This window comes from Phyllobates terribilis, unplaced genomic scaffold, assembly GCF_046119375.1.
Source record: "Phyllobates terribilis strain yellow unplaced genomic scaffold, ASM4611937v1 Scaffold_12__6_contigs__length_324123572, whole genome shotgun sequence".
Classification (NCBI taxonomy): Eukaryota; Metazoa; Chordata; class Amphibia; order Anura; family Dendrobatidae; genus Phyllobates; species Phyllobates terribilis.
In genome coordinates this window covers 249,834,627-249,906,715 of record NW_027362772.1, presented here as the reverse complement: position 1 = coordinate 249,906,715, position 72,089 = coordinate 249,834,627, and positions in this window count along the sequence as shown.

Below are 72,089 nucleotides of genomic sequence, written 5' to 3'. Positions count from 1 at the left end.
CTAGGTTGGCCTTCAGGTCTTTGGATGTTTGACGTGGTGTTTTTACCACCATTTGCACCAACCTTCGATGACATCTTTTGTCAACTTTCCTCTTTCCCACATGTCTAGGGAGGCTCTTAATGGTTCCATACTTGGCAAACTTCTTAATAACATTGTGCACTATTGAAATTGGGAGACCAAGGTCTTCGGAGATGGCCTTATACCCTTTGGAAGTCTTGTGTTTGCTAATAATAGCCGTTCTAATGTCCACAGACAGCTCCTTTGTCTTCAACATTGTGACAAAGGAACAGGGCCTACCATGTGGCTTTTTAAAACACTGAAGTCATCATTCATTGGCTAATTCATGTCACATGGGCACCGACAATTAATCACAGGTGAATCTCTTGTATGATTTACCACAGGTGAGTCAAAATGTGTTTCCATACTAAATTAATGTAAAGGGTGCCAGTACCAGTGACACAGCTTTAGGTTTTTCTATTTTTCCCTCCCATTGTTTTTGGTTTTAAATTATTGTTTATCATTTGCTCTTTTGTATTTGACACGAGTGCTCTATACAAAAAAACTGTTTCAATTGATTCATTTTTATAGGAGATTTTCCACATTATGTACTTAAACTTCATGGGTGCTAATAATGATGAGCAGGACTATAATTTGATAACTTTTGCGGACATGGCAATTTTTTTCATTTTTTTATTTATTTATTTTTATATTGGTTCAAACATTTGTTTTTTTAAATTTTTTAACCATTTTTTTTACTTTTTTTTTTTACCTTTTACATTTTTTTAGTCATCCTAGGAAACTTAAACCTATGAATTTTTGATTACTTCTACTATATGCTGTAATACTTCATAGTACAACTATCAGTTGGGCTCTGGCTACCATGAAAACCCAATGGCACCCTGTGATCTTGTCACAGGAGGGGGAGGGCGGAAGAAATCATGGGCGCCGGGACAGATGCCCCACTGGGATGGCGCCACTTATATGGCATTGTCAGAGACTGGCACCGGTATTTAAATGGTTAATCAGCATTGATCGAAGGTAGACCCAATCCGCTGCAGTTAGAGGCAGGTGTAGCTGAATTCTACAACCTGCACCCATTGTGTACGGCAGAAGTCAGAAAGCAGATAAAGAGATTGTGTCAACATTTTTTCCAATGTTTTTCCACAATTTTTATTAAAAAATAAAAATGAGAAACCTTTCAATTTTTACATTGACCGCTGTGGGTTTTTTAGATGCTTACTTCCAGTTGTTTTAGGAAATCCACATTAGCAGCAATGAACTGACTCTGACCCTTTCTTTTGTATGGAAGCATCTAATGAGCGTGTGCAAAAGTCATTGTGAAGGGATTGGTGGATCCTGTGCTATCAGCGGTGTATATAGGTGTTACCTGACATTGTTATCCTGCCTCTTCTGATAAGGAAACTGCTGAAAACTCTTTCTGTAAGGACAGGTGGTCTAAATGTAACATTGCACCAGTGGCCAACTAGAAAACTGCAAGATTACTAATTTTGTTTTTTAATAATGATAGCATGTAACATAAAAAGTTGATTTAATCCCTTCCCCACCTTGGGATTTTCCGTTTTTGCACTTTCGTATTTTGCTCCCCTTCTTCCTAGAGCCATAACTTTTTTATTTTTTCCGGCAATATGGCCGTGTAAGGGCTTGTTTTATGCAGGACGGATTGTACTTTTGAACTACACCATTGGTTTTATTATATCGTGCACTGGAAAAATGGGAAAAAAAATTCCAAGTGCAGTGAAATTGCAAAAAAAGTGAAATTCCACAATTGTTTTTTTGTTTTTTTTTATTTACCATGTTCACTAAATGCTAAAACTGCCCGGCCATTATGATTCTCTGAGTTTGTAGATACCAAACATGTACAGGTTCTTTTTTATTTCAGTGGTGAAAAAAAAAATCCAAAGTTAATAAAAAAAAAGTCGCTATTTTCCGAGACCTGTTGCGTCTCCATTTTTTGGGATCTGGGGCCGGGTGAGGGCTTATTTTTTGCGTGCCGGGCTGACGTTTTTATTGATACCATTTTGGTGTAGATACGATGCTTTGATCACCCGTTATTGCATTTTACTGCAATGTTGTGGTGACAAAAATGACATAATTCTGGCGTTTTGATCTTTTTTTTCTTGTTACACCGTTTATCGATCGGATTATTTCTTTTCATATTTTGATAGATCAGGCGATTCTGAACACAGCGATTCTAAATATGTGTATTTTAGATTTTTTTCATTGTTTTATTGTGAATGGGGAGAAAGTGGGGAGGATTTTAAGTTTTATTTATTTTTTTTAATTGTTTTAATATTTTTAAAAACTTTTATTTTTTTTTACTTTTCACTTGCTTCAATAGTCTCCATGGGCTTCAGCCCTGCTATGTGTAGCAGAAATGATCATCTGCTATGAACGCCAGCCACAGGGCGACGCTCATACCAGATAAGCAATGACAAGCACAGGGGTCTCCTGCAGACCCCCGGTTGTCATGCCAAGCCATCAGCGCCCTGCGATCATGTGATAGGGGCGCCGATGAGCGGAGTTAGCGACGCACTTCCGGTGCGGGCATGTTAAATGCCGCTGTCAGAGATTAACAGGGGCATTTAACAACTGGATGGATCGAGATTCCACCCGTGGCTGTTAGGGACACATGATCAGATCAGCTGTCATGTGCCTGAAAAAATGCGGGCTCAGCGCCGGAGCCCGCATCAAAGAGGGTTGGGGGCGACCTATGACATACCTATACGTCCAAGGTCGTAAAGGGGTTAATAGCTTTTCTTTGATGACACATTTCTTTTAAGGACATGTAACTATGAAGCAGATTCATTTCAAGTAGAAATTCCATTGCTTACATCAGAATGTTATTGCTTCAGCCAAAAAAGTGCATAGATTTAGGCAAACCTTAATAAGATGAATGAGATGTTCATAGTTTCATAGCTTTCAGGCTGAAGGTAAACATAAGTCCATTGAGTTCAACTGATTCAATACATTGCTATCCTGATCTTCAGCACTGGACTTTTTTGTGTTACATTTACATTTTGAAGATTTTGGAGCAGACTTTATCTAATGGTAGTGTTAAAGAATACTATGAATTTGCCCCATTATTTCCTGAAATGAACAATCCCTTTAAGTGCAGTTCTGATCCTGACACACTGTAACATTTGACATCATGTAAGACTCTACATAAGACTGTCTGAGGAACGCTGCACCCCTGTCCAGGCAGAAGTGATCTATCACGGATTGCTACAGTGAGGAAGACATTCTCTTCTAGATACATTTGTGTCATTTGTCTTGAAGAAGAAGAAAATGCATAATAAATAAATAAAGCTTGAAAAGTATCTAGCAAGGAATTTAATTCTATAGCTGCACGCTTTTCATATGACGTCTTTTGTGGTATTAAACCGTGTAGCCAACATTATACTCCAGAGCTGCACTCATAATTGTACTGGTTGACAGAGGAAATAACTGACAAGCTGGTTTCCAGACATTTTCCTGATATTTTGGCATATTTGCAAACGGTCCCAATTTGCACCAACCAGACCACAAAAGTATTGGGGGATATGAAAACACCACCCTAATGTGGACCCTTTGGGGACATTACTGGCGGTTTGGAGACATTTCTTGGATGGGCTTAAGTGTCCCGATTTTGGAGCTTAAAATGTTGGTAAGGATAGTTTAGCTAAGATGTTGTAATGTAGCAAGACATACTTTCCTGCAGTAGTTTATGTGCTTTACCTGGTGTAATGGCTTAAAAACTGAATGGATCTGCTTGGCTGCTGTTTGATAAAAAAGTTATCTAAATCCCTCAAAATGCTCGCAAGTTTAAAAAGTTCACAGTTGACACAGAATCCTTATTTTTATATAGACTATAATCAACAATAAAAAAATCTGTGAAAGTTTACCAAAATATCTCTAATTTGCTGAGCTGTCCTCAGAAATATTGGCAACTATATTTATGAGATCACCGCCAATCAGTACTGGGGTCCAACAGTCATTTTCCACTGCAAAATAAAGGGAGGTGTCATGATTCCTCCTCTCTGAGTGTCTGGACGCAATGAATGACTGTTCTGCCGTCCAATCTAGGAATGTGGCGTACTGAGCTGCCAGTGTCTGGAGTGACCGTTTAGCAGTCCAATCAGACCAGGGTGTGTCAGGGCTTCATCCAAGTTTCTTTTCCCAGAATAGATACCTGGCAATTTAACCAGCTCTCTGCCTTTGATTGCTGCCAATTGTAGCTTTGCTCATGGGGTGTCACGCAAGGTGTGGGAAAAACTTAGTGCAACACAAAGGGAAGAGGGAAAGGGGGAAGTAGAGACCTCCTAGGCTGATCTATTATCACCCTGTCTCCACTAATGTCCCTATAATGGTTCTTCACCAATCGCCGCACACGTACCTCGCCCTGTCTTTTCCCTGGTGTATGGCCCTGGTTAGGGAAGGGAGGGGATGAGCGCTAGTCGATCCCTACTGAACACTAAAGACAACAAGGGGGAACAGACAAGGGGAAATAGCTTAGCTTTAGTCGACTCTAGACAAATGCGCACACGTCCTCTAGCACCAGACAGGAAGAAGTACTGCTCTTGCTCAAGCCTTCACAGGGGGTACTGAATGTCGCCGGCACCTCCCTCTGGCACACAGCAGGTATTTCTACACCCAGGACAGGGTGTTAATAAGCCTGAGGAAGGTAGCCACTGGGTCCTAGAGAGACAGCTTCTAAAAAGTTGTCTGTAATGCCAAACAAAGAGATCTCCTGCAACCAACTGCAGGGTCACTGTCTGTCACTTCTGATACACCCGTGACATGGGGTGTGTGGTTGCTCTGTGCTCCTTGTCTGGTATTCTGATCTTTGTTGCTCGACCTACAATTGGTCTTGAGCATCCATTTGCCTATCCCTGTTTCCATGATCCAATACCTTCTTGGAATATTGACCTCGGACTGTTTCCTGACTATGCTTTCATCTCACCTATCTGTCTATGACGTAGCATAGTAACATAGTTACATAGGTTGAATAAAGACCTTGGTCCATCAAATTCAACCTTCCTCCCCCATTTGTACTCCTTACACTAACACTACACTAATTTACTAACTGGTGAGGTATTCTCTTGGCTTTTGACCCTGGACCTCTTGACTATCCAGTCTCATGGCTTATCCATGAGTACTGACTAGCATCACATGAGGGAGGAGGGTAATGCTGGTGGTCCATAAATTACCAACAAATCATGGCACTTGTACAAAATATAAGGTGACCCTGCTGATGAGGTGTGGTGGATAGAGATGAGCGTTGTTCTACTCGAACTGTTCGCCAATCTCAAATTCGAGCTGTTTTGGGCGGTGTTCGAGCCGGTCGGCGAACACGAACAATTTGAGAAAAATTCGGCTGTTCAAGGTTATGTTCGATAACTGTTCGTGCACCAAAATCATAACTGGATTTTTTCTCAGTAATGATGAAAATTAATGTTAATACGCAGTTTGAGTGTACAGCGGGGCGGGGGGAGGGGCAGGGGATGGATCTCTGCAGGAACAATGAAGATCTCCATTTTTTTTTCTCTTTCCCGCATTTGCAGTGGGGAGGTGCAATCTGTCAGCCTATCAGCAGCGCACACACGGAGCGAAGTGCTTTTTTTCACACAAGCAAGGGCATGTGTGATTGGCAGTGTATGTCACATGTCCTTGCCCTATAAGACCCAGCCATTTTCCCCGTCGCCACCATTTTCTCACTGCTGCAGCTGCGTGTTAGACGGCACCACTGTTGCTGTGTGCGCTATACCTTGTTAATTTCAAGCCAATTTTCGCACAAATATACAGATAGCTTGGGAGTAGGGAATAGTTGTGATTGCAGTCCTTTTAAGGACTAGGTTACAGCATTTCCTACGACTTTTATCAGGCAGGTCTGTGCTCTTAAATAGATAGATTGTGGGAGTAAAGACTAATTGTAATTGGAGTCCTTTTCAGGACTAGGTTACATCAGTTCCTATCAGTTTTTGCCAGGCAGGTCTGTGCCAGTGCTGTGCAAGTTTTTTTCACAGCATTTGGCTGAATCTAGCAAAGCTAATCCTTTTTGGCCTATTGCAGAGTGTGTTAGTCAGTGGAGTAGCCTATCTGTGTTGCAAGATATACCACCTGTGTATAGAATACCAATTTTTTTACTGCACCTAGTGAAGTAAAATCTTTTGGGCATAGCATCATTCTATTAGTCCATCTATACTGACCTCCATCAGGTTGCAAACTGAATATAATTTTTTTCTGCATCTAGCTCTGAAAAAATATTTGGGCTTCTAGCAGTGTGTGGGACTTGGTCTATTAGTCCATCTATACTGACCTCCATCAGGTTGCAAATTAAAAATAATTTTTTTCTTCATTTATCTCTGAAAAAATATTTGGGCTTCTAGCAGCGTGTGGGACTTGTTCTATTAGTCCATCTATACTGACCTCCATCAGGTTGCAAATTAAAAATAATTTTTTTCTGCATCTAGCTCTGAAAAAATATTTGGGCTTCTAGCAGTGTGTGGGACTTGGTCTATTAGTCCATCTATACTGACCTCCATCAGGTTGCAAATTGAATAAAAAAATTTTCTGCATCTAGCTCTGAAAAAATATTTGGGCTTCTAGCGGTGTGTGGGACTTGGTCTATTAGTCCATCTATACTGACCTCCATCAGGTTGCAAATTAAAAATAATTTTTTTCTGCATCTAGCTCTGAAAAAATATTTGGGCTTCTAGCAGTGTGTGGGACTTGGTCTATTAGTCCATCTATACTGACCTCCATCAGGTTGCAAATTAAAAATAATTTTTTTCTGCATCTAGCTCTGAAAAAATATTTGGGCTTCTAGCAGTGTGTGGGACTTGGTCTATTAGTCCATCTATACTGACCTCCATCAGGTTGCAAATTGAATAAAAAAAATTTCTGCATCTAGCTCTGAAAAAATATTTGGGCTTCTAGCGGTGTGTGGGACTTGGTCTATTAGTCCATCTATACTGACCTCCATCAGGTTGCAAACTGAATAAAAAAATTTTCTGCATCTAGCTCTGAAAAAATATTTGGGCTTCTAGCGGTGTGTGGGACTTGGTCTATTAGTCCATCTATACTGACCTCCATCAGGTTGCAAATTAAAAATAATTTTTTTCTGCATCTAGCTCTGAAAAAATATTTGGGCTTCTAGCAGTGTGTGGGACTTGGTCTATTAGTCCATCTATACTGACCTCCATCAGGTTGCAAATTGAATAAAAAAAATTTCTCCATCTAGCTCTGAAAAAATATTTGGGCTTCTAGCGGTGTGTGGGACTTGGTCTATTAGTCCATCTATACTGACCTCCATCAGGTTGCAAATTAAAAATAATTTTTTTCTGCATCTAACCCAGCCAATAGTTTTGGCCTAATACCACAGTTTGGCCACTCAGCTCTGCTCGGTTACCATCCATTGTTTTTTGTGCAAACAACTCCAGAGTTGTGAATTAGTTAACCACCAAAATGAGTGGAAAAAGGCCTGCTGCTGGTGGAAAGGGGAATAGGCGTGTTGGGAAGGGGAAAAAAGGTTGTGTCCGTGGGGTAGGTGCAGAAGAAAGACCATCTTCAAGCCAAACTAAAATGTCTACTTCTTTTAGCGGACAATGTGATAAGATCCCTTTCTTACGGCCACGCCAATCGCTACAAATTCCAGATGAGGCACAAAAACAGAAGGTGCTTCAACGGATATCAAGTGCTCCTTTAAGTGGGCTCTCCTCCACATCAACTTCAACATCACAAATACTCCAGTCCTCAAAGGTGTCACCCAAATCGCACTTGCTTCCTCACAGCTCCCAAATCTCCAGCTGCCCGTCTGAGTATGAGGTAGAACAGATGGTTGAGTCTGCAGAGCTGTTTACTCATACTATAGCCTGGGAATCAGAGGTCGACTCCAGCGCTTCTGTGAATCCAGACGAGGAAATGATCTGCACTGATGCCCAGAATCTTTATGAGTCGGATCCAGGACCAGACGCAGAAGGTTCTGACCATAATGTAGACCCTCATTCCCAAACTGTAACTCCTGTTGGTGGAGACAATGAGGAAGACGATGATAAGACTCAAATACCTGATTGGAGCGACAACTTTAGTTTTTTGTCAGGGCAGGAACAGGTTGGCTCTGAGGACGACGGGTGTGATAACGCACAGGGTGATGATGATGAGGTCGGAGATCCCACTTACTGTCAACCCACAGTCAGCCAAGAGATGAGGTCAGCAGAGGAGGTGGAGGAAGATGCTAGTGATGACGAGGTCAGGTTGCGCCTTCCTGGACAGAGACGTAGTACTGGAAGCACGTCAACAACTGCATCCTCAAACACAACTCTGCCTCTCACTACAAGTCGTGGTGGCTCTTCAGGTCGCATGGGTGCTAAGCCTTGCATAGCCTGGGCATTTTTTCAGATCGATAAAGATGACCCAACTCGTGTTATCTGTAACATTTGTCAGCAAAAGCTAAGTAGAGGCCAAAAAATACATATTTTGAGTACTTCATGCATGAACCGGCACATGGACATGAAGCATAAGTTGCAGTGGGAAGCTCAGTGTGCTACAATGCGGTCTAGCCGGCCGGGCCAACCACCGTCTGCCATATCTTGTGCATCCGCGGCCTCTTCATCCTCTGTGACTGGGGGGACAGCAGTCACACCTGTTTTGGGGCGCAGACCTGCCACCTCTTTACCCGCAACAGCCAGCGTGATTGGCAGGTCATCATTTTCTTTGGAGGTGGTAACACCAGCTGGTCTTGAGCGCTGTCCGACATCGATAGCACCACCTTTGGATCAAGGCAACCTAACATGTCCGCCTGCATCTTCCTCACAGACCGGCAGTTTGCCGGGGACACCCTTATCAACCCCGTCTAAGCACAATAGCCAGCCCTCGGTCCCTCAGATGTGGACAAGTAAAAGACCATTTCCTCCTAGCCATGAGAAAGCTAAGAGGTTGAATTTCACCATCTGCAAGCTCTTGGCTACAGAAATGCTGCCTTTCCGCCTGGTGGACACAGAGGATTTTCGAGACCTTATGTCCGTCGCAGTGCCCCAGTACCAGATGCCCAGTCGGCACTACTTCTCAAAGAAAGGTGTGCCTGCGCTCCACCAGCATGTCGCACACAACATCACCGCTTCTTTGAGAAACTCTGTGTGTGACAGGGTGCATTTCACCACAGACACTTGGACGAGTAGGCATGGACAGGGGCGTTACATGTCGCTGACTGGGCACTGGGTAACTATGGTGACAGCAGGACAAGGGGCTGCTGTCCAAGTCTTGCCGTCCCCACGAGTTGTGCGTAAATCCTCTTTATGTCATTTTTCCTCCACTGCTTCTGCCTCCTCAACCTCCTCTCGGTCTTCCACCTGCACCCAAAGCCTGTCTGGTCATGCCACAAGCTTTCTAACTGCGCAGAAGGGATCCTGCACACCTCCTTACTATGCTGGCAGTAGGGCTCAACGTCATCAGGCGGTTTTTACATTGAAATGTCTGGGAAATGTGAGTCACACAGCTGAGGAGTTGTGGTCAGCTCTGGAGAACCAATTTCATGAATGGTTGTCTCCACTGGACCTGAAACCAGGGAAGGCCGTGTGCGACAATGCTGCAAACCTGGGTGCGGCCCTTCGCCGGGGCAATGTCACACACGTGCCTTGTATGGCTCACGTGTTGAACCTGGTTGTCCAGCAATTTTTAGCCCACTATCCCAGACTAGATGGCCTTCTGCAGAGGGCACGGTCGCTGTGTGCTCACTTCCGCCGTTCGCATCCCGCAGCTCAGCGACTTACATCTCTACAGAAGTCGTTGGGCCTGCCACTTCACCGGCTAAAATGCGATGTGCCTACCCGGTGGAATTCAACTCTGCACATGTTGCAGCGACTGTGGCAGCACCGACAAGCCCTGGTGCAATACGTTCTGACGTATAGCCTGGGCCAACGAGATTCAGAGGTGGGGCAAATCACGCTGGAGGAGTGGTCTCAGATCAGGGACCTATGCACCCTTCTGCTCAGTTTTGAAATGGCGACGAAGATGTTTAGTGCTGACGATGCCATTATCAGCATGACTATTCCGGTGATTTACATGCTGGAGCACATGTTAAACAGAATTCGGAGTCAGGTGGTGGCACAAGAGGAGGTGGAGGAAGTAGAGGAGGAGGAGTTGTATGCGGAAGGGCTAACATCTGCAAGGTCCAGACGGTCGGCAGCACCAAGGTGGCAGGCATGTGAGGGTGGGGGAGATGGTTTAACCAGGGCGCATGGTAGCAGCCAAACTAGTGAGGAAGGTGCAGGAGCCCAGGAAGAAGTGGAGGACGAACTGATGGAAGACTCATCAGATGAGGGAGACCTTGATCACATTTCTGTTGTGCGAGGTTGGGGGGAGAGGACAGAGGAAGGAAGCATGATTGTTACCTCGCCACCAACACAACAGGGACTTGGTGCTCCTGGATGCGCAACACACATGAGTGCCTTCTTGCTGCACTACCTGCAACATGACCCTCGAATTGTGAGAATTAGAAATAATCCTGACTACTGGGTTGCCACACTGTTAGATCCCCGGTACAAAAGTAAATTTGCAGAAATTATTCCTGCCATAGAAAGGGATGCACGCATGCAGGAGTATCAGCAGAGACTGTTGCAGAATCTTACATGTGCTTTTCCACAAAATACCAGTGGTGCACGTAGTGAATCTCACAGTTCCAACTTGCCAACCGTGGGACCGTCAAGTGTTCAGCACTCAAACCGTAACAGAACCACAGTATCTGCTGGTAACATCAATTTTGCGGAATCATTTCACCACTTTTTTAGCCCATCCTTTGCAAGGCCACAGGAGACAAGAAGTCTGACACATAGTCAACGCCTAGAGACGATGGTACAGGAGTATCTCCAAGTAAACATTGAAGCCACGACTGTGTCACTGGACCCTTGCTCTTTTTGGGCTTCCAATCTGGATAAATGGCCGGAGCTAGCCACTTACGCCTTGGAGATCTTGTCATGCCCCGCAGCCAGCGTTCTGTCTGAACGTGTGTTCAGTGCTGCTGGTGGTGTGCTGACAGATAAGCGCACGCGGCTCTCCACTGATAATGTAGACAGACTCACGTTCATAAAGATGAACAAATCATGGATCCGAAACGACTTTTCTACCCCTGTGTCATCCTGGGGAGAGTAAAAGCTTGATGATTGGTTAAAATCACCCTACCAACCGTTTTAAGCTTTCAAATTACTAATCATGTTTATCTGTATCTTGACTGGAAAATAATTTGGGCTTTGTAGCAGTGTGCAGCACTGATCCTATTAGGCCATCTATAATAAGCTTCACCAGATTTAAAATTAAAAATAATTTTTAGCTGCATCTAGCCCGGAAAATAATTTTGGGGCTCCGAGATGCGCAAGACACATAAGTGCCTTCTTGCTGCACTACCTGCAGCATGACCCTCATATTGTCAGAATTCGAAGTAATCATGACTACTGGGTTGCCACACTCTTAGATCCCCCAAACTTTTCGATCAACCTTTTCATTTTAATAAAGACCAAAAAAATGGTCATTTTTGAAATTATAAGCATTAGCAGGTTGTTAGAAACTGAAATCAAACAGTTTTCAACTCAAAACTTTATTCTAGGTGATGTTACATTTTCACATAGGACCCCTTGTTCGAAAGGAGCTTCTGAACTCTCTCGTCCATTGAATTTGTCAGGTTTTGGATGGTTTCTGCTTCAATTGTTTTGCATGAGGACAGAATACCCTCCCAGAGCTGTTGCTTAGATGTGAACTGCCTCCCGCCATCATAGACACTCCTTTTAATGATGCTCCAAAGGTTCTGAATGGGGTAGAGGTCAGGGGAGCATGGGGGTCACACCATAAGTTTGTCCCCTTTTATGCCCATATCAGCCAGAGATGCAGATGTTTTATGTGCAGCATGAGATGGTGCATTATCATGCAGAAAAATGATCTTGCTGTGAAATACACGGTTCTTCTTCTTGAACCATGGCAGGAAGTGCTGTTTGAGAAAATCCACATACATTATGGAGTTCATCTTTAGCGCCTTCAGGGATCCTAAAGGGGCCGACAATCTCTCTCCCCATGATTCCAGCCCAAAACATTACTCCACCTCCTCCTTGTTGGCGCTGTAGCCGTGTTTGCGTGGGGTGTCCATCAACCAGCCATCCTCCACTCCATTCATCTGGACCATCGAGCGCTGCACGGCACTCATCCGTGAACAAAACAGTTTTGAAATCAGTCTTCATGTAATGTTTGGCCCACTGGAGCCGTTTCTGCTTGTGTGAAGTGGATAGAGGAGGTCGACAGGATGGCGTATGCACAGCTGCAAACCTCTGAAGGACCCTGCATCTTGTTGTTCGGGGGACGTTGGAGGCACAAGCAGCTTCAAAAACTTGTCTGCTGCTATGACAAGGCTTTTTTGCCGCTGCTCTTTCAACCTGACGTAATTGCCTGTAGGAAAGAGTCCTCAATTTGCCCTTATCAGCACGCACACGTGTGTACTGTGAATCAGCTACATACTTCTTGATTGCCAAGACACTTCATCCTGATCATCGCACAATGTTGATTGTAGTCATGCCTTGACCTAAACACTCCACAATTTGTTGCTTCTCAGCAGCCGACACATCCTTTTTCTTTCCCATTTTGGCAGAAAATGTAGGCTGCTTAATAATGTGAGAGAGCCTTCTTAAGTAGTCTTGCCTTTCATTGGACACACCTGCCAAACTAATTAGCACAGGTGTCTGCAATTGCTTACAGTGATATAAAGAGCCCTGACACACATCACCATCAATGAGTTTAACTGACAAACAAACAAATTCTTCCCTTATCACTCCTAAACACTTTTTGCATAATAATTTGGAACGCGGTGTACATGTGCTTTTCCACAAAACACCAGTGGTTCACGTAGTGAATCTTACAGTTCTAACTTGCCAACCGTGGTCTGTATGGAATTGTTCAATAAAGGGCCCAAAATTAAGATAACATAGATGGGAGAGGTCTCTATGAATAGGAATTCCTAAGTATTTGATACCCTGTGAGGGCCAGGCAAAGGGAAAGTTGGACTGGATGGAATCCTATATGGATTTAGGGAGGGAGACATCGAGGGCCTCAGACTTCGCTGCATTGATTTTAAAATTTTACCATGTAACAAAGTGATCTATTTCAGCCATAACAGCAGGGATGGATATATGTGATTGAGTGATATATACTAGGACATCATCAGCAAATAGAGAGCACTTGTACTCGGTGCCTCCCACCTCAATCCACCTAATATTGGGGTTATGGCGAATTGATGAGAGCAGGTGCTCCGTCACTAGGATGTATAAGAGAGGGGACAGAGGACATCCCTGCCTTGTCCCATTGGTGATTGTGAAAGGTGATGAAAATGTTCTGACGCACCCCCTGGGCCTTGGGACACCCGGAGCCGGACCCTTTTTGGTGGATGCTGGTGGTTGTAGTCTTCGTGGCGGCGATCCGGTTCCGTGGCTCAGGGCGGTCAAACCAGTGGCGGAACTATTTATGTGGTTTTGATGTTTAAATGTCCGACTACGCCACCCGTGGATTGCGGTCATAGTGAACCGCCGCTACAGGGCAGACCGCTAAGGCTGGTGTTGTGGGTGCAGCAGAGCGTAGCATAACTCCCCACGGGAGGAGTATAGCCTCAGGGCAGTGTATGCGGAGGATGGGGGTGATGGTGCAGGGCAGCAGCAGTAACGACACGGAGTCAGTGATGCAGTTCAGGGCCTTTACTCACAGTTCTTATTATCCAGACCACGTCTGCAGGTAACGGCTGCCCACGTCGTACTGTGCTCACCAGGTGAGGGGCTCAGACAACTCCCAGATAACTTTGGAGCGCTTCACAGGACCCCCTTTGTGTGTCCTTTGTCTGGCCTTTCTTACCAACACTTCTGTCCGGCTGCCTCGGGCCTCCTCTTGGTAAACTTGGCGCCAGTTTCCCTGACCCTATGTGGTGCCTTCCTAGCGGGTGGAGCAAGGGGCTGCGCCACATAAAATGTCAGAGCCTCCGGTTTCTAGCTGAGGGTCGTTTCCTGCCTCCACTAGTTCGGGGACCGGTCTCCCCCTTTGGCCTGACCCCTCCACGCAGGTGGATTCGGGCGTGCGATGGCGACTCGCCCGTCCGCACCCCTGGGATCCCTTCATTCCTCGTTCCTGGAGCCTTCTCCGCTCCTCTTCCTTCCTTCTCCCTCTTGCAGGCCTGGGCCTCTGTTACTAGGCCCGCCTCCGGAGCAGAGCTCATGCAGAGCCCCTGCTCCCTGCCACTTCTGCTCAGACTTCTCTGCACTGAACTAAGATGGTGCCCACCTTTTATACTCCCTTCTCAATGCACCCAGGAACTGCTTCCTCCCTGCTCCTGCACTGCAGGGTTCCCCTTCCTCAGTGTTCCCTCCCCCCACTCCAGCCAGGGACAGGGACTGTCGTGCCCATCTCAGGGGCATATTGGTCGCCCTGCCCCACGGCAATGTGGTGTAATGCATGCAGGTGTCGGGTCCTGATCCACACTCCATCCTTATCTGAGAGTGAGATATCACACCTCTGGGTGAGGTGCAATACGTCTGTAGCAACCGAGCCCTCGGTGCTACAGTTCCATTTATCTTCAGCCTAGGTGACGTATTGTGATACAGGGCCGTGATTTTGGCTATAAAAGGGTCCCCTAGACCCCTACCCCAAGCTTTTTAAGAGAATCATATATGGCGTGCCAGGAGACTCTATGGAATGCTTTCTCAGCATCCAACGAGAGTATCTACTTACAAATTTTTAACTGCATCTAGCCCAGGAAATACTTTGTGCCTAGTAGCAGTGTCTGCTAGTCAGCGGATTATCCCGGCTGTTAAGCAAGCTACACCACCTGTAGTTTGGACACTTAATTTTTTCAAAGGAAATGCTTCGGGACCACGGGATACTTAGTGAAGAGCATCAGGAGGCACCCCAAGGCATAGGGGCTGGGACTGGCACTAGGATGCCTTGCGGTGGACAGCCGAGCTCGATCCTTATAAAAGCTTTTTAACTGCAGCAGCTTTAGTGGACGCTACTGGAGCTGGAATTACGCGGCTGCTGGCATGAGACTTGCCCTCCAATAGATCCTTGTAAATGGATTTAAAGTGTATTCATTCAAATTAGAGGGACAATTTAAATTAAAAAGCTTAGAGCTGCCTCCACCACAGGGGGGCTCTCTCGACCCACCAGCGGACAGGCACCAGTATTGGGAGAGGGGGGCTGGCCGTCAGGGTTCACCGCGGCTCTGGCACAAACCCGGCGACACGGAGGTGGCACGGGCAGGAGCGGACTGGCCGTCTCGGCTTCTCACTTTTTGGATTTTAGAAGGGCATGACATGCCTATATCTGTGTCTCCCCCTCCTTTTACTCCTCCACCTCTTTTCTTTTCGCATGACTATATGTACTTGTCACTTTTCCATGTGTTAGTTGTGTCTTCTGAGCAGTTTGTCAGCTTTTGGACACCTTTGAAGGTGTTTTCTATGTGTTTCTATGTGTTTTTGTTTGCCTGCCATTGGTTTTAGCGGTGTTCGAAGGTGTTCGACGAACAGTTCGACGAACAGTTCGGCGAACACACGGGTGTTCGACGAACCGAACCGAACTCGAACACTACGGGGGTGGCTCAACACTAGTGGTGGATCCACTAAGCCTCAGGTCATGGTGGACATACGAAACACAGGCGTCGGCTCAGCAAGCTGCCGGGCACATATGGTATGAAGTAGACTTGGAAAATTGGCAATGCAGGACTGGCTGGAAGAAATCACATTCAGTTAACCAATTAAGATTTAGGGTGATCAATCATGTTCCCCTGTTTAGGAGGGGAGGAGACAGAATGAAACATCTCAAAGTGTTGGTGGTAAGGTGGTTCTCCACTTTGGATTCCCTTCAACCTAAGGGTTTAAGCCAGGGCCGGCGTCAGCACCCGGGCAAATGCCGGGGCCCTGAGCAGGCAGAGGGGCCCACTGGCGGTCGCGCACTCCGCTGGGCTATGGGCGGAGGAGAGCGGTGTCAGCGTCCGCCCTTCTCCGCCGCTTGCTCAGGGCCCCGGCAGCCCGATACTTACCTCTCCCCGTGCCTCCGCAGATCCGCTGTCTTCCTGCTCTGCGCTCCCTGTGACATCTCAGGTCAGAGGGCGCGGTGACGTCTTTTCACCGCTCCCTCCCCTGAGCCGTCACAGGGAGCGCTGAGCGGGAAGACGCCGACAACGCTGGAGTTCGGAGCCGAGCAGCGAGCGGCGGGCAGCGGGCAGCAGGCAGCAGGTGAGGAGAAGGGAGGTGAGTATTTGATTTTTTTTTTTTAATGTATGGAGGCATGGGGCATTATAAAGAGGGGGGGGGACATCCTGCATGGGGCATTATATAGAGGGGGGGGGGACATCCTGCATGGGGCATTATATAGAGGGGGGGGGCAGCCTGCATGGGGCATTATATAGAGGGGGGGCAGCCTGCATGGGGCATTATATAGAGGGTGGGGGACATCCTGCATGGGGCATTATATAGAGGGGGGGGACAGCCTGCATGGGGCATTATAAAGAGAAGGGGGGGCATCCTGCATTGGGCATTATAAAGAGAAGGGGGGGGCATCCGGCATGGGGCATTATAAAGGGGGGACGGACATCCTGCATGGGGCATTATATAGAGGAGGGGGGGGGAACAGCCTGCATGGGGCATTATAAAGAGAAGGGGGGGGTATCCTGCATGGGGCATTATAAAGGGGGGGACGACATCCTGCATGGGGCATTATAAAGGGGGGGCAGCCTGCATAGTGCATTATGTGGGGGGGAACACCCTGCATGGAGCATTATAAGGGGGGGCAGCCTGTATGGGGCATTATGTGGGGGGTAACAGCCTGCATGGAGCATTAAAAGGGGGGGGCCTGTATGGGGCATTATGTGGGGGGTAACAGCCTGCATGGAGCATTAAAAGGGGGGGGGGCCTGTATGGGGCATTATGTGGGGGGTAACAGCTTGCATGGAGCATTATAAGGGGGGGACAGCCTGTATGGGGCATTATGTGGGGGGTAACAGCCTGCATGCAGCATTATATGGGGGCCAGTATCCTGTATGGAGAGTTATAAGGGGACCGGTATCCTGTATGGAGCATTATAAAGGGACCGGTATCCTGTATGGAGCGTTATATGGGGGCCAGTATCCTGTATGGAGTTTTATAAGGGGACCAGTATCCTGTATGGAGCGTTATATGGGGGCCAGTATCCTGTATGGAGCTTTATAAGGGGACCAGTATCCTGTATGGAGCGTTATATGGGGGCCAGTATTCCGTATGGAGCCTTATATGGGGGCCAGTATTCCATATGGAGCCTTATATGGAGGCCAGTATTCCGTATGGAGCCTTATATGGGGGCCAGTATTCCGTATGAAGCGTTATATGGGGGCCAGTATTCCGTATGGAGCCTTATATGGGGGCCAGTATTCTGTGTGGAGCGTTATATGGGGGCCAGTATCCTGTATGGAGCGTTATATGGGGGCCAGTATTCTGTGTGGAGCGTTATATGGGGGCCAGTATCCTGTATGAAGCGTTATATGGGGGCCAGTATTCCGTATGGAGCCTTATATGGGGGCCAGTATTCTGTGTGGAGCGATTCACCGGTTTCTGAGCTATTGTGGAATTTACAATAGATATCACTCATGTAATGTAAGAAGTGAAATCTTTGCATTGTACTATATATATATATATATATATATATATATATATATTCCTCCGCTGTATCTCTACATCATGAATCGTGGTATGTGTTAAAGGGGCCCACTGAGACTCTTTCGCCCGGGGCCCAGAAAAACCTGGAGCCGGCCCTGGTTTAAGCATTGATTATCCGCTTAGGTTATGTGCATAATGGTCTCATGATGATTTACTTTTAATTATTTGTCTGTTTTTAAGTAAATTTTTTTTTTTAATGCTGTTTGTTCTTCACTGTAGGGAGACGAACACTCGTTGAATTCTATATGTGGAGAAGTATGATATGAAGAATAAATCATTAATTATTATACAGAAGAAGCGATAGACGGAAACTGAAACCGAGCGACCCTTATGCTTCCTCTGCAGTTTATTGATATACGTTAATAAATATAATTGATTGGATTTTTATGGTTTCTACATCTCTCCACTATCTTGCTCCTTTGCTCTTTTTTTCATATGACTATGGGTTCAGCTGTGGGGGTTAGGGTGTTTGGTCAAATATATGGAGGTATTTTCATTTCTTCAATTGGTTCTGTGGATTTTACATCGAGTGGATCCCTCGGGTATATTTTGACTATGACATTCTCTTATAGCTAATGTGTGCTTCAGACAAGCTTATTTGTAGTGCTTCAGGGGTCTTCATAGTCTTAGGAGTCTCTACAAAATTAAAAGCAATTCACCTAAAAAATAAGCCACTCATAAGCAGGCCCGGACTGGCCCATCGGAGAACAGGTGAATCCTCCGCTAGGCCGCCCCTGTGAAAGAGTGCTAATGAGTAGTGCAAGTACACTTGATTCACAATTTGCAGAAAAAAAGGTATCATCTAATCATTCATTAAACAAGCTAGCCAGTTTAATATTACATAGAAGCAACAGTAAATTTGTGTACCAGCGTCAGGTTATTTTTGCATCAAGATGAACAAAGGGCCCCAAAAATCAATGTTAGTGGCGGGCCTTTGCCAACCCCGTCTGACACTGCTCATAAAGAGTAGTTGTCTAGTATTTCGGTCAAAATATCAACAAATACATCAAGTATTTAATTCTCCTCCTATGGGATGCTGCCAGGCACTGTAGTATTGATGGGGGAAATTGGGGTGCACTTATATAGTGCTGATCTAATAGTATGAGCGTCGATATTAGCCTGTAAGCCACACACTGTGCATTGCATCTGTGTGACTGTCGCCCTATACAAGCCTTATCCGTGTGCATGTATAATACTGAGTGACCTCCCCCTCCATAAATGGTTGTGTGTGATTGGTTGTTTCATCAGTATTTTGCACCTGTGCTGCCCCCGCCTTTATCATGGGGGTCTGCTGCATCCTGCAGTGCATTATTATTGTGACCTGGTGTTAGCAGCCAGTGTCAGTGGAGGTCCCAGCGATTATTGGATATGCCATAAATAGCTAAATGGAATACCCCTTTACTGTCTTATAATAATCGGTGTCAGGACTTATTCACATGTTGCATTTTAGTCTTTTTTTTGCAGAAGTTTTGAAAAAAATATGGCCCCAAAAATAGACAAAATAGCAAAGTGTGAATAAGCTCTAATAACAATTTTTGTCAAGTTATATCTACATGAATAAATGTGTGCACATAATGGTTAACAGCAGCAATCAGAGGTCAGCTCCGGTCGCTGCTGTTAGACACAGATGCTGCTGAATAATTAACACAGCTGGCACCTACAGTGTGTAAAGAAGGCCACTCCACACTACCTATATGTAATATTGCATTAAAGGGTTAACATTGCAGCTTCATACAGATAAGATTGCCTGAAAGTGGCTTTGACACAGTCATCTATTGTAGACCCTGCTGGTTATAAACCATTAATATTTACATGTATAATATATTAAAACTCTGTGTGAACAAAGCCTAAGTGATAAGAGCAGTAGATCAGGGGAGCAAATATGGGAGGAGGGCAGTGGACTCCAGGATTCATCAACCAGGTCTCTTAGATATGGCCAGGAACAATGACGTCACCGGAGGCTTCTGTCTCTTTCCATCATAAGATTATGTCATCACTGATCAGATTAATGATGAAGGAAAACGTCTGCTGTAAATAATTCAAGATCATGAGGGATGTGATGTCCCAGGTCATTATTACCTGTGGGATTCCGGATCTTCATCTATGGCTTCTGGTTTATTTATGGTCCTAATAAAACTACTTTTCCATCATTTATGCCTGCTAATAAAATAATCTCTGCTTTCAGTTCCCTCTACAGCTTTATATCAGTGACCAGATAAGGCATTGCGAGCTTACTTCTAAAGCCGGTAAGTAAGTAGTGTCTCATCATCAAAGACCAAGACATGAGAAGACCAAGACCAAGACATTGAAAGACTAGGGTTATGTTTACACTGCGTCTTTTTTAAAGTGGTCAAAAAAATCTACTTTTCACGCGGAATATGCTTCAGGAATCACTTCTGAGCATTTATTCATTCTTTTTTTCGGTGAAGTAAGTGAAGACCCCGATCGTTACACCATTCATGGCTGCAGGGTTTTTCTAAAAGCTGTTGGTCATAAAAGGGTTCCGGTTATTTTTCTCAGATTGTAAGAAATAATGTGCAAGGATCTCATGGAAAGGGAGAGACAATAGATTATAATCCTTGATTCTGTGATGGGACGTTGATACAGGGATCTAGTCTGATCGCCACAAGTGGGGTCGGGAAGGAATTTTTCCCCTATTATGGGGTCTTTTGCCTCATGGGGTTTTTGCCTTCCTCAAAGTATTCATAATTCTTCATCAGGACTCATTGTGGTTTGTCCTGATGAAGAAATATGAATACTTCGAAACGCGTTGACAAATAAAAACCACATATCTTGGTTTCCTATCGTATATTGGACCTTTGGCAGGGCGGAAACTTTTCCTCCAAATTTGCATCTTGGTTGGTTATGTAACATTAGAGGAACCCATGGCTTTTTTTGTTTTTCAACTCTTCATTTATGCAGAATCAGTGTGAACTGGTGCCATTTATTTCGATGTCTTTAGAATAGAAGCAGGTAATTTTTGCGTTCTTGAGCCCCTGGTTACGTTTTCAAGCTAACACAGGATAAAATATTTACATGCGAAACAACTGTATTTCTTTATTCATTTTTTTGTGAATCCACATATTTTTATAACCAGCCAATACAAAAACAACACCAGCAAACTGATCCTCTCGGGATGGGAAGGTCCTTAGATGCCGGTTACTTCCTAATCTAAAAATAATGTCTTTCAGCCGTTCCCGGCACAAACTATCACATTGGGTGGTTTATTTCTGGGGGGTAACCAACTCCTTCCCAATTCACGAGGTGCATTAAGCAGTCAATTAGTAAAGTGGGGTGTCAATTTGGAGGCAACAAAATAACACTAGCTAACACTAAGCCCCAGCAATGATAATTTAAAGGTGTCTGTCAGATACCTCTATTACTAATGCTATAATAAAGTGCTACAAAAAAGCAAGGATAACCCAAAACAACATTACCCTACATCATTCCCTTTTGACCATTTAATAAACTAACTAGATCCCATGTTGGTCAAGCGTAGTGCCACCAGTCCTCTACCTTTCTGAAGAGGCAATGTGAACAAGCCTCCTTACATTGGCATGCCAGGGCTGGTATGTCACTCTCCACAAGGAGAAACCTTACCCCTTAGACCTCAGTCCAGAGCCTCTCACCTAGCCAAATCAGATCTCATACTTTGTACTGATGAGGGGCAACACTCTGAAACACTGTGTCTACAAATTTAGATTCTGATTTGGCTTTTATCCTAAGTCATATTGCAAAAACTTGTTAAAGGGTCGATAGTGACTTGTAGGATCGCTGCTTCCCAACAGGTGGCGCTAGAGTTCTAGTCCTCTTTCTCTCTGAAAAGACAATTTGCATATTTAATTTCCCAGAGGAGTATGATCCGTGAATAAGCCTCCTTACATTGGCATGCCAGGGCCGGTATGTCACTCTCCACAAGGAGAAACCTTACCCCTTAGACCTCAGTCCAAAGCATGTCACCCAGCCAAATCAGATCTCATACCTTGTGTTCATGAGGGGCAGTATCTTGAAACACTGTGTCTGCAAATTGAGATTCTGATTTTCCTTTTATTCTAAGTCATATTGCAAGGATCAATAGTGACTTGTAGGATCGCAGCTTCCAACAGGTGCTTGTATAGAGTTCTAGTCCTCTTCCTTTCTGAAGAGGCAATTTACATATTTAATTTCCCAGACGCGCATGGCACGGCGAATAAGTCTCCTTACATTAGTATGCCAGGGCCGGCATGTCACTCTCCACAAGGATAAACCGTAGAACTCAGTCCAGAGCCTCTCACGCTGCCTAATCAGATCTCATACTTTGCACTGATGAGGGGCAAGACCCTTAAAACTGTGCCTGCAAATTGAGATTCTGATTTGGCTTTTATCCTAAGTCATATTGCAAGACTCGTTAAGGAGTAGATAGTGACTTGTAGGATTGCTGCTTCCCAAACAGTGGCGCTATAGAGTTCTAGTCCTCTACCTCTCTGAAGAGGCAATTTGCATATTTAATTTCCCAGAGGAGCATTGCACGGCAAATAAGCCTCCTTATATTGGCATGCCAAGGCGGGTATGTCACTCTCCACAAGGAGAAACCTTACCCCTTAGACCACAGTGAGTGAAGTCATTCTCTGGGAGAAAGTGGTAACAAAAAAAGTTTTTTTAAAATTATTTAGTTAATTAATTAATTATTTTAGCTATTGGTGGAACAGATATAATCTTCTCAATGTAGGATCTCTTTTTGGGATGCACAGATAGCCTTTATTATCTCATCTTCACAATACTCCTTCTGAAAATCTGTTTTTCTACTTGGTCTCAGTTGGTGACATGTGGCTGAATCAGACGCTCATCAGACCATTGTTCAGCACAATTCCTGGGAACTTCCAGTACACTTTTTTTTTCCTTTCCTTCACAAATAGTTACAGCTATTTCCTTAAAAGTTAGATGAGTTATATAAATAATACATTTCTGGATATATTGTCGACAAACTTTATTTAGTGAAACATTTATGGAGCTGATTCATCTAAAATGCAGGACAAATCAGCTGCAAAATCTGCTTGTATAATGTGAAGATTTAGCTGTGGATTTTGATGTCAATTTCACTGTTCAACATTGAAATAAATGAATTTGCAATTGAATACCACCGAAAGACTTGGCATGCTGGAGATTTAAAAATCTGCATATTTCCCCAATATGTAGGGGAGATTTTTAAAATCTCATTTACTTAGACTGAACTGTATTACAGATACAGATGTAGAGTAACAGAAAAACAGATCAACAAATAGATATTAATTAGATGATAGATAGATAGATAGATAGATAGATAGATAGATATGAGATAGATAGATAGATAGATAGATATGAGATAGATAGATAGATAGATAGATAGATAGATAGATAGATAGATAGATAGATAGATAGATAGATAGATAGATAGATAGATAGATTTCAAATAAAAAGTCAACCCACATCCTTGGTAATATTCCTAGAAGAATCATTTCAGAACTTTTTTCACCTTTATTGTCCCCCATAATCTGTACAATTCAATTGAAAAACAAATTGAAATCTTTTCAAGTGGAAAAATAAATATAAACTAAAATAATTTGGTTGCATAAATATTCACACCCTTGAACTAATACTTTGTTGAAATTCCCTTTGAATTTATGACAGCTTTCATTCACTTTGGGTAGGAGTCTATCAGCATGGCATATCTAGAATTGCCATTCTCTGTCCACTCCAAATTTGTCATATTAAAAGGGCATCTCCTGTGTATAGTGCCCTCTTCAGCCTCTTCAGGTCACAACAGATTTTTAATTGGATTCAGGTCTGGGCTCAGGCTGGTCCATTCCAAAACTTTGATCTTCTTCTGATGAAGCGATTCTTTTGTTGATTTGGAAGCATGCTTAGGGTCGTTGTCATGCTGAAGGATGAATTACTCTACATCTTCAGCTTTTTTTTTTTGCAGAGGCCAAGCTTTTTTTTTCAAAATTGACTGATATTTGGAACTGTTCATAATGCCCCCCACCATGACTAAAGCCCCAATTCCAGCTGCCAAAAAACAGCCCCAAAGCATAATGCTGCCTCCACCATGCTTCACTGTGGGTACACTGTTCTTTTGGTGAACCGCAGTCTTGACTTTGCTCAAAATATATACATTTTGAAATTATGGTCAAAAACCTTGGTCTCTTCAGACTATAATAAGTTTCTGCACATGCTTTTGGCAGACTTGATGTAGGTTTTGGTAAAACATATCCAGGCTTGGATGTTTTTCTTTATAAGAAAAGGCTTCCATCTTGCCACCTTACCCCACAGGCTAAACAATATTAAGAATACGGGAGATTGTTGTTGTCACACTGTCACAGAATACTGGAGGTAGGGGGCCTAAGCTGACCCTAAGCTGGGGCCCTGACTAATCCCTCAACCTGGAGGTACTGTTAAAGGTACAGAGGTCCAGGCCGCCAGCGTAACCCCTACCTCCTGACGATCCCTGCACCTCAGTAATCTAGTCCTGAGAAGGACCCCGATCACAACAATTGGGAACCAGAAATAATATGCCCACACACAGTATTTAGACGAACGAGACAGTACAAGGGAAAAACCAAAACCACCTTGCATACAACTTCTACACAACTACAACAGAGGGAACACCAACGGGAAAGGAGATAAATGATAAAGCGAGGAAAGGGAAAAAACACTTCCAAATACACTTATCTCAGCAACTCCAAACACCACGATCCGCTCTGTAAGTCTGAATGAAAAGCTTTCACCGACACCTCCCAAACAGACCTGCAGGAATATGAAGGAGTCTCACTAAAGAAGCATTGATTGCAGCTGGGCGAGGCTGGACCTCAGCTAGCCCAGAGAGAGAGAGAATTAACTCCTTCACTGCCGAAAAAACACAAAGCACCAACAAGTCAGCTGCGAGAAGTCAGGCTGTGTACTCGTGACGATCTTCGTGGCAACACACCCGTGACAGTACCCCCCCTTCTACGAGGGGCCTCCGGACCCTCAGGGCCAGGTTTATTCGGGTGAGTCGTGTGGAAGGCCCGAACTAACCTGGCCCTGAGGGTCCGGAGGCCCCTCGTAGAAGGGGGGGTACTGTCACGGGTGTGTTGCCACGAAGATCGTCACGAGTACACAGCCTGACTTCTCGCAGCTGACTTGTTGGTGCTTTGTGTTTTTTCGGCAGTGAAGGAGTTAATTCTCTCTCTCTCTGGGCTAGCTGAGGTCCAGCCTCGCCCAGCTGCAATCAATGCTTCTTTAGTGAGACTCCTTCATATTCCTGCAGGTCTGTTTGGGAGGTGTCGGTGAAAGCTTTTCATTCAGACTTACAGAGCGGATCGTGGTGTTTGGAGTTGCTGAGATAAGTGTATTTGGAAGTGTTTTTTCCCTTTCCTCGCTTTATCATTTATCTCCTTTCCCGTTGGTGTTCCCTCTGTTGTAGTTGTGTAGAAGTTGTATGCAAGGTGGTTTTGGTTTTGTTATATGATCGTTGACTGCGCTGTTACTGTCTAACGTGCTCCTGATGAGACACCAGATCCGGCGAGTAAATTAAGATATCATCCAGATATATGACAACAAACTGTCCCACCAGGTGGCGAAAAATATCATTAACAAAGTGTTGAAACACCGCCGGGGCATTAGTCAGACCGAATGGCATGACAAGGTTCTCATAATGCCCCTCCGGAGTGTTAAAAGCCGTCTTCCACTCATCCCCCTCCTTCATCCTAATCAGATTGTACGCCCCCCTGAGATCCAACTTAGAGAACTATTTGGCGCCCACGATCTGATTAAAGAGATCGGGAATAAGTGGGAGCGGATACGGATCTCGGACCGTAATCCGATTAAGTTCACGGAAATCCAGGCAAGGGCGTAGGCCTCCATCTTTCTTCTTAACAAAGAAGAACCCCGCGGCCACCGGTGAAGATGAAGGTCTAATATGCCCCTTAGCCAGACTTTCAGAAATATAATCCTTCATGGCCTGCCTCTCAGGACCAGAAAGGTTATACAACCTAGCTTTAGGTAACTTGGCCTCAGGGAGCAGTTTTACAGAACAGTCATACTCGCGATGAGGAGGTAGTTCCTGACACCCATTCTCCGAGAATACATCCTCAAAGTCCGCCAGAAATGGAGGTAAGACCCAAGGAGTAACCGCACCGATGACCGTGTTCATGCAGTTTTTATTACAGAATTTACTCCATTGGCTTATCTCTCTGGTTTGCCAATTAATAACCGGGTTATGCTTAGCTAACCAAGGAAGGCCCAACACTATAGGAGTGGGAAGACCCTCCAACACGTAGCAAGACAACAGTTCTTTATGTATTGCCCCCACTTGAAGTTTTACGCCATGCACAGCTTGCAAAAAACTTCCCTGACCGAGAGGCCTGGCATCGATCGAGAATATGGGGATGGGTTTAGCCAACTCACTCAATCGCATACCTTGAACCCGGGCAAACCGAGCATCAACCAGATTAGCCCCGGCCCCACTATCCAGAAGAACAGATATCCTCTCAGTTCTCGCACCCACCACCACCTCCGCCGGTACGAGAAACTGAGACGAACCTAGGGACGAAATACCTACTCCCAGATTGCCGTCCACCACACAACCTGGGATCAACAGTTTTTTCGACGACTCTTTACTCTGCAAGGGACGGGATGGACACCCCCCAATAAAATGTCCCTTTTTCCCGCAGAGGAAACACCTTCCTGTCTTATGGCGCTCCACCGGTCCCCTTCCCCGAAATGATGTCCCTCCTAATTGCATAGGCTCCTCCGGACTGACCAGGGGAACCACCATATGAGGGGACCTTGTAGGAGGTGGAGACATTACAGGGGGTAGAGTTATCCCGCACCTCTCCCGAAGCCGTCTGTCAACGCGAATGGCAAGGGCCATAGCGGCTTCCAGTGACGCGGGAGAGTCATACTGTGCCAACACATCCTGTAATTTGTCGGATAAACCATGACAAAACTGGCTCCTAAGAGCCGGGTCATTCCACTGGGTGTCCGTGGCCCACCTACGGAACTCCGAACAGAATTCCTCCGCCGGACGATCTCCCTGCTGAATCCTACGTAACTTAGACTCAGCAAGGGAGATCCGATCTGGGTCATCATATACGAGTCCCAGAGCAGCGAAAAACCTATCCACTGACTGGAGAACCGGGGAGCTTGGGGGAAGAGAGAACGCCCAAGATTGTGGGTCCCCTTGTAGGAGCGAGATGACAATTCCCACCCTTTGTTCTTCGCTGCCCGATAACCGAGGCCGCAGCCGAAAGTACAATTTGCATGCCTCCCGGAAAACAAAAAACTTGTCCCGCCCCCCAGTGAACCTGTCAGGGAGAGCTACTTTAGGTTCTGGTCCGGCTTGCTCCAGAGGATGCAAAACCTTGGACCTAACGTCCGCCAGCCCCATGGACAAACTCTGCAACTGCCGAGCTAGACCGGCTACTGGATCCATGGTAGCTGGAGAAAAACTAAGTTGGTCGGTGAAAATGTCACACTGTCACAGAATACTGGAGGTAGGGGGCCTAAGCTGACCCTAAGCTGGGGCCCTGACTAATCCCTCAACCTGGAGGTACTGTTAAAGGTACAGAGGTCCAGGCCGCCAGCGTAACCCCTACCTCCTGAGGATCCCTGCACCTCAGTAATCTAGTCCTGAGAAGGACCCCGATCACAACAATTGGGAACCAGAAATAATATGCCCACACACAGTATTTAGACGAACGAGACAGTACAAGGGAAAAACCAAAACCACCTTGCATACAACTTCTACACAACTACAACAGAGGGAACACCAACGGGAAAGGAGATAAATGATAAAGCGAGGAAAGGGAAAAAACACTTCCAAATACACTTATCTCAGCAACTCCAAACACCACGATCCGCTCTGTAAGTCTGAATGAAAAGCTTTCACCGACACCTCCCAAACAGACCTGCAGGAATATGAAGGAGTCTCACTAAAGAAGCATTGATTGCAGCTGGGCGAGGCTGGACCTCAGCTAGCCCAGAGAGAGAGAGAATTAACTCCTTCACTGCCGAAAAAACACAAAGCACCAACAAGTCAGCTGCGAGAAGTCAGGCTGTGTACTCGTGACGATCTTCGTGGCAACACACCCGTGACAGTTGTCACATGCAGTATACAACCAGTACTTGCCAGAAAATCCTGCAGCTCCTTTAATGTTGTTGTAGGCCTCTTGGCATCCTTCCGGATCAATTTTCTTCTTCTCTTTACTTAAATTTTTGAGGGACGTCCAGTTCTAGGTGATGTCACTGTTGTGTCAAATTTAAGCCACTTTTTTATGACTATCTTCATAGTGGAATTTGTTTTGCACCCTTCTCCTAACTGATAACTTACCACAATGAGATTGATTTGCTGTGTTGTAAGGCTTTTGTTTTAAAATGCAACAAAGAAAATGTCAAGAAAATCTTCCTAGAACTGCGAAACTTTATATGGGACTAATCAGAATCAGTGTAAATAATGGCAGCCATGTACTGAGTACTACTTACAATGAGTTTAAATGAGATTGGCCAATACTGAACACAACCACATCTCCAATTACAAGAGAGTGTTCACACTCATGCAACCACATTATTTTAGCTTTGCTATTTTTCCAGTGCTGAAAGCTGAACACGGACTTCTTCCGGAGGTCTGTTTTAATGTTCAGAGTTCCGGGAGAAGTCCGGACCAGAGAGATTTTTTCTAGATCCAAAGTTCGGGTCCTCATTATTTTCAATGGGGTTTGGGCTCTGATTCAAGTTTGGGTACAGTTCTGGCACCTGAACCAAACTTTGGACTAAAGTTTGGGTTGAGTACCAGAACCCGAACATTCACAGGTCCACTCATCCTTGTTTTTAATATAAACCTGACATTTTAATAGTGGTATACACTTTTTATATCCACTTTGGATAGATAGATAATAGACAGATAGATAGATAATAGATAGATAGATAGATAGATAGATAGATAGATAAAGGAATAGATAGATATAGATAGATATATAGATATATATGAGATAGATAGATAGATAGATAGATAGATAGAGGGATAGATAGATAGATAGATAATAGATAGATAGATAGAAAGAGGGATAGATAGATAATAGATAGATAGATAATAGATAGATAGAGAGATAGATAGATAAATAGATAGATAATAGATAGATAGATAGATAGATAATAGATAGATAGATAGAGAGATAGAGAGATAGATAGATAGATAGAGGAATAGATAGATAGATAATAGATAGATAAATAGTTTGGATTTCTTCAGATCTTGATTTTCTATTCTGAACTGAATATACTTGACAATAACTTGGTGTAAATACTCCATTATTTAATATCATGAATTTCTCATCGAGATCTATCCTTCTTCATTTACCCTGAGCGTAATTAACAATGTAGATCTTGGCCAAACTAAACAGACTCACAGAATGTAAAAATAATTTGTCATGAAATATTTCTATATCAATAGTCTAAGCCAGACGTATGTCAACAGCATTCATATTATTTCTGCCAAATATTCCCCTTTAATGAGTTGTGCTGAATTCATTTGAGGAATGCCTCCTGTCACTTATTGGATTATTTGGGTGCACAGCTTTGAAGCCGTTGGCAAAGTTTTGCTGCTGGTTCCATCGCTTTAGATAGAAGGATGATTACGGTTCTATGGGTCAAGTTCACCATCATACATTTCGAGGCTCGTAGGTGCATATTGGCTGAAATCCCAAAATGTTTAACCTTCAGAGTCTGAGTGGTAATTTTTTCTTCTAAGATAATGAATGCATTGATGCTTACCTGCAGACAAGGCTGGTGTTAGGGGGTGCAATCTGTGCACTTCCTATCATTATTGAAGAGAGCACAACTTTCCCTGGTGACTTAAGGCCCCCTACACATTAGACTGTCGACCTTTTCCAATGGATAGGGGATAACTTCCAAAATTGTGAATACTCCTCTAAAGGGTAATGTATCACCTGTATTTATTTGTAGGAATTAAAACCAGATAGTGCTACATAGTCTTTCTTATTATGATTATATTCTGAGCGTAAATTACATTTTTGTTCATATTTCTCCACTTTATTACAGTGGCGGCCATCTTTCCTGAGCTGCTCTTAGTAGCAATTACAGATATATTTTGCAGCAGCCACATGGACCATAGGAAACAAAATTCTGGATGTTTTTTGACTTCCACAAGAGACTTTCAAAAACCTGCTCTGTAATCTAGGTAAAGGTCCCCGTGTAGGAAGGAGGAGGAGGTGAGCTGTGACCATTACCAATATTGATTCATGTATCCTGTTTGTGATCATAAAAAGAAAACTACTAAATAGTTATCTCTGCAGAACATGAATGATCATCTTATTATTAAGCTTAGAATAAAATAAAAAATCCCCCAACATTGAAACCATTGTATTCAATATTTTATACTGCACTAGGTATCAGTCTGCAATCTTCATTACTTTGTTGTCTTTCAGTTTGCAAACTGATTTTTTTTGTCTTGTGTGAGTGTCTCTACCTGTAATGTAGGCTGGATTTGAGCTCTGAGTGTATCCAGGATGCTGTTGTCTACATTACTCAGACACGCCCCACTTTTCAGCTTTTAATTTTTAAAAAAAGTTTAAAATATCCAATAAATTTCGTTCCACTTTACGATTGTGTCCCAATTGTTGTTGATTCTTCCCCAAAAAATTAAAATTTTATATCTTTATGTTTGAAGCCAGAAATGTGGCAAAAGGTAGAAAAGTTCAAGGGGGCCAAATACTTTCACAATGCACTGTATATCAGCACAGCTTCTATCCTGCACATATTTCTTCTTCATGTGCTTTCCTCCTTATCTATAGCCTCTTTTCTCTGCCCTCCCTAAGACTGTAGATGCTCTCCAATTTTTCCATTCTTGAGATTTTCTTACAGCCTCCTTATTGATGTTTTATCTCTTATAATGTGAAAGAACAGAGATCAGTCAGATCCAGGGGCAGAAGCTCTGATTGATTTGTAATTTTTCAACAAAAGATGGTAGTTAGATAAAGGATTAGACAAGTCCGATTTACACCATTCTCAATATATTGTCTTCTTCTGATTGGTACATCCATGGGATCCACACATGAGCTGATCCTGTGAGGTGGCACTGCACCCTGGACCTTACTAGTCATCATTTTACTTTGTTGTGTTTGAAAGATCTCCATGTGTCTTTGCTGTGACATGTTCGGTTCCTTACTGTTGGAGAAACGCTGCAGGTAACATTCTTTCCTAAGAATATGTGCAGAGTGCAACCATGAGGATAAGGATCTGACTAATTCAATACAAATTGGCTGGTATACAGAAGAATGTCATTTCACTAAAGAGTAAATATTTAAATGTCTTAAACCTGGCTCAGAAGAAAAAGCTGCTATCAGAAGATTAAAGCGTGTTCCTTAACCCCTGTGCTGTCAGTGGGATGAGAAATGTATTGATTATTGGATCTATGCCTCCTGGCTTTGCAAGTGTTAAGGTGAAGGCAGGACACCCGCGCATTGGGCATTGGGCAGAATATTGGATACAACGAAGACAAAATCGTCCTAAAGTTAAGAAAAAAAACAATATTTAAGTTAATTGACATTAGTTTAAAAATTCGTAACTCCTCTAGGTCACCTTCTTTAGGCTACGTTCTCAAGAGGAGCTTTTGGTAAGTTTTTGATGTTGCACATTTTCTGAATCCATTATGTAAAATAGGTTACTTACATTTTTTCGAAAATACCCAGGGTAAAAAAATTCATTGTGGGAATGTAGGCTTAAATAAAAAATATATATTACAATTAAATGTTCGACACAAATTAACCAGCATTTAAGTGACGGGATTCTACTTTTCTTAAAACTCCAGCTCTCCTGCCATTGCAGAAATCCCAGTTTATTCAACTACTACATGTATCATCAACACCACACTGAATTAAAAAAAAAAAAGCTGTCATGTTTGTATATGAGGAATAGCCCTATCTCTGATCATTATATGACTTATATCCTGCATTTCACAAGCTTCTGCAGACTTTATCTCTAATATTCAGTTGTCTCTGAGCTAGTGGATGGAGACTATGATGTTTCTCATAAACTACACTCACAAACATGATGGATTCTGGTTCTCCTGTCTCTATGTAGCACATCCTTAGAAGCAGCAGCAACATGAAGGTCATTATACAGTAATACTGAGCAGTCTAGCTGTGAATCCAGCTATACTAGAAATCTGTAGCACCATCTTTTACTAGAAATCTGCAACACCATCTCTTTCTGTAAGTGTTTCTCTCTGCTCCTTCCTCCTCTTTTCTGTAGACTAAAATAGGCTTTGTGAACTGATCCCTCAATAAACTAGCAGCTCGTCTTGTATGGAATGAGGTAAATTTGAGCTGTTTTTTCACAGTCATTGCTGAATGAGTTCAATAGGCAGAGGAAAGAAAAGAAGTGGCTCACAAGTGGAGAAAGAATCATATTTCTCTGATAAGAAAAAGTAGAACATATCTCATATTTGGTTATACTATTGACTTATGCAAAGTTTGATAGAAGGACAGTGACCAATTAAGGTTTGATGAGTTTTACAATACACTCAACACAACTGATAATGAAGGAGGGTAATTTTACAGATCCTGGGTCCAGGTTAAATTAATTGAGGTACTTTATGTCATAGTTTGAGTTTGATGAGACATCTTCTGTCCGTGCTTTTAACCCCTTAGAACATAATTGCTATGGTATATTGTTTTTCCAATAATTATAATAATAGTGACTAATGGAAGAAGGACATACTTATCCATACAGGAGATTACGGAAGTCGTAGATGACCATCTGCGATTATATTTCATACCCAACTCCACTATATCACACGCTTCTGTTTATCGCTCTCCTTTAACTCTTGCACTGTTGATACCAGGTAACTTCAGTGATTTCAGTTCACGTGGACAAGTTGTTCTGCAGGGATCAATTTGTGTGTTGATCTCCTCTGGCTTCTTATAATCTTATCATAGAATGTTGGAGTTGGAAGGGACCTCCATGGTCATCGCGTCCAACCCCCTGCTCACTAAACCATCTGAGACAGATGTCTGTCCATCCTCTGTTTGAAGATCTTCTCCTGGTGATCTGCAACAACAATGGGAATTATCTAATTTTAGCCATTGGTTAGAAATCCTGTGTTACTAGATTTGGTGTAAAACAATTTGCAGGAACCAGTCCATCGGCCACGTCAGTAATATGTGGCCACTATATGGGATTTCTGAGAACGTCCTCCAACCTCCTAATCTGTGGTTTAGCCAAGGTGGCATAATGTGACATGTCATCATTGCGGTGTGAAGCACATGTGGCATTCTACCAGGCCACATATCAAAAGAAGAGCCATGGATGCCGTCAGGTAAGAGTCAAATCTCAGGGCTTCCATCCAGTGGACCGAGTCATTTTAGTCAATTAGCATAAACTCTATGTTACATCACATTTGCAGAAAACCATCTCTACTCACTTTAGCTGGAACATACCATACAGACCAAAAGTTTGGACACACCTTCTCATTTAAAATTTTTTCTGTATTTTCATGACTTGTACATTCACACTGAAGGCATCAAAACTATGAATTAACACATGTGGAATTATATACTTAACAAAAAAGTGTGAAACAACTGAAAATATGTCTTATATTCTAGGTTCTTCAAAGTAGCCACCTTTTGCTTTGATGACAGCTTTGCACACTCTTGGCATTCTCTTGATGAGCTTCAAGAGGTAGTCAGCGGAAATGGTTTTCACTTCACAGGTGTGCCCTGTCAGGTTTAATAAGTGGGATTTCTTACCTTATAAATGGGGTTGGGACCATCAGTTGTGTTGTGCAGAAGTCAGGTGGATATACAGCTGATAGTCCTACTGAATAGACTGTTAGAATTTGTATTATGGCAAGAAAAAAGCAGCTAAGTAAAGAAAAACGAGTGGCCATCATTACTTTAAGAAATGAAGGTTAGTCAGTCCGAAAAATTGGGAAAACTTTGAAAGTGTCCCCAAGTTTTGTTGCAAAAACCACCAAGCGCTACAAAGAAACTGGCTCACATAAGGACTGCCCCAGGAAAGGAAGACCAAGAGTCACCTCTGCTTCTGAGGATAAGTTTATCCGAGTAAGCAGCCTCAGAAATCACAGGTTAACGGCAGCTCAGATTAGAGACCAGGTCAATGCCACACAGAGTTCTAGCAGCAGACACATCTCTTCAACAACTGTTAAGAGGAGACTTTGTGCAGCAGGCCTTCATGGTAAAATAGCTGCTAGGAAACCACTGCTAAGGACAGGCAACAAGCAGAAGAGACTTGTTTGGGCTAAAGAACACAAGGAATGGACATTAGACCAGTGGAAATCTGTGCTTTGGTCTGATGAGTCCAAATTTGAGATCTTTGGTTCCAACAATCGTGTCTTTGTGCGACGCAGAAAAGGTAAACGGATGGACTCTACATGTCTTGTTCCCACCGTGAAGCATGGAGGAGGAGGTGTGATGGTGTGGGGGTGCTTTGCTGGTGACACTGTTGGGGATTTATTCAAAATTGAAGGCATACTGAACCAGCATGGCTACCACAACATCTTGCAGCGGCATGCTATTCCATCCGGTTTGCGTTTAGACCATCATTTATTTTTCAACAGGACAATGACCCCAAAAACACCTCCAGGCTGTGTAAGGGCTATTTGACCAAGCAGGAGAGTGATGGGGTGCTACGCCAGATGACCTGGCCTCCACAGTCACCAGACCTGAACCCAATCAAGATGGTTTGGGGTGAGCTGGACCGCAGAGTGAAGGCAAAAGGGCCAACAAGTGCTAAGCATCTCTGGGAACTCCTTCAAGATTGTTGGAAGACCATTTCCGGTGACTACCTCTTGAAGCTCATCAAGAGAATGCCAAGAGTGTGCAAAGCAGTCATCAAAGCAAAAGGTGGCTACTTTGAAGAACCTAGAATATAAGACATATTTTCAGTTGTTTCACACTTTTTTGTTAAGTATATAATTCCACATGTGTTAATTCATAGTTTTGATGCCTTCAGTGTGAATGTACAATTTTCATAGTCATGAAAATACAGAAAAATCTTTAAATGAGAAGGTGTGTCCAAACTTTTGGTCTGTACTGTAAAGGTCTGGAGATTCAATAAGCCTGTGGGTACGTCGACCTCCACTATCACAAAACTATGTTGCATGCACCCATACAACACTACTGCCCTCCACAAAGAATACCACTTGACTATCTGGAAAGGAGACAATGTCCTCATTAACTTCTTACAATGCCCTGGTAAAATAAAAGCTAAGCTTTGATATGGGCAAAAAAAAACAGTTTGGATAAATGAGGCTCGATAAGAGTCATCCTCTACAAACCACACATGGAAACTGGGGTTTACTTTCAGGGCCTATCTGTATCACTCAGAATTTTCTCTTTATATATGGGCCGATTCTTATCCAACAGGGTAAAAAAAAAAAACGTGTAAGATATCTCGAAACTGTGCTAATGAACCATTGATCCACTATTAGATGACCAGTTGGAGACAAAAAAGCAAGTCCACCTACCCTTTCCAACCATTAGTAATTCATTTTTTTCCCGTTAATAGGGGCTTATTCACACTTGACCCTTTTTTTGCAATGGAAGACAATTACGATAAAAAGACATCCATTTCATGGAGGAATAAACTGAATTTCCAAACTTGGGTTATGCATAATCGTTCTCCTCAAGAAGAAAGAAAGCCGTCTTTACCTAGTTCTCGCTGTTCGAGGTATATACCAAGTAAGTCAATGTCTGACTCTTGAATGGGCCTCATAATGACTAAAGGTATTGGCCAGTGCCCCTCAGAGGAAGAGACACCCATCTGATTAAGCTTATAGCCTTAGTCATGTTGCAAGGCTCAGTAAAGGCTGAGCATTGACTTATAGCCTAACAAGCTTTTTGGAGGAGAGTTAATTCACATAATTTTTTCCCAGCTAGGATGGTCTCCACTAGGAAGATCATTACTAGTGTTGAGCGAGTATGTTCTGTCCGAGTATGCTCGGACGAGCTCCGAGTATTTACAGCTGCTCGGTGATGTTTTTGAATCGCTCCCGTGTGCATGATTTGCAACTGTTTGACAGTTTTATTACATGTGAGGAATGTGTAAGAAATAGACATTCCTCACATGTAATAAAACTGTCAAACAGTTGCAAATCATGCACACGGGAATGATTCAACCATATCACCGAGCAGCTGTAAATACTCAGAGCTCAGCCCGAGCATACTCAGCGAAAGGGTTAACAGAACATACTCGCTCAACACTACTCATTACCCAACTAGACAAAGAAAAGTTAAGACTAATTCCTAGGAACCAATGGAGGAGAGAAGTGTGATCATGCGATCCATCAAAGTTATAATGAATGGAGGAAGGTTGAACTAGATGGACCTAGGTCTTTATTCAACCTATATTACTATGTTACTATGAAAAGAAGAGCATGAGAGGTCTTCCTGTGACTGGCGAGAGACCATTTGAGAAATACACAACCGAGGTCAGAATTATTAGCACATGAGTAATGCTCAAAGATCTGTCCACATGCTGCTGGAAAGGATGCTGATGAATCCTCCATGGTACACGTCTGGCCGGTGACAGCAGTAAGGTGACACAGTAGAGAAGAGAGCAGGTGCGCATCGACAGTGTGACCTTCCCCTTCTACATCCTCTCCAGGGGTCATTGAGGTTGACGGTGACACAACACACTTCATACCGTAAAACATAGCAGTCACCAATCACAGGAACACTAAGTCACACTCCGTAAGGCGAGTGTGGGTGGATGAGTCATATACTTACAATTCATTTTTCTTACACCTGGAAATATTTTCTTCAAGATGGCCAGTAAATGACTAAAAATAAGGAAACCATAGTGACAAATTTCAGTTGCATGTGAAAAAACTCACTTCACAAGACTTTATGGTGAACTTTGTTTCATACAAAATGTTCATAATTACTAGAGACGAGCAAATATATTGAAATTCGGATTCACCAGCTTTACCGAATTTTTCCCCAAAATTCAATTTGGGTTTATTTGCAAGTACTCCAAATTCCCTGAAAATATGCGTGTGACACCATGAGATACTTTAGGAATGTTTCCAACCCATTTTAAGCCCTTAAACAAAAAAACAACCTTAGAAATATCAAAGTGGCTATGAGTAAATGGATGGCAACCGTTCTTCACTGTTGTGCTGTTAGACACTATCTGTACAGTTTATTCAGTGATCTAGGTCTTTTCCCCCTGTGACGTTCTCTCACTATCCATATTTTCCCAAAAATGTCTGCTGCATTCCATGCCTCAGCTTTTATACAGGCTATAATAGTCTATCCTGATTAACTGTTCTACATCATGTGCTGTGACAGCTGGAAGACATTCTGGGTAAACCTGTATGTGAATTTTCTTTGGCTGATGCAATTTTCTGCATTGTGTAAAACAGAGGTTGGCATTTTTGGCAATTCATGCAAAGTGATTTGCAAATTGTTTGAATTGCTCACCCGTGTCAGCGAATTACCAAAAATTTGACACAAATTATATTTACATCAAATCAATTCACTCATCTCTAATAAGAATGATAAAGTGTTGTTCTCGTGTCCCTGCTGTTATACACAGCCAGCACTCTCGTCTAAATGCTGCAATTAAAGGTAGCTCTGTTCAAAGCAAATTAACCCTTTGGAACCGCCTACCAATACCCAAGTCTAATATTAAAAAATAAATAAATAAAAAATGTATATAGAAGTGCAAATCAACCTACTTTTTCCAGAATTTTATTAAAATCTAAAAAATGACATATTTGGCATTGCTGCGTACATAATTATCTGAGCTAATAAAATGTATCATATATATCTTATAAATTTAAAAAAATGACAGAATTGCTGTTTTTTTTGGTCTCTTCATCTACCCCAAAAAATGGAATGGAAAAAGAAATCAAAAAGTCATATAGATCCCAAAATGGTGCCAATGAAAACTAGAGCTTGTACAATAAAAAAAAGTCCTTATACAACTTTATAGACGACAAAATAAAAAAAATTGAGCACTTTGAAGGTAAGAAGGAAAAATCAAAAGCAGGAAGGACCCACTGCGGTTCTGTCACCCAAACCTGGAGCCGGCACTGCTGCCGCCTGCACGTGTCACTCCAGGTCGCTTGTGAGGTTTACAAACTGTTTTATTATTATTATTTGAAGGATTCAGAAATTTCCCTCTAGTGGTGGCTGCAGGCAGTAGAATTTATTTCACATCTATGTTCACAATATTTGGAGCTCAGTATTAGAAAAACTGAGCATTGACGTCTATAAATGATTTATTAAGAAATTAATCAGAGTAGAATTTCTAAACCATTTAGACATTCAGGATCAGTGTGTCCAGGGTTAGGGTTAGTGCTTCCAGGGTTAGGGTTAGGGTTAGTGCTTCCAGGGTTAGGGTTAGGGTTAGTGCTTCCAGGGTTAGGGTTAGGGTTAGTGCTTCCATGGTTAGGGTTAGGGTTAGTGCTTCCAGATTTTCATCTATTGCACTTGGCAATAAAAAAGAGAATGGTGGGATGCCCATTATCCATGACCACCTCTATCATAGATATATAGATATCTTCACTAAAGGTTTAATGCGTTCATTTCTATAGGCTTAGTCCTGATGTAAAGCTGCGCTCAGATATTCAGTCTCTTGGAGATATAAAGTATCAGCTTGAAAACAAATGAGATCAAATAAATCAGGAGATTCTTCACTTACTTGATGACAAAAAATGTAGCTTCAGCTGCTTAAAAAGAGTATAAGCTGCCAGAGCAGATAACTGGTACTGCAAAAATTCCAGGAAGCCCTGACCACGGTAGAACATAGATACTATTCACAATGTCTGTAACTCGAGAACCACACTCAAGAGCTGGGATTAGAGGAAGTATTTTGGCTCTACCTGCCCGTTAAAAAAAAAAAATCATGCAGGGATAACTTTTCCATGTATCATTATGTGTCATGAATCTGAATGCCATGAAACTAGGCACAATTTAGAAAATTATGTAATACATTGAATAAGCACTTCATTTCAGAACAAGCCGCAATTACCATCAATATGTATTTTTTCTTCCTGGTGTAAATGCCGCTGTTCTCCTGAATCTGGCGATGTTTTTCTGTTGTTTCTGCTCCTCTCCGTCCCTGAGTTATGGCTTTCACGGGGATACCGTGACAGAGAGGGGCCAGAAGATCACGGCGTCTGGTTACCCAAACTCCAACACTGGTTAGATCTGCTTCACCATCATACTAAACAGTGCAGGTTCTCTTTGCTCTGGCATTGCTCGGATTAATCAGTTGAGCTCCTAGAGCTCTCCATCCTGGACTGCCTCAACTGTTCTGTGTTGGGCACTCGCCTCTGCTATATATGCTTGCCACTGGTATTTGGGAATTGCCAGTGATAGTTCATTCTGCCTGGTTTGGAGTTGGAGGAGTTGTTCAGTGTTTGGAGTTGGAGGTTGGAGAGTAGTTCTAGAGATTTCTGCATGGAGTTTGTTTGCATGTTCCTCCTCATACTTTCATATTTAGTTTCCACTACCTCACCCTCCCCTGTGTTCCACTCTGTTGTTTGTTGAGTGTATTTTGTATGATTGCAGTTTTCATTTATTCCTGTCTGTCTTCCTTTGTCTGCCTGGTTAGTGTAATCCTATACATTTCAGCCTCACACCTTCTTGGGTGGGGGGGGGACAGAAAAGGGTAAGTCAGGAGCATAGCAAGGCATGTGACCCCGGCGTCTCCACCTTCCGGGGTTATCCTGAGGACAGGGATAGACTAGGGTGCCCCCCTAGTCTGAGAAATAGGGAAGGAGAACCTTGCCCCAAGAAATCCTGCAGCAGTACAGTGACAATGGCCTCCTCATTCCTGTATGTGAATCTAGTCTTTTTATCCAAGTGGGCGTGGTCCTCAGTAAAACTCCCAGAGTAAAGAGTTGAAAATCATCCCCAATTGCCAAAAATAAGTTGATATATACAGTACAGACCAAAAGTTTGGACACATCTTCTCATTTAAAGATTTTTCTGCATTTTCATGACTTTGAAAATTGCACATTCACACTGAAGGCATCAAAACTATGAATTAACACATGGAATTATATACTTAATAAAAAAGTGTGAAACAACTGAAAATATGTGTTATATTCTAGGTTCTTCAAAGTAGTCACCTTTTGCTTTGATGACTGCTTTGCACACTCTTGGCATTTTCTTGATGAGCTTCAAGAGGTAGTCACCGGAAATGGTTTTCACTTCACAGGTGTGCCCTGCCAGGTTTAATAAGTGGGATTTCTTGCCTTATAAATGGAGTTGGGACCATCAGTTGTGTTGTGCAGAAGTCAGGTGGATACACAGCTGATAGTCCTACTGAATAGACTGTTAGAATTTGTATTATGGCAAGAAAAAAGTAGCTAAGTAAAGAAAAATGAGTGGCCATCATTACTTTAAGAAATGAAGGTCACTCAGTCTGAAAAATTGGGAAAACTTAGAACGTGTCCCCAAGTGCAGTTGCAAAAGCCATCAAGCGCTACAAAGAAACTGGCTCACATGAGGACAGCCCCTGGAAAGGAAGACCAAGAGTCACCTCTGCTTCTGAGGATAAGTTTATCCGAGTCACCAGCCTCAGAAATAGCAGGTTAACAGCAGCTCAGATTAGAGACTAGGTCAATGCCACGCAGAGTTCTAGCAGCAGACACATCTCTACAACAACTGTTAAGAGGAGACTTTGTGCAGCAGGCCTTCATGGTAAAATAGCTGCTAGAAAACCACTGCTAAGAACAGGCAACAAGCAGAAGACACTTGTTTGGGCTAAAGAACACAAGGAATGGGCATTAGACCAGTGGAAATCTGTGCTTTGGTCTGATGAGTCCAAATTTGAGATCTTTGGTTCCAACCATCATGTCTTTGTGCAACGCAGAAAAGGTGAACGGATGGACTCTACATGCCTGGTTCCCACAGTGAAGCATGGAGGAGGAGGTGTGATGGTGTGGGGGTGCTTTGCTGGTGACACTGTTGGGGATTTATTCAAAATTGAAGGCATACTGAACCAGCTTGGCTACCACAGCATCTTGCAGCGGCATGCTATTCCATCTGGTTTGCGTTTAGTTGGACCATCATTTATTTTTCAACAGGACAATGACCCCAAACACACCTCCAGGCTGTGTAAGGGCTATTTGACCAAGAAGGAGAGTGCTTGGGTGCTACGCCAGATGACCTGGCCTCCACAGTCACCAGACATGAACCCAATCGAGATGGTTTGGGGTGAGCTGGACCGCAGAGTGAAGGCAAAAGGGCCAACAAGTGCTAAGCATCTCTGGGAACTCCTTCAAGATTGTTGGAAGACCATTTCCGGTGACTATCTCTTGAAGCTCATCAAGAGAATGCCAAGAGTGTGCAAAGCAGTCATCAAAGCAAAAGGTGGCTACTTTGAAGAACCTAGAATATAAGACATATTTTCAGTTGTTTCACAGTTTTTTGTTAAGTATATAATTCCACATGTGTTAATTCATAGTTTTGATGCCTTCAGTGTGAATGTACAATTTTCATAGTTATGAAAATGCAGAAAAATCTTTAAATGAGAAGGTGTGTCCAAATTTTTGGTCTGTACTGTATATATATATAGAGAGAGAGAGAGAGAAGAGGCGGCCATATCTCAGGAATGGAGAAGAGCAGGAACAAAACAAAAATGATGCCGGATTCAGAACAGTAGCATTTACACCAGGTAAAAAAAAATGCATATTTAGGATGGGTACTTTTGAAAGAAGGTGCTTGCTGACAGAGAATGGAAACTTTTTTTTATATATTATGTCAAGTGGATACGAGCTAAGAGTTTATTATGATGTGTTCAGTCTTAGCAACTGAAAGGAGTAACTACACTACTTAACATCGAAATTGCAACACCAAAAAGGAAAAGTTGTGGGATTATGGAAATCACAGGATGCATAGGCAGACATGTTACTGATTTGAAAATGCTGATAAATGGGAAACTGAGTTTTAAAAGCATCTCAATTCATTCAGTATGGAGTATGAGTACCATATGCAGAAATCCCCGTACTTACAGTCTTGCTGGCTATCAGTGAACTTATTAATGGTTGTCTAAGGAATGTTCTGCCACACTGAATGTACTGAATGTACTTGGGCAAATCATCAGGATCCACTGCTGGCAGCTCCTGTACCATTTACGATAGGATGGGAGACCAGTCCGCAGACGCTGCAGGCCATGGTAACACGGTTAGGCCATGCAGACTGCTCACAGCATTACGAACCAAACAACATGCGGCCTGGCATTGCAGTGTCAAAAAAAGGGCTACTGGGACAGTTTGGAGAAATGGCTACACCATTGGTTCCCTGACCAAATCAATATAACACAGAGCTGATAGTGTAAAGATTATGAATGAATGAAGACTAGATGGGGCCCGGCTACTGTACATTATACCACCCCACAACGTCATCCTGGGAGAAGGACCTGTGTGACGCTCTCTTGTGAAGGCCTCTTCATGGCGTTGCTCACGTGGTCTTGTCAGATTAGAAGATTGAAGTGTAGTGATCCATGTTAGATTCGGACACTGGACTAGAAATTTTTTTGCTCAACTCTCATGTGCAGAGGAGTTGCATACACAAAACGATAGGAGGTTTAGTAACATTTTTCATTCTAGATGCATTGGAGCAAGAAAAAAAAAAAGAAAGCAAAGTTATTTACTTTTTAAAGTTTTATACCAGTTTGTTAGAAAACGACATAAACAGCAATTCCTTAGTATAATTGTCTTATCACAATCATGCAGAGGCGATTGTATTCTGCAATGTTTATCATTGCAAGAATTATGTCCTATCCCGCCCGCAAAGGGAATGATTCCAATATTATATAGACTTTATAGGAAAGCTGTATGTGATTCCCTATTGTATAGGTGTCTGTCCAGGGATACAACTTTTTCCATACAGTTCAATGAAGTCGAAGTGATAACACTTTTCCATGTGGAGAGTGACATTCTGGCCCTGGCATGCTAATGTAAGGAGACTTATTCACCATACAATGCTTCTCTGGGAAATTTAATATGCAAATTGCCTCTTCAAAGAGGAAGCGAACTAGAACTCTATAGCACCACCTGTTGGAAGCAGAAATCCTACAAGTCACTATCGACCCTTTAACAAGTCTTGCAATATAACTTAGGATAAAAGACCAATCAGAATCTCAATTTGCAGACACAGTATTTCAGGGTGTTGCTCCCTCATCAGAGCAAAGTATGAGATTTGATATGGCTAAGTGAGAGGCTCTGAACTGAGATCTAAAGGGTAAAGTTTCTCCTTGTGGAGAGTGATATACTGGACCTGGCATGCCAATGTAAGGAGGTTTATTTGCCGTTCAATGCTCCTCTGGGAAATTTAATATGCAAATTGCTTCTTCAGAGAGTAGAGAAATAGAACTCTATAGTGCCACTTGTTGGATGCAGCAATCCTACAATTCATTATCGACCCTCTAACGAGCTTTGCAATGTGACTTGGGAAAAAAGCCAGATCAAAATCACAATTTGCAGACACAGTGTTTGGGAGTATTGCCCCTCGTCAGTGCAAAGTATGAGATCTGATTTGCCTCCTTACTTTGGCATGCCAGGGCTGGTATGTCACTCTCTACAAATATAAAAGTTACCCCTTAAACCTCAGTCCAGAGCCTCTCACTTAGCTAAATCCTATCTCATACTTTGCACTGATGAGGGGCAACACCCCGTAACACCGTGTCTGAAAATTGAGATTCTGATTTGGCTTTTATCCCAAGTCATATTGCAAGGTTCGGTAAAGGGTCGATAGTGATTTGTAGGATTGCTGCTTCCAACAGATGGCGCTGTAGAGTTCTAGTCCTCTTCCTCTCTGAAGAGGCAATTTGCACATAGAGTTAAATAACAGTAATTGACCGGAATGTAGGAATCCCGGAAAACTAGAACTGACCCGATATTCTGCACCAGTCAGAGACATAACGCTCCTTATGTGATATGTGGTCATACAAATCTTTTCAAGTGAATGGAGTTTGTTTTCCTTTGCAGCATCAGATCAGACATGATCCCACAGAGGATTTTGCTACTCGGTGTAATTTAATTTAATAACAGGTTTACTTCTGTCACCAATATAATCCCAGATTTAAACAGCTGGCTGAATCCCTGCAAAAGGAAACACCGTGGAGAGAAAACTTTCCCCAGAATAAGTTTTACAGTACTTGTCATTTACATAGGACTGTTTGATCAACCTTGAAAAATTTTTTTGGACCTTATGGGTATGATCACTTGAAGTTTTTTTAATGTGGTAAAAAAAATCAGCATCTAAAAACCTCTTTAAAAAAACACAGATTTTAGTGTGGTTTGTAAGGACAAGTGTTTTTGGAGTTTTGATGCATTTTTTACTCTTTCCTTTCAGCGTGGTTTTTAATGGGTTTTTAACGATAAGGGTGTTTTCACACTAAGTCTTTTTGTTGAGTTTTTGGATGAGAACCAGAGCAGAAACTCCAAATTTTTGAGAAGTTTTGCATTTTTGAGGAACATTTGGAGAGTTGCTGCTCAATTTTACGCCAAAAATTCCTAAATAAAACCTCAATGTGAACATACATATAGGGTGTTGCAATTGGATGAGTTTTTTGGCATCTAATAAAGACCTCATCAGAAAATGCCTCAAAATAACAATAAAAACCACAGCAAAAAAAGCACATTCTGCCTTCATTTACCAGTGAAAAGTACCAAAGAATTAATATGACGCTTTTCTTGGTGCATTAGTTGCAAAGTGGAACAGCACAGCTCTGTCAACTGTATATTGGCCACAACGAGGTACTACAGATCCATACAGATCCATCCATATTCATTAAAATAGGGGAGGATGTGCAGTACCCGGCCGCAGCCACTATGCAGTTGACGGAGCTATGCTGTTCCGCTCCACAACTAAGCACATCCAGCCTTAGCCGCCACCGGAGACAACTGATTGCGTACCCCGCTGAACTTGTATTGATGATCTATCCTAAAGGAAGAGTCAGACGGCCATATAATTTGGATGAGGATCGCAACACAATGGTCGGACTGGCCGTCGGTTTTCCCGACCCAATTGTGACAGCATGTATTTTTCTATGCAGTTATCCCGCTCGAGTCGGAAGAGCCGACAGCCAGTCCGAGCATTGAGTTACGTTCCTCGTCCGAGTTATACGGCCGCGTGACTCTTCCCTAAGAATAAGCCATCAATATTAAAGTATCACACAACCCCTTTAAGTCCTGACCACTAAATCTGCCCGGGAATGCCCCCGATGATCCCAGTAACTCCCCGCACCAACAACAAAAAATTTTCTTACCCAAAATGTTCCAGAATTGTGGCTGAATATTTGGAAGAGTTGGAAGCTAAGGAAGTAGGTGGGAGCCCTGTTATATATTTTGTATTGGTGCCCACGAGCTTCATGTTACACCTCTGTTTAATATGCACCCTATCTTCTTTTTTATCTTATTTTCTTCATCCATTAAAAAGTTCATATCAGGTGAGAAAACCCTAAAGCGAGAATTAATTTATGGATCATTTACAGCTCGGGATCTTATCTAATACCAGAAAGTAAGCGTTGATAAAGAGATAAAACACTGCTAAATTCTCAATATTGAGGCGTGATTCAACGTATTGTTTTGTTGGTATAATTTATATTTTCCATCCTGTCATCTTGTCTGCAGTTCGCTTAAAACAGCTGCTATTTATACCGCTGGGATTTGCGCTGGTGCCTGGTGTAATTTCGCTGTTGGATCCGATCCACGCACTTGATGTTCCAAACTCACACCTCTTTTGGATAAATAATGTACCCCTTACAGAGTAGGAGCCTGTCAAAGTACAAATGCCAAAACTTGGGCTCTCATTGTTTCCAATAAAGAAATGAATGGACACGGAAAAGAAAAAAAAAAGAAGTGTGATATAACAATATAACATGTGCACGGTATAATACAGGCCAGTGTGATAGCTGCTGTTTATAAGTTAGAAACAGTAATTGCATAGACCGCTCTGCCACATAGGAAGACAACAGTATTGTGAATAGCAGGTTTGGTGAGGGCCCTTTTACAGATTTTGTATTAAGACCCAGGAGCCTTATCAGTGGTATAACTAGAGTCCGATCAGCCCCGGTGAAAAATTTAAACCTGGGCCCCCAGAATGTCCCCATCCTGTAATAATGTCCCCGATCCTCATCTCTTTCCTATAACAATGTCCCCCATCCTGATATAGTGTCCTCCATTCTGGGCCCCACCCTGGTATAGTATGCTCCATCGTGGTCTTTTTCCAGTAATATATGTCCCCCATCCTAGCATAATGTCCCCTATCCTGGGCCCCTTCCAGTAATATATGTCCCCCATCCTGGTATAATGTCCCCCATCCTGGGCTCCTTCCAGTAATATATGTCCCCCATCCTAGTATAATGTCCCCTATCCTGGGCCCCTTCCAGTAATATATATCCCCCATCCTGGTATAATGTCCCCCATCCTGGGCTCCTTCCAGTAATATATGTACCGCATCCTGGTATAATTCCCCCCATCCTGGGCCCCTTCCAGTAATATATGTCCCCAATCCTGGTATAGTGCCCCCAATACTGGGCCCTTTCCAGTAATATATGTCCCCTATCCTGGTATAATGCCCCCCATCCTGGGCCCCTTCCAGTAATATATGTCCCGCATCCTGGTATAATACCCCCCATCCTGAGCTCCTTCTAGTAATATATATCCCCCATCCTGGTATAATTTTGTGAGGGGTACAGGGTGGTAGTAGTGGCGAGACACTGTTGTTGTGTTCCTGCACCCTGGCTCCCTGACAAAGACAAATGTCCCAATTCTTCTGTGCTGTGCGTGTGGTGCAGAACACTCATGCTTTGGTCGCAGATCTCTGCTGTCTTTGGTTTTACCACTTCAGGAACCGCCGCACACACAATAGGGGACTTCCACTCCATTTTATAAAAAATGAACTTTACTTTACAGTCCAACTGCAACATGAGGAAACATGCAGTATTGGGTACATCCTTTTCCAGGTTCACAGTTCATTGCACAGCATATTTTAATATTCACCGTGGTTTGTCCTAAGCTGTCCCTTCCATAATCGACCTCTTTGGCCTCTGAGACGCTTGCAGTTTTAAGAGTCCCGTTCCATTTCCTCTGTACTATTTCCCTGTCTGACTTCCCCTTCTGGGAAGATTTTGAGGCAAGTTACTCTGCTGACTCCTGTGGACCGTAGGCCCTGAACGTTAAGGGAAAGTCATTTTAGAGTTCCTGACTAACGTTCCTCTGCTGCTGGTCGGACCGGGTTTCTGTGCCCCCTGGACCTCCAACTACTGCTCTGTCACATCTCTCCCTCAGACTCTAACTAGCTAACTGACAGAAAAAAATGTTACTCTGACCTGGCCCAGGCTCCTCCCTTTTATCACTGGACCCATCGCCAATCCTCCTTTGGTTGGTAGGCAGACTTCCCCGTTAATACCCTGCTGCAGTCACTAAACCTCTGGCTCCTCCTACACTGGAGCTATTGTTAAACCCATTAACTGTTTCTATCCTAAACTATTGTGCCCACCACTGCACTGTACCCAATTCCTAATCTAATACTCTATCTATATCTAACCTATACTGACCCTATAACTAACACATCAGACATTAGGTCACATACATAGTCATATATAAACACAGAGTACAGAAATATGTGCAGAAAGAGGGAAGAGGCGCATGACCGTCCTGGTCACCCTCTTACATTCCTCCCTCCTAAAACATGGTCGTCCCGACCATGACAACACCTGCAAAAACACCAATGCACATTTAAAACATTTAACTCACATGTTTATATAAAATGCAAAACAGATTAATACATTTTAATCAGTTCCTCTTGTTGGTCAACCTTGACCTTGGTCCCACTCGGTTGGGACCCCAGAACACAGAGTTCAAGTCTTTTTATTAAGACCAGCCATTTTGGCCCACTTTAGAAGTTGCCCTTACACACAGGGGCAAAAGACCTTCAACCCGGCATGCACATCGGGTCGTAGAAAGAACCAAATGGGTTCGACTGACCCTGGTCCCCTTGCTCCTGGGACCCACAAAAAAATGTCCATCACAGGCCCATTGGCCAACAAATCCTGCTCCGGGTTTACCAAGCACAGGAATCCTTTTGTTTTAAAATACAATAGCCCATTGGCCAACTTATATTAGCTCCGACAGTCCAGGAGCAGTGACCCGGCACAATCCTAGGGTCGTACCGACAGTTTCCCCCCTCCCTCCTTTCTGCTGGGTACAGTCCCTTTAAGACCTAGGTGTTGCTCAGTAGCTCCAAGTAAAACAGAAACATGGTCCATAGAGCAGTTGCACACAGTCCATAAGTGTGGGAGAATTAACCCTTTCAGGGTTCAGTCCCGCAATCCAGCGGGGGAATGCGCAACAGGCGCAATAACTTGGAGGGGGGATAACAACGGAAAAGATTCCTCTCTTTTCAACTGTGGCCGGACTGTCCAATACCAGATACTTCCGTTTTTTTTCTTTTACTCAGGGCTCTGTTAGAACCCTCCTGTTTGTTTTTGCTTCTATCTTGTGTTTTGCGGTCACGTGACCATCTTGCTATATATTCCAGTTCCGCCCTTCTGGCCTTGCTGGACTTCAGTGTTGTTTTGACTGTCTCTCTAGCCAGGTGCTTTTGTGCCTATCTATCTCTAGTTTGCTTGGTCCTCTGGACCTCTAGTACTTTTGTCAGTTTATCTTTTGCTCTGCAACAACTTCTGTTAGGAGGTGTCACATTTTTGTCCCAGTCCTTAGTTCTTTTAGGGACCCTTCCCTTTCTCTATAGGTCTCCGTTCAGACTAGCCAAGGACGAAGGCGGGTCTGTTCACAAGGAACAGGTCGCCCGCTACAACATAGGGACTCAGCTTAGTCTTACTGTAGGGACAGCTCTCCCCTTCTTTCCCTAGTTTATGTTGCAGATCATAACAGGCTCTTGCCCACAGAGACGCAGAACAGTCTCCTTTTTCCAGTGCAACTAGCACAAAAAGACATTTTCACAGTGGTCACTTCACTCGGGGATTCCCCTGTGACCACCATAATGGGCCACTTCCTGGCCTTGAATATAGATGATGGTGGTCCTGGAGGATGAACCACTGGAGGCAGAACCTCCGCTGTTGCTCCGGCTTCTTGTTTCCGTTGCTAACAGGCTCGGGGACTCTGACTGCATGCCCCCCTGAGAGCCGTCCATAGCTCCCAATGACTCCGGCACAGGGAATGCTGCTCTGGGATTCAAGCCCTCGCTTTGGGCCACGGCCAGCTGTATTGCGGCCACCACAGTCGGCCGCACAGGCTGGTTCATTGCCTGCTCCTGCTGCTTCTTCTCTGCAAACACACCTGTGATCCACCAGGCCTCTGCGACCCCGGGGGCTCTCATCGCTTCCTGGTAAGTAGGAGGCTGGGGGCTAGGTGTGGGACCCGGGACAGGACTCATCGCCGCCATGGTCACCGGAGCCGCATCTCTGGCATCTTCAGACACCGCCGCTGCAGTTATTCCTCCGGTCGCCCAGATCGGGACTGCGCCTCTCCTGCCTCCTTCAGCGCCAACTCCAGCAATGGCGCCGCACTACTTTGCATGTGAGCATCTGCTTCAGGACTTCTCCCTTTTGTAGGTGGAGTCTGTCCTTGCTTTTTGGGTAATTGTAATAATAGGGGAGGCTTTTTCTTCCGAACGAGCCCACGATGGGCAGGCATTGACAATAAGGGGCTGCGCCCTAGATTCAGCCCAGCACCCTCTCCAGCCAAAGGTTTGCTTAGTTTTTATGGCAGACCACCCATGATGGGCGGAGCTATCATCAGCCTCTGCACCATCCACCATTTTAAAATCTTCGACGGTCGCTATTTTGAGACTTCTAACGGTCGTCAAATTAACTGTTTCAGGGGTTCCTCCACTCTTTATATGCAAGGACTCTAAATCCTGCCGACTATGCCAATTTTGTGAGGGGTACAGGGTGGTACTAGTGGCGAGGGACTGTTGTTGTGTTCCTACACCCTGGCTCCCTGACAAAGACAAATGTCCCAATTCTTCTGTGCTGTGCGTGTGGTGCAGAACACTCACGTTTTGGTCGCAGATCTCTGCTGTCTTCGGTTTTACCACTTCAGGAACCGCCACACACACAATAGGGGACTTCCACTCCATTTTATAAAGAAAGAACTTTACTTAACAGTCCAACTTCAACATGAGGGAGCATGCAGTATTGGGTACATCCATTTCCAGGTTCACAGTTCATTGCACATCATATTTTAATATTCACTGTCCGTTTGTCCTGAGCTGTCCCTTCCATAGTCGACCTCCTTGGCCTCTGAGATGCTCGCAGTTTTAAGAGTCCCGTTCCATTTCCTCTGTACTATTTCCCCGTACGACTTTCCCTTCTGGGAAAATTTTGAGACAAGTTACTCTGCTGACTCCTGTGGACCGTAGGCTCCAAACGTTAAGGGAAAGTCATTTTAGAGTTCCTGACTAACGTTCCTCTGCTGCTGGTCGGACCGGGTTTCTGTGCCCCTGGTCCTCCAACTACTGCTCTGTCACATCTCTCCCTCAGACTCTAACTAACTAACTGACAGAAAAAAACGTTACTCTGACCTGGCCCAGGCTCCTCCCCTTTTCACTGGACCAATCACCAATCCTCCTTCGGTTGCTGGGCAGACTTCTCTGTTACTACCCCGGCTCCTCCTACACTGGAGCTATTGCTAAACCCATTAACTGTTTCTATCCTAAACTATTGTGCCCACCACTGCAGTTTACCCAATTCCTAATCTAATTATCTATATCTAACCTATACTGACCCTATAACTAACACATCAGACATTAGGTCACATACATACTCATATATAAACACAGAGTACAGCAATATGTGCAGAAAGAGGGAAGAGGCGCATGCCCGTCCTGGTCACCCTCTTACAATGCCCCCATCCTGGGCCCCTTCCAGTAATATATGACCCCCTCCTGGTACATTGCTTCCAATATTGGGCACCTTCCAGTAATATATGTCCCCCATCCTGGTATTATGTTCCCCATCCTGGGCCCCTTCCAGTAATATATGTCACCCATCCTGGTATAATGTCCCCCATCCTGGGCCCCTTCCAGTAACATATGACTCCCATCCTGGTATAATGCTTCCAAAACTGGGCACCTTCCAGTAATATATGCCCCCCATCATGGTATAATGCCCCCCATCCTGGGCACCTTCCAGTAATATATGTGCCTCATCCTGGTATAATGTCCCCATCCTCGGCCCCTTCTAGTAATATATGTCCCACATCCTGGTGTAGTGCCTAGATCCTGGGCCCCTTTCAGTAATATATATCCCCAATCCTGGTATAATGCTGCCAATACTGGGCCCCTTCCAGTAATATATGTCCTCCATTCTGGTATAATGCTCCCAATACTGGGCACCTTCCAATAATATATGTCCCTCATCCTGGTATAATGTCCCCATTCTGAGCCCCTTCTAGTAATATATGTCCCACATCATGGTGTAGTGCCCGCATCCTGGGCCCCTTCCAATAATATATGTCCCCTTCCTGGTACAATGCTCCCAATACTGGGCACCTTCCAGTAATATATGTCCCCCATGCTAGTATAATGCCCCCATCCGGGGCCCCTTCCAGTAATATATGTCCCCCATCCTGGTATAATGTCCCCCATCCTGGGCCCCTTCCAGTAGTATATGACCCCCATCCTGGTATAATGCTCCCATCCTGGGCCCCTTTCAGTAATATATGTCCCCCATCCTAGTATAATGTCTCCCATCCAGGGCCTCTTCCAGTAATACATGACCCCCATCCTAGTATAATGCTCCCAATACTGGGCTCCTTCCAGTAATATATGTCCCCCATCCTGGTATAATGCCCCCATACTGGCCCCTTCCAGTAATATATGTCCCCCATCCTGGTGTGGTGCCCCCATTGTGGGCCCCTTCCAGTGATATATATCCCTCATCCTGGTGTAGTGCCCCCATCCAGGGCCCCTTCCAGTAATATACATCTCCCATCCTGGTATAGTGCCTCCAAAACTGGGCCCCTTCCAGTAATATATGTCTCCCATCCTGGTATAGTGCCCCCAAAACTGGGCTCCTTCCAGTATTATATGTGCCACATCCTGGTATAGTGCCCACAATACTGGGTCCCTTCCAGTAATATATGTCTCCCATCCTGGTATAGTGCCCTCAATACTGGGCCCCTTTCAGTAATATATGTCTCCCATCCTGGTATAGTGCCCTCATTACTGGGCCCCTTTCAGTAATATATGTCTCCCATCTTGGTATAGTGCCTTCAATATTGGGCCCCCTTCAGTAATATATGTCTCCCATCCTGGTATAGTACCCTCAATACTGGGTCCCTTTCAGTAATATATGTCCCCCATCCTGGTATAGTGCCCTCAATACTGGGCCCCTTTCAGTAATATATGTCTCCCATCCTGGGATAGTGCCTTCAATACTGGGCCCCCTTCAGTAATATATGTCTCCCATCCTGGTATAGTACCCTCAATACTGGGTCCCTTTCAGTAATATATGTCTCCCATCCTGGTATAGTACCCTCAATACTGGGTCCCTTTCAGTAATATATGTCCCCCATCCTGGTATAGTGCCCTCAATATTGGGCCCCTTTCAGTAATATATGTCCCCCATCCTAGTATAGTCCCCTCAATACTGGGTCCCTTTCAGTAATATATGTCCCCCATCCTGGTATAGTGCCCTCAATATTGGGCCCCTTTCAGTAATATATGTCCCCCATCCTGGTATAGTCCCCTCAATACTGGGCCCCTTTCAGTAATATATGTCCCCCATCCTGGGCCCCTTCCTGTAATATTGTCCCTGTTCTTCAGCTCTTCTCCAATAAATATACAAAAAATAAACAATTCTACTCAAGCAGAAGCCGGCAGCTGACTTCAGAGTGCAAGTGACGGGCAGTGCATGATGCCGCCAGTGACTTGTACGCCGATGTCAGCGGCAGACCTCCGATTGGTCCACTCCAAAAGACCCCTTAAAAATCCTCTAAAAATGCTTTATAGACTCTTCCTATTAATTTATCTAATATAAAACCACTTTGCTAATCATATGTCCAGTGTTTTGAGCGTTTTTCATGTACTTTAGCTTTGGAAAACACCTGGTGGGGAAAAAAAAGTGCATGCCACTCTTTGAAACGTCTCCGGATGAAGAAAGCTCCAAATTAGGCATTGTCCAGCTGCAGAAAACACTTTAGGGAAGACAAAAAAACTGCTCTCCGACCTAGTTTGTTTTGGGTACCAGAACTGTACCCGAACTTGAACCAAAACTTGAACCCCATTGAAAACAATGGAGGCCTGAACTATGGGTCTGGCTAAGAAAAAAAATCTCGCTCTCTCGAACATTGCAACGGACCTCTGGGAAAGTCCATGTTCGGCGGTTAGCACCGGACACTTACTTTCCGGTACGAACACCAAACTTTTAAGTTTGGGTTCGCTCATCTCTAATTATGTCCTGTTTGGGTAGGAGAAAGGCAATGACTACTCTAAAAGTGCCCATACATCTTAGACTATCACCCCATGTGTTTTCAATGGGGAGAGTGGGGTAAAGTTCTCTTTACAGGGCCTGAAATTCGTAAGAGACCTCGCTCCATATCACTGGTCCGTGTAAACCTACCAAAGTTCCTGATGCTCTTTAGCTTTTTGGCCATAAAGCCATAGTTGTTATGTGCAGAAATCTGTCTGTAAATCTAGTTTAAAGGGGTTGTCCACTACTGGACAATCCCTCTTAAATAGCCCCCGGCCCCAATGTGCAGTATAAAATAAAAAAAAGCATACTTACCTCCTAGATCGGCGCCACTGCTTCGCTCGGAAGAACTGTGCAGGCTGCAGTCCATCAGTGGCCGCTAATAGCTCTCTCTATACCTAAATAATGTCACGAGATTGCAAGGGGACACAGCGCTCAGACCAGGGACGCTAATCTGGGAGGTAAGTATGCATTTTTTTTTATTATATGCTGCACATTACGGTATTCAAAAGAACTCTAAAAAAAGGACATTTCACTGGACTTTTTGATTTAAAGGAAATCTGTCTGAAGGATTTCACCCTCCAAACCTTGTATATGTTCTCATAGCTCTAGCAAAGAGAAGTCGATCCATCCCTCTGCATGGCCTGTCCGTATCTCCATTATCAAAAAAATCTGAATTTGAATCAATATGCAAATTAGGCTGAAGTGCTTTCAACTCATGGAAGCTTTTCCCAAGCCACTGCCACTGCGGCTCTATTGTCCGCCGAGCGCCACCTTTTGTTTGATTGACAGCTCCTTTGCTGTGTGACTTCAAGCTCAGGAGCTGTCAATTAAGTAGGAAAAGACACCTCCTGGTTTGGAGTGACAGAGGCTTTGGAAGAGCTTCCATGTGCCAAGAGCACTTCAGTCTCATTTCTGTATTGATTCAAATAGCGATTTCAAGGTCATGGCAGAACAGACTGGCTAGCTAAAGATATGGCTGGACTTTACAGGAGTTGCCTGAACATAAAAACAGTATGGAAATTGAAATCTTGCTGACAGATTTCTTATAAGCTGAGTAGCTTCTCTATTTGGTGCTTGCCTAATGGTTCTGGAAAAAGTTTTTCTTCTGTGCCACTCCATTCCAAAGTTATACCCCCTGATAATAATGATGCAAAATTTCCCTTCAACCAACTGGGTGTATACCACAGAACTTCTCTGTAGGTATTTGCTTTTTCTCCTCTGACACTGGCCAATGAAAACACAGCCACGCCCACAGAGAAGTTCTGTGGTACACACCCAGGAACTTGATGGGAAATCTTGCATTAACACTATTATCAGGGGGTATAATTTTGGAATAGAGGGGCACACAGAAGAAAAAGAAAAAACTATTCCAGAATCCGTGGAGCAGCAGAAGCTGAAGGAGGAACTCAGTTTAAATAAAAAATATCAAGTGAAAGATCCCCTTTAAGTCACTACCAGATGTGTCAGATAGTAGCTAGCTAATGTCACGGAAGAGGAAAAGGATCTGGTGTTGAAATTCTACCTACCCAAACCAACATTTCTTATTGGGGGAGAATCCGGAGGGCCTCATACACATTACATGCGCACTAGTACCCTATGAAATCTGTGAGTTTGTCCGACTTTTATCTAACGTGTACAGGAGTCTAAAATGGCAGCATATAAAAAGGATAATGTCACGAAATAGGGGGCAATGTAGAGAATTAGATCTCTATGAGGATGTTTGTCTATAAACCGAGCTTGAATGAGATTTGGTTAGAAAAAATGGCATTAGGTTGTACACCCAACCTGCTGATATCGACCAGTTTGGCCAACTGTCTAATGTATATGAGGGCCTCCCGACTGTCCCCCAATAGATGATGTAAGGGGACAGAAGGATGTGATTTCTGACTAAGGATCCTATTGTTCTTTAAGTGATAAGACAGAGGAGTCTGGCAGCGTCTCTTTCATAGAGGATACTAGAGCACCCTGCAAAGTATAGAAGAGTTGGAGAAGATGACTATCGGCCAAAGGATTGGCCAAACCATTTTTTGTCCAATAGCTATCTACTGTGTACGGGGGATGGAGGCTTTAGAAATAACCAAAATCAGGGTATCTTTCTATATTTTCTGACATTTAAGGTTGTTATCAGCTCTGACCAACAGTCCATTTCAGTTTCCCATTTTTTGTGTTTTCTAACTTGGCTGAGGACCTCTGAGTTGGTGACCTGTTAGAGTTTAGGAGGTATCAGTCACATCCTGGGCTGTTGTGCTTGAGAGAGCCCAAAATAAACTTTTTTACATAAGAGAACGTCAGCATACTACATGAAATAGGGTAAGTGCAGGAAAGTTTTGCATTGTGGAGCAGGGATTACTTGTTATGTCTATTCTCCGATACCATTGTCATCTGAACTTTGTCTCCGACCTCAGGTGATGCAATGACCTTGACTTCATTTTTTGGTGCCTGTAGTGTAGTTGTCAATGATTGAAGACAATTCTAGGAGACAGCAACCATGGGAGCAACTTTTAGAAAATATTTGTGATTGTGATGGGGCTAAAGATGAAGACAAGGGTTCCCTTAGACTCTGGACACCCATCATCCTGTCTCGTAACAGGAGACAGGTTTTAACAAAAGACATAATCTAATCCAGGGTATGTGAGACTTCTTCAGATCTGACAAGTTTTGCATAAATTAATCACTCAGAAATCAATGGTAGGTGTCTTGAGAAGTTACTTTTATACTCTTTGATAAATTGTGTGCTTTTGCTATGCACTTTGCCTTGAAATGAAGTAAATGAAACCGAAAAAGACACAACAGACTAATAGTTCTCTAATGGGAGAAGATATTGGTCATCTTCATGGGTAGATACATATCATGCCCTTGATTATGTTTTACAAAGACCCTTATATTTGTAGCCTTTTTTTAAATTCTAGGGTGTTTATTAAGTTTTTCAAGTAGTACAAAGATTTTCATTTCTCTTAGGAAAGAGGATCAAAACTTTCCAAAGTGGCTTTAAAGGAAATATGAAAAATGCACACATGGTCAAATTTATTGGTACCCCTCGTTTAATGAAAGAAAAACCCACAATGGTCACATAAATAACTTGAATCTGACAAAAGTAATAATAAATTAAAAATATATGAAAATGAACAAATGAAAGTCAGACATTGCTTTTCAACCCTGCTTCCACAGAATTAAAAAAAAAATTAAACTCATGAAATAGGCCTGGACAGAAATTATGGTACTCTTCTTAACTTAATATTTTGTTGAACAACCTTTTGAGGCAATCACTGCAATCAAACGATTCCTGTAACTGTCAATGAGACTTCTGCACCTCTCCACAGGTATTTTGGCCCACTCCTCATGAGCAAACTGCTTCAGTTGTCTCGTGTTTGAAGGTTGCCTTTTCCAGACGGCATGTTTCAGCACTTTCCAAAGATGCTCAATAGGATTTAGGTCAGGGCTCATAGAAGGCCACTTCAGAATAGTCCAATGTTTTCCTCTTAGCCATTCTTGGGTGTTTTTATCTGTGTGTTTTGGGTCATTATCTTGTTGCAAGACTCATGATCTGCGACTGAGAAGAAGCTTTCTGACACTGGGCAGCACATTTCTCTCTAGAATCCCTTGATAGTCTTGAGATTTCATTGTACCCTGCACAGATTCAAGACACCCTGTGCCAGATGCAGCAAAGCAGCCCTAGAACATAACAGAGCCTCCTCCATGTTTCACAGTAGGGACAGTGTTCTTTTCTTGATATGCTTCATTTTGCCGTCTGTGAACATAGAGCTGATGTGCCTTGCCCAAAACTTCCATTTTTGTCTCATCCTCCATAGGACATTCTCCCAGAAGCTTTGTGGCTTGTCAACATGTAGTTTGGCAAATTCCAGTCTGGCTTTTTTATGATTTTGTTTCAACAGTGGTGTTCTCCTTGGTCATCTCCCATGAAGTCCACTTTGGATCAAACAACGACGGATGGTGCGATCTGACACTGATGTTCCTTGAGCTTGAAGTTCACCTTTAATCTCTTTAGAAGTTATCCTGGGCTCTTTTGTTACCATTCATATTATCCGTCTCTTTGATTTGTCATCAATTTTCCTCCTGCGGCCACGTCCAGGAAGGTTGGCTACAGTCCCATGGATCTTAAATTTCTGAATAATATGTGCAACTGTAGTCACAGGAACATCAAGCTGCTTGGAGATGGTCTTATACCCTTTACCTTTAACATGCTTGTCTATAATTTTCTTTCTCATCTCCTGAGGCAACTCTTTCCTTTGCTTCCTCTGGTCCATGTTGAGTGTGGTACACACCATGTCACCAAACAGCACAGTGAGTATCTGTAGCCCTATATACAGGCCCACTGACTGAATACAAGATTGTAGACACCTGTGATGCTAATTAGTGGACACAACTTGATTTAACATGTCCCTTTTGTCACATTATTTTCAGGGGTACCATCATTTCTGTCCAGGCCTATTTCATGAGTTTCATTTTTTTTAAAATTCTGTGGAAGCAGGGTTGAAAAGCAATGACTGACTTTCATTTGTTCATTTTCATAGATTTTTAATTTATTATTACTTTTGTCAGATTCAAGTTATTTCTGTGACCATTGTGGTTTTTTCTTTCATTAAATGAGGGGTACCAACAATTTTGACCACATGTGTAGATGATATACACGACGCCCTTCTCCAAAATAGATAACGAGCTTTGTATAACAATATTCAAACAGACTGTAGTTGTTCTAAGGCTGGGTTTCCTTTAACCCTTTGCATCAAGATCCGTTTTTTTGTTTCTCAACTGAACACTTGTCATCCAGTTTTAATACCAGTTTCCTCTGCAAAAACATAAGTCAAGATTGAAAAATGCAATATGCAACATTTTTAGATCCTGCTCCTTCAAAGAGCTGGCTCCAAAATTTGAGGATTAGTTCCCACATGAGTTTGCGCTCCAGTGTTTCGTAACTGGCTGGAGGAAAATAGGCTTGATGGCTGGATAAATGGAAATGAGGCCTAAGACAAAAAGAATTATTATAGCTTATAAAGAAAACCAGAAAAATTCCCAACGGCGGGCCAGCCAGCTCTATAAATGTAGAAGGAGACTCACACCTGCTTACAGGTGAAGGACATGACAGATGAATAGTGTGAGTGATAGACAGCTCTATAGAAGCCTACAGTAGAGTGGCTTACATTTTCAGCACCTCTTGAAAACTGATGTGTCCCCAGGGTCGTCTACCTCTAATTCCATTGGGAATAATGAGAAATAGGACACTAACATCAAAATCCACCATAAAGGATGTCTACATGATTAGCGGCCAAAGCAGAGTAAAAGTTTTCAGAAATAATGCTTGAGTGTAAACATTTGTTGGCCTTGAATGACCTCTCATGAAGATTATACCCTTGGTTTCTCCTACTGACTTCACAGGAAGTATTTTTACCAGTCTGCCTTGAGGGCTCGCTTGGAAATTGAGGTAGTCATCTTCTTTAAGAAAGAGCATAAGAGGATAGATAACTCTAGATTAACTTCATTTACGTGAAGCAACAAGTTTGACCTCCAACCTTGGACGTTAAAAATCTGTTGTCAGTTAACGTAACAAAGACTCGTGATAATATTGAAATTAGTGTTTTTCCTTGAAGCCATTATTTTTGAAGAATGAATGACAACAACAAGAACTTCAGAAGATTTTACAATCCTATGTCATCAAGCCACCCAGAATGAGACCAGTACGAATTAGAAATGTCATCCCAATAGAGTCTTCCTTGAGTTGTATTTAAGGTCTGGGGGAGAATCTTGACTTGAGAACATTCGAGAACTTTTCTGAAAACAACTGACAATGAAAGAGAGAATCTGATACATTGCATTCAAAAAACACTAGTTGTCTTATGTCTTGAAATCCTTTTTATTGCAGGTGATGTGCCTCACGGGATGATAAAATGATCTGGACAAGAAAGAGACAACTCTAAAAATTTGTGTAAAAAAGGTCTTCTACTTTCTTTTCGAAAGCTCCTCTTACATGTGTAGCAAAAAGAAGACGTTTAATACAGAAAGATCCTTCAAGGAAGCATCCTTTCTTTTTCAGTGAAATTCTCAGAATGTTCTCTATTAGTTTATTTTCCAAAATGTAACAAAATATATTTTCCTCTATTGATTATTATAGCCTTTTTGAAAAAAATATCCTAGGTTTTAGGTGCAACCCCTTCACGCCACGGCCATTTTCTGATTTTTTTGGTTTCGTTTTTTACTCCCCTTCTTCTAAGAGCCATAACTTTTATTTTTCCGTCCACATAGCTGTATGAGGGCTTGTTTTTTTCGGGACAAGTTATACTTTTGAATGAAAAATTCCAAGTGCATTGAAATTGCAAAAATGGTGCAATTCCACAATTGTTTTTTAGATTTTTTACTTACCATGTTGACTATACAGTAAAACTGACTTTGCAATATGATTCTCCTGGTCAATTACCAGATACCAAACATGTATAATTTTTTTTATGTAAGTGGTGAAACAAAATTCGTGAATGTGTAAAAACTAAAAATTTTGCTTGTGCCTCCATTTTGGATCCAGCTGCAAACTGCATATCCTGGACCGTTTTCATTTTTTGGGCTTCTGGGGCTGGGCAAGGGCTTATTTTTTGCGCGCCGAGCTGACGTTTTTATTGATACCATTTTGGGGTAGATACAATGTTTTTATCGCCTCTTATTGCATTTTATTGTGTATTGAGGAGGCTAAAAAAAAGTAATTCTGGCGTTTAGATTTCTTTTCTCGTTACTCAGTTTACCAATCAAATTAATCTATTTTATATTTTGACAGATCAGACTCTTACGAATGCAGTGATACTAAATTTGTGTATTTTTTATTTTTTGCAGTTGTTTTATTTTTAATGGGGCAAAAGGGTGGTGATTAGTGTTGAGCGATACCTTCCGATATCGGGAAATATCGGATCGGATTGGATCGGACCGATACCCAAAAAGTATTGGATATCGCCGATTCCGATACCGGAAACCAATGCAAGTCAATGGGACAGAAATATCGGAATGAAAATAAACCCTTTCTTTCCTTGTAGGTTAATTCTACATGAAGGAAAACAACTAAGAATAATGTAGAATGTATTGGGGGAGGTGGGGGAGACAATAAAGGCATAGAGGTTTAGCCCAATCAAATGGAATAGCAGGAATTAATTTTTTTTTTAAGACGTTCGGAGTTACGGAAATATTGACTATGTTAAGTATTTTTATATTTTATCAGATATTTATGTTTCACTACTTCAATGCTCTTCACCTTCTTTTTTACTTCTCCCACTCTTTCTCCTTCATCATCCTCAGCATCAACATCTTTTTCATCAACTTCTTCTTCACCTTCTTCATCTTCTTCTTCTTCACCTTCTTCGTATTATTCTTTTTTTTTACATTCTTCATATTCTTCTTATTCAACTATTATTCTTCTTCATATTCTACTTCATCTTCTTCATATTCTTCTTCTTCATCATATTCTTATTTGTGACAGGCATTCCTGTAGTTGTTATCTATAAAAGTTTGAACATTACACCTTTTGTTCTGCCCGTCACAAAAGATTTACAACAGGATTTGTCTGCGTTCAGTTTGGCCTGCAGCAGCAGGTCTTTTCCAGGGGCACCACGAGGAGGAACGGACTCACCCCCATACACTGCTTAGTCATCTTCTGCTTATAATTTAGATATTATCTTTTGCTCTGATTTTTAGTCTTATGCTTAATGTTCTTCCGCTTTTTGTTCTGCAGCTTCTTGTACTTCTGCTTCTTGGTTTTCTGTCTCTTGTTCTTCTGTATCTTGGTGGTTGTCTTCTTCTTCTTTGTCCTCTTCAGGGTCATCTTCTTGGTCTTCTTCGGGGTGGTCTTCAGGGTGGTCGTCTTCAGGGTCGTCGTCTTCGGGGTCCTCGTCTTCTTCGGGGTGGTCTTCAGGGTCCTCGCGTTCAGGGTCGTCGTCTTCGGTGTCCTCGTCTTCTTCAGGGTCGTCTTCAGGGTCCTCGTCTTCAGGGTCCTCGTCTTCGGGGTCATCGTCTTCTTCGGGTTGGTCTTCAGGGTCCTCGTCTTCAGGGTCCTCATCAGGGAGATCCAGAGTGATTACCAAGAACCATTTCAAAAAGCTTGAACTTGGAAATGTAGCAGAAGGTACAAGAAGGCTGAGGAACTGCCGAGAACCAGCTGATGGTACTGGAACCCGGATGGGTAGCAGAAGGTACAAGAGCCAATGGAACTACCGAGGACCAGCTGACGGTACTGGAACTTGGTTACTAAGCAGGAGGTACCTGTGCCAGAAAGCACTACCAAGGACCAGCAGACGTTGGTGGAACTTGGATACCGAGAAGGAGGCACCTAAGCCAAAGGCACTGCCGAGAGCCAGCTGACGGTACTGGAACCCGGATGGGTAGCAGAAGGTACAAGAGCCAATGGAACTACCGAGGACCAGCTGACGGTACTGGAACTCGGTTACTAAGCAGGAGGTACCTGTGCCAGAAAGCACTACCAAGGACCAGCAGACGTTGGTGGAACTTGGATACCGAGAAGGAGGCACCTAAGCCAAAGGCACTGCCGAGAACCAGCTGACGGTACTGGAACCCTGATGGGTAGCAGAAGGTATCCATGTAAAAAAAAGTTGCAAGGCCGCGAGCCGGCCGCAGTTACCAAAACCCACAGTCCTACAGGGGGTGCTTGTCCTATTGGCACTATGGAACCAGCCTTCATTGCCAGATCCCGCAGCCCACATAGGAGTCACCTAAACTGCAGGCACCATAGAGTCGGCTAACCCGACCGCAACACGACAGGACAACGCATTGGAGGCAAAGTGACGTTGACACTACCCGGAAACAGCTGGCGTGCTGGAACTAGGCTGGGCAGGAGGGAGTACCCGTGCCAAAGACACTACCGAGAACCAGCTGACGGTACTGGAACCCGGATGGGTAGCAGAAGGTACAAGAGCAAATGGAACTACCGAAAACCAGCTGACGGTACTGGAACCCGGATGGGTAGCAGAAGGTACAAGAGCCAATGGAACTATCGAAGACCAGCTGACGGTACTGGAACTCGGTTACTAAGCAGGAGGTACCTGTGCCAGAAAGCACTACCAAGGACCAGCAGACGTTGGTGGAACTTGGATACCGAGAAGGAGGCACCTAAGCCAAAGGCACTCCCGAGAACCAGCTGACGGTACTGGAACCCGGATGGGTAGTAGAAGGTACAAGAGCAAATGGAACTACCGAGGACCAGCTGACGGTACTGGAACCCGGATGGGTAGCAGAAGGTACAAGAGCCAATGGAACTACCGAGGACCAGCTGACGGTACTGGAACTCGGTTACTAAGCAGGAGGTACCTGTGCCAGAAAGCACTACCAAGGACCAGCAGACGTTGGTGGAACTTGGATACCGAGAAGGAGGCACCTAAGCCAAAGGCACTGCCGAGAACCAGCTGACGGTACTAGAACCCGGATGGGTAGCAGAAGGTACCCATGTAAAAAAAAGTTGCAAGGCCGCGAGCCGGCCACAGTTACAAAAACCCACAGTCCTACAGGGGGTGCTTGTCTTATTGGCACTATGGAACCAGCCTTCATTGCCAGATCCCGCAGCCCACATAGGAGTCACCTAAACTGCAGGCACCATAGAGTCAGCTAACCCGATCGCAACATGACAGGACAACGCATTGGAGGCAAAGTGACGTTGACACAGGAGAATTTGCCGTCCGCACAGCAGGGGAACAGCTGACGTTACTGAACCCCAATAACACGGCAGCAAGTGTTGACTGTGCAGACAGCACTTCCGAGCGCCAACTGGCGGTGTTGGAGCTCAGGGATAATACTGAAAACAGAGGAGCCAGAGGTGTAATTGGAGCAACTTTAAAATCTGTAGTAGTGAGAATGTGGACAGAGCAGGAGAAATTGCCGTCCGCACAGCAGGGGAACAGCTGACGTTACTGAACCCCAATAACACGGCAGCAAGTGTTGACTGTGCAGACAGCACTTCTGAGCGCCAACTGGCGGTGTTGGAGCTCAGGGATAATACTGAAAACAGAGGAGCCAGAGGTGTAATTGGAGCAACTTTAAAATCTGTAGTAGTGAGAATGTGGACAGAGCAGGAGAAATTGCCGTCCGCACAGCAGGGGAACAGCTGACGTTACTGAACCCCAATAACACGGCAGCAAGTGTTGACTGTGCAAACAGCACTTCTGAGCGCCAACTGGCGGTGTTGGAGGTCAGGGATAATACTGAAAACAGAGGAGCCAAAGGTGTAATTGGAGCAACTTTAAAATCTGTAGTAGTGAGAATGTGGACAGAGCAGGAGAAATTGCCGTCCGCACAGCAGGGGAACAGCTGAAGTTACTGAGCCCCAATAACACGGCAGCAAGTGTTGACTGTGCAGACAGCACTTCCGAGCGCCAACTGGCGGTGTTGGAGCTCAGGGATAATACTGAAAACAGAGGAGCCAGAGGTGTAATTGGAGCAACTTTAAAATCTGTAGTAGTGAGAATGTGGACAGAGCAGGAAAAATTGCCGTCCGCACAGCAGGGGAACAGCTGACGTTACTGAACCCCAATAACACGGCAGCAAGTGTTGACTGTGCAGACAGCACTTCTGAGCGCCAACTGGCGGTGTTGGAGCTCAGGGATAATACTGAAAACAGAGGAGCCAGAGGTGTAATTGGAGCAACTTTAAAATCTGTAGTAGTGAGAATGTGGACAGAGCAGGAGAAATTGCCGTCCGCACAGCAGGGGAACAGCTGACGTTACTGAACCCCAATAACACGGCAGCAAGTGTTGACTGTGCAAACAGCACTTCTGAGCGCCAACTGGCGGTGTTGGAGCTCAGGGATAATACTGAAAACAGAGGAGCCAAAGGTGTAATTGGAGCAACTTTAAAATCTGTAGTAGTGAGAATGTGGACAGAGCAGGAGAAATTGCCGTCCGCACAGCAGGGGAACAGCTGACGTTACTGAACCCCAATAACACGGCAGCAAGTGTTGACTGTGCAGACAGCACTTCCGAGCGCCAACTGGCGGTGTTGGAGCTCAGGGATAATACTGAAAACAGAGGAGCCAGAGGTGTAATTGGAGCAACTTTAAAATCTGTAGTAGTGAGAATGTGGACAGAGCAGGAAAAATTGCCGTGCGCACAGCAGGGGAACAGCTGACGTTACTGAACCCCAATAACACGGCAGCAAGTGTTGACTGTGCAGACAGCACTTCTGAGCGCCAACTGGCGGTGTTGGAGCTCAGGGATAATACTGAAAACAGAGGAGCCAGAGGTGTAATTGGAGCAACTTTAAAATCTGTAGTAGTGAGAATGTGGACAGAGCAGGAGAAATTGCCGTCCGCACAGCAGGGGAACAGCTGACGTTACTGAACCCCAATAACACGGCAGCAAGTGTTGACTGTGCAGACAGCACTTCCGAGCGCCAACTGGCGGTGTTGGAGCTCAGGGATAATACTGAAAACAGAGGAGCCAGAGGTGTAATTGGAGCAACTTTAAAATCTGCAGTAGTGTGAATGAGGACAGAGCAGGAGAAATTGCCGTCCGAACAGCTGACGTTACTGAACTCCAATAACACGGCAGCAAGTGTTGACTGTGCAGACAGCACTTCCGAGCGCCAACTGGCGGTGTTGGAGCTCAGGGATAATACTAAAAACAGAGGAGCCAGAGGTGTAATTTGAGAAACTTTAAAATCTGTAGTAGTGAGAATGTGGACAGAGCAGGAGAAATTGCCGTCCGCACAGCAGGGGAACAGCTGACGTTACTGAACCCCAATAACATGGCAGCAAGTGTTGACTGTGCAGACAGCACTTCCGAGCGCCAACTGGCGGTGTTGGAGCTCAGGGATAATACTGAAAACAGAGGAGCCAGAGGTGTAATTGGAGCAACTTTAAAATCTGTAGTAGTGAGAATGTGGACAGAGCAGGAGAAATTGCCGTCCGCACAGCAGGGGAACAGCTGACGTTACTGAACCCCAATAACACGGCAGCAAGTGTTGACTGTGCAGACAGCACTTCTGAGCACCAACTGGCGGTGTTGGAGGTCAGGGATAATACTGAAAACAGAGGAGCCAGAGGTGTAATTGGAGCAACTTTAAAATCTGTAGTAGTGAGAATGTGGACAGAGCAGGAGAAATTGCCGTCCGCACAGCAGGGGAACAGCTGACGTTACTGAACCCCAATAACACGGCAGCAAGTGTTGACTGTGCAGACAGCACTTCTGAGCGCCAACTGGCGATGTTGGAGCTCAGGGATAATACTGAAAATAGAGGAGCCAGAGGTGTAATTGGAGCAACTTTAAAATCTGTAGTAGTGTGAATGAGGACAGAGCAGGAGAAATTGCCGTCCGAACAGCTGACGTTACTGAACCCCAATAACACGGCAGCAAGTGTTGACTGTGCAGACAGCACTTCCGAGCGCCAACTGGCGGTGTTGGAGCTCAGGGATAATACTAAAAACAGAGGAGCCAGAGGTGTAATTTGAGCAACTTTAAAATCTGTAGTAGTGAGAATGTGGACAGAGCAGGAGAAATTGCCGTCCGCACAGCAGGGGAACAGCTGACGTTACTGAACCCCAATAACACGGCAGCAAGTGTTGACTGTGCAGACAGCACTTCCGAGCGCCAACTGGCGGTGTTGGAGCTCAGGGATAATACTGAAAACAGAGGAGCCAGAGGTGTAATTGGAGCAACTTTAAAATCTGTAGTAGTGAGAATGTGGACAGAGCAGGAGAAATTGCCGTCCGCACAGCAGGGGAACAGCTGACGTTACTGAACCCCAATAACACGGCAGCAAGTGTTGACTGTGCAGACAGCACTTCCGAGCACCAACTGGCGGTGTTGAAGCTCAGGGATAATACTGAAAACAGAGGAGCCAGAGGTGTAATTGGAGCAACTTTAAACTCTGTAGTAGTGAGAATGTGGACAGAGCAGGAGAAATTGCCGTCCGCACAGCAGGGGAACAGCTGACGTTACTGAACCCCAATAACACGGCAGCAAGTGTTGACTGTGCAGACAGCACTTCTGAGCGCCAACTGGCGGTGTTGGAGCTCAGGGATAATACTGAAAACAGAGGAACCAGAGGTGTAATTGGAGCAACTTTAAAATCTGTAGTAGTGAGAATGTGGACAGAGCAGGAGAAATTGCCGTCCGCACAGCAGGGGAACAGCTGACGTTACTGAACCCCAATAACACGGCAGCAAGTGTTGACTGTGCAGACAGCACTTCCGAGCGCCAACTGGCGGTGTTGGAGCTCAGGGATAATACTGGAAACAGAGGAGCCAGAGGTGTAATTGGAGCAACTTTAAAATCTGTAGTAGTGTGAATGAGGACAGAGCAGGAGAAATTGCCGTCCGCACAGCAGGGGAACAGCTGATGTTACTGAACCCCAATAACACGGCAGCAAGTGTTGACTGTGCAGACAGCACTTCCGAGCGCCAACTGGCGGTGTTGGAGCTCAGGGATTACAGTTCAGGTGGTAGAAACATGAACATAACAGGAGACCTGGATACTGTTGCCAACCAATTATTTATTCTGGAAGAGGACTGGCAAATTCATGAGAGATCCAGGCCTTGTTCATTTTGAGAAAAGTAAGCCGGTCAACGTTATCGGAGGATAGTCGCTTGCGACGGTCTGTTAGTACACCACCTGCGGCACTAAAGACGCGTTCCGATAATACACTAGCAGCAGGGCAAGCTAGCACCTCCAATGCATGCTGACTAAGCTTTGGCCATGTATCCAGCTTACAGACCCAAAACTTGAAGGGAGAAGAGCCGTCTGGGAGTATACTGAGAGGGCAAGACATGTAGTCTGTCACCATCTGACGGAAACGTTGCCTCCTGCTGACTGGAGCCATCTGTGATGGTGTAGACATTTGTGGCGGCGGGGACACAAAACTTTGCCACATTTCGGCCATACTGGTCTTGCCTTGTGCTGAGGCGCTGCTTCTGCTCCCTCTTTGTGCAGAGCGTCCTCCACTGCCTCTACGCACTGAGCTGCTTTGTAAAGCACTAGCAGCACTGCTCTCGGTTGGAATGGAGAACATGATGGAATGCACCAGTGCATCTTGGTACTCCCGCATGTTACGCTCCCGGTTCAATGGTGTTATGAGGCTTTGTAAGTTGTCCTGGTAGCGAGGATCTAGGAGGGTGGACACCCAATAATCAGCCGTGTTGAGAATGTGGGCGATGCGGCGGTCCTTTCTCAGGCACTGCAGCATGAAATCAACCATGTGCTGCAGACTGCCAACTGGCCAAGAAACGCTGTCCCCTGCTTGAGGCGTGATCTCTGCCTGCTCTGCATCACCTCACCCTCGCTCTAGATACTGACTACTAGAGCATTGTGTACCTCCCTCCTCTGGACAGATGTCTTCCTCATCCATTGACTCCTCCTCATCCTCCTCACAAAGTGTCCCCTGCCTAGGCCTTTGTGAGGAACCACGTTGCGCAGACTGTAGAGAAGCAGATGGCATTTGTGACTCCTCATCCTCCACCTCTTCCAAAACCTCGTCCCTTAGTGCTTGCAGTGTTTTTTCAAGTAGGCAGATAAGGGGGATAGTCATGCTGACTAGTGCATCATCTGCACTCGCCATCCGCGTGGAATAATCGAAGGCACGCAAAACGTGGCAAATGTCCTTCATAGAGGCCCACTCAGTGGTGGTGAAGTGTGAACGGCGCGCACTGCGACTTGTTTGCGCCTGCTGCAGCTGGTACTCCATTACTGCTGCCTGCTGCTCACACAACCTCTCCAACATATGTAACGTTGAATTCCACCTGGTGGGTAGGTCACATATGATGCGATGTTCCGGAAGACGTAATGGGCGCTGCAGAGCTGCAATGCGTGATCTTGCGTTGCTGGAACGCCGCAAGTGAGCGCACTCTATGCGGACCTTGTGAAGCAGTGCATCAAGATCCGGATAGTCCCTCAAAAAGCTCTGCACGACCAAGTTGAGCACATGTGCCAGACATGGGATGTGAGTGAGGTTGCCTAGGCCCAGAGCTGCCACCTGATTTCGGCCATTGTCACACACTACCATGCCTGGCTGGAGATTCGCTGGCACAAACCACACGTCGCTCTGCTGCTTGATGGCATTCCAGAGCTCCTGCGCTGAGTGGCTTCGATTCACCAAAGAAATTAATTTTAATACGGCCTGTTGACGTTTGGCCACGGCTGTGCTCATATCGGTCATCATAACAGGTAACCGTTCACGGGTCGATGTGGAGGTAGACCGTGACGGCTCGTGCAGCGTTGATTCAGAGGAACTGGAGTATGAGGAGGAGTCAATGTGTACAGACTGGATTCCTGCAATCCTTGGAGTTGGCAGAACACGTACAGCGCCACTCTCAAGATCTGTACCCGGCTCCACAACATTTACCCAATGGGCAGTGAGGGAAAGGTATCGTCCCTGTCCATGCTTACTGGTCCACGCATCGGTGGTCAGGTGGACCTTGCTACTGACGGCGTTTTGTAGTGCATGTTTAATTTTTCCCTCCACATGCTGTTGCAGGGCAGGGACGGCTTGCCTGCTGAAATAAAAGCAGCTGGGCACGTTGTATTGTGGGACTGCCAATGCCATAAAGTTACGGAAGGTGTCAGTCTCCACCAGCCTGAATGATAGCATTTCAAGGGCCAGTAGTTTAGCAATGCCAGCATTCAGAGCCTGTGCTCGGGGGTGGTTTGCCGAGTATGGGCGCCTTTTCTCCCATGCCTGTGCTAACGATGGCTGTAGACTGGCCTGGGAGTGTGAGGATGACAGGGAAAGTGGTGCTGTGGGTGGAATTACACTGTGTCTCTGTACAACAGTGCCAGAGATTCTTCCATGGCGATCCTGTGAGGAAGCCAAACCAGCTGTGTGTGAGCTGGAGGAAGAGGCTACAACACGAGCTGAAGAGGTGGTAGGTGGCGCTGTAGGTTGGCCTAGGTCTTCAGTGTGTTTTTGTAACTCCACCACGTGCTTGGTCCGCACATGTTTACACATATTTGTGTTATTGAGGTTGCTGACGCTTTTCCCTCTTTTCACCTTCTGATTACACAGCTTGTATTTGACAAAGCAAATGTCATCTGCAACTGTGTCAAAAAAGGACCAGGCGCTGCAAGTCTTGGGAGTGCCCGCTTTGGATTTTGGAAGAGCCATGCTCCTAATGGGTGCCGAAGTGGAGGCTACAGGCAACCAAGTCTGCCCCCTCCCTCTCCCTCCTTTTTGGGCCGTTCGGGGAATCTCTTCCTCAGAGCTGCTCCCACCACCTTCCTGTCCCTCATGCCATGATGGGTCAAGGACCTCATCATCTACACCACCCTCTTCAAACAACTGCTTCTCCAGGGTAGTCTCGACAGCACAGTACGCACCAGAAAGTGGCACCTGAGTCTCATCATCAGATGCGTACTGAGGTGTGCTGCTGACCATAGGCACTGGCCTACCCGCCTCTTCAGATTCAGAGAGACAAAACGGTTGCGCATCACTGCATACTACCTCTTCTTCAAATTCTCGAATTCTGCTTGGCTGGCCCCCTCTTTCCAAGCCAAGAGATTCAGAGAACAGAAGTAGAGAAGGCTCCTGTCCAGGGCTCTCTGACTGCCTGGCCAATTTGGCAGGTGGTGAAGAGACAGATGGGTGCTCTTCAGTGCTCAGGACCTGAGAGGATCTGGAACTAATTGAAGTCGATGCGTTAGCTGCCATCCATCCGACAACGGCTTCAATTTGGTCCTCCCGCAGCAGTGGGGTACGGCTAGCTCCTACAAAGCTGCGCATAAAGGACTGTTCCCTGGTAAAACTGGGGGATGCTGAGTCACTGGTGCCCGCAGCAGGCACAGAATCCCCACGTCCTCTCCCTGCAGGCACAGAATCCTCACGTCCTCTCCCTGCAGAAACTCCACGCCCACGACCACGCCCACGACCACATGCCTTACTCCCTGCCTTCTTCATCTTGGTAGACTGATAAAGATAGGCAGAAAAGTACTAAGGGCTTAGTGTGCTTATTCCTGAACAGCTGCTAACAGGTATAAGAAACACTAATTTTATAAAGTGTGGACTAGACTTTAATATGAGCTAATGTGGCCTACACAACTGTAAAGTGGAGTGTTTGGTGAACTTTATTTAGGTTTTTTTTGTCACAAAAAGACACTGGATGTGACCAAAGATGTAATACCGATAAGTATCACAAACTTTTTGTAGCTATTATAATGTAGGAAGGTAACCTACAATGCAATAGATGAGGCTACAAAAATTAGGCTAATACTAATCTGGCTGGGGCTGCAGGGCACAATGCTGCAGAAAGGCTCCTCTATCTACTCCTATATAGTGTGTTTGGAACCAGTTTAGCTGAATACGAATGGAACCACCACACTAATAGGAGAAATCAGGAAAAATTATGAATTGGCAAAAAAGGACAATGTATGAGGTAGTGACACACACTGAGTGCACTACAACCAGACGGGGTTGAAGCACACACTACATGGTGAGCTGCACTCACACACCAGACCTTGCAGACAGCGGTGAACAGTACAGATGCAGAGCACTGTGCACTAGCGCTGCAAGACCAAAAAAAATTCTTTATCTACTCCTATATAGTGTGTTTGGAACCAATTTAGCTGAATACGGATGGAACCACCACACTAATAGGAGATATCAGGAAAAATTATGAATTGGCAAAAAAGGACAATGTATGAGGCAGTGACACACACTGAGTGCACTATAACCAGACGTGGTTGAAGCACACACTACAGGGTGAGCTGCACTCACACACAGAGACCTTGCAGACAGCGGTGAACAGCACAGAGAACTGTGCACTAGCACTGCAAGGCACAGCGATTTATAAAGTAGCTTGAGTAAAGCAGAATAGAGCAAATAGGTAGCTAAAACTGTCCCTCAGAACAACAGCGTCCTATCCCTAACTGAATTCACAGCAGAGTGAGCTTAAAATGGCGGCGGCGGCTTTTATAGTGCATCATGACATCATTTCAGCAGCCAATCACAGCCATGCCATTAGTTAAGATGCCTACATGCCTAACAGGATGTGCCCACACTTCTTAGGATCCTCATTGGCTGAATAAAATGAAACTGGCTCATTGCATTATGGGAACTTCCGATTCCGGTGTACGATATTGCAAAAGTATCGGAATTAAGTATCGGAATTCCGATACCGCGAATATCGGCCGATACCCGATATTTCAGTATCGGAATGCTCAACACTAGTGGTGATTTAAAATTTTGTATTTTTTTCATATTTTTAAAAGCATTTTGTTTTTCATTTTTAACCTGTGATTATCTGAGCGCTTGTTCTATACATAGCAGTGCATTGATAGCTAAAATCATGGTCTCCTATGAACTCCAGCTAAATGCTTGCTTTCACAGGGGGATCATCATGACAAGCATGGAGGTCTTCAAAAGGCCCCCCTGCCAGAGGCGGCTCCAGGTTTTTGTGGGCCCCGAACGAAAGAGTCTCAGTAGCCCTTTTAACACATATCACGATTCATGATGCACAGATACCACAGAGAAATATAGATATTGTACAAAGCCGAAGATTTCACTTCTTCCATTACATGAGTGATATCTATTGTAAATTCTACAATAACTCAGAAACCGGCAAATCCTCACAGCGCACAGTGCAGACCGGACAGTATAGTCCTCCATACAGTGTTATGGCACCACTAAGTCCTCCATACAGTATTATGGCCCCATATATTGCTCCATGCAGAATACTGGCCCCTATATAACGCTTCATTCAGAATACTAGCCCCTATATAACGCTTCATACAGAATACTAGCCCCCATATAACACTCTATACAGAATACTGGCCCCCTTATAATGCTCCATACAGAATACTGCCCCCTTATGATGCTCCATACAGAATACTGGCCCCCTAAAAATGCGCCATACAGAATACTGGCCCCCTTATAGTGCTCCATACAGAATACTGCCCCCCTTATAATACTCCATACAGAATACTGGCCCTCTTATAATGCTCCATACAGAATACTGGCCCCATTATAATGCTC